A 72,089-nucleotide genomic window follows, 5' to 3' on the forward strand; every position below is an offset into this window, starting at 1 on the left:
AACTTCCCAACTTCATTTGTTCAATTTTTTGGTTATCTACTTGATTATACATCTGTGGGATATATTGTGTGAATTGAGGTAAATTATAAACTGCAAGAATATTGGCTACAAACCTCATTCACTCAACATATATATTTTCTAACAGTGTCATCATGGAATAAATGTTCTATTTTTAACATAATGACAAGAGTGTAGGAAAATGCAAATACATAAACTGCAGATTCTGGCTTTCCTTCCATAGCTCTTACTGAAAAAAAAAGTATATCATATCAATTTTTCTACAAAATTTTCCTTTTAAAAAATATGTGAAAGACAAACACAGTAAGTTCTATTCTTTAGGAGAAAAAACATGGTAAAAAAAATGTGCTATTTCCCTAGTGAAGCTTGATTGGCAACATTTTTTTACTCTATTATTGTCACAAATTATTTCCGAAAGGTGAAACTTTGATAACCATATTAGGAGAAAGTGTGCATGCAGGACTTGATCACATGAGAGCATACAGTTCCGAACTAGGCACAATAGGAAACAAATGATGTATATTTTCAGCATCGTTCCCTTCCTGAAAACTCATTATGTATCTAGCTTCTTGATACGCTGCTTCTTGACTTCTTAGGACACCTCAGTGTAATAAATCATCATATTTTCCTTGTACCTCCTTCATAAAATTTGTCTGCACTGTACTCTATCAAAGGTTTCTTTTCTTTTCTTTTTTTCTATTAATTTTATTTTTTTTAATTTACATCCAAATTAGTTAGCATATAGTGCAACAATAATTTCAGGAGTAGATTCCTTAATGCCCCTTACCCATTTAGCCCATCCCCCCCTCCCACAACCCCTCCAGTAACCCTCTGTTTGTTCTCCGTATTTAAGAGTCTCTTATATTTTGTCCCCCTCCCTGTTTTTATATTGTTTTGGCTTCCCTTCCCTTATGGTCATCTGTTCTGTGTCTAAATGTCCTAATAGGAGTAAAATCATATGATATTTTTCTTTCTCTAATTTCACTTAGCACAATACCCTCTAGCTCCAACCACGTAGTTGCAAATGGCAAGATTTCATTCTTTTTGATTGCCGAGTAATACTCCATTGTATATGTGTGTGTATATATATATATATATATATATACACTACATCTTCTTTATCCATTCATCCATTGATGGACATTTGGGCTCTTTCCATACTTTGGCTATTGTTGATAGTGCTGCTGTAAACACTGGGGTTCATGTGTCCTTTCGACACAGCATACCTATGTCCCTTGGATAAATACCTAGTAGTACAATTGCTGGGTCGTAGGGTAGTTCTATTTTTTAGTTTTTTGAGGAACCTCCATACCAATTTCCAGAGTGGCTGCACCAGTTTGCATTCCCACCAGCAATGCAAAACAGATCCTCTTTCTTCGCATCCCCACCGACCTCTGTTGTTGCCTGAGTTGTTAACGTTAGCCATTCTGACAGGTGTGAAGCGGAATCTCATTGTGGCTTTGATTTGTATTTCCCTGATGATGAGTGATGTTGAGCATTTTTTCATGTGTCAGTTGGCCATCTAGATGTCTTTGGAGAAGTGTCTATTCATGTCCTTTGCCCATTTCTTTACCGGATTATTTGTTTTTTGAGTGTTGAGTCTGATAAATTCCTTATAGATTCTGGATACTAACCCTTTATCTGATATGTCATTTGCAAATATCTTCTCCCATTCTGTCAGTTGCCTTTTAGTTTTGTTGATTGTATCCTTTGCTGTGTTGAAGCTTTTTATTTTGATGAAGTCCCAATATTTCATTTTTACTTTTGTTTCCCTTGCCTCCGGAGATGTGTTGAATAAGAAGTTGCTGAGGCCAAGATCAAAGAGGTTTTTGCCTGCTTTCTCCTCAAGGATTTTGATGACTTCCTGTCTTACGTTTAGGTCTTTCATCCATTTTGAGTTTATTTTTGTGTATGGTGTAAGAAAGTGGTCCAGGTTCATTCTTCTGCATGTCACTGTCCAGTTTTTCCATTACAACTTGCTGAAGAGACTGTCTTTATTCCAGTGGAAATTCTTTCCTGCTTCGTCAAAAATTAGTTCGCCATTTGTTTGTGGGTCCATTTCTGGGTTCTCTGTTCTGTCCATTAACCTGAGTGTCTGTTCATGTGCCAACAAAGGTTTATTTTCTATCTACCTATTTTATTTTTTCAGTCCTCACTCTCTAGAAATACATTTACCTTTCAATAGGTATTTTAGAAAATAACTTCTTAACCCAGGGTGATTTAAAAATCTTTCAAATGTGTCAGCTTTCTATATTTTTGATATATCTATTTGGTTAAAAGTCTATAGTTTGTCTAAATATTTTTTTTAATTTTTTTTCAACGTTTTTTATTTATTTTTGGGACAGAGAGAGACAGAGCATGAACGGGGGAGGGGCAGAGAGAGAGGGAGACACAGAATCGGAAACAGGCTCCAGGCTCCGAGACATCAGCCCAGAGCCCAACGCGGGGCTCGAACTCACGGACCGCGAGATCGTGACCCGGCTGAAGTCGGACGCTTAACCGACTGCGCCACCCAGGCGCCCCTAAATATTTTTAAACAAGTTAAAAATTGGATCAACAACAGCACTGACAATCAAGTGGTTGTTTTCAGTGACCAAGAAGTAACTTCAACTCTCCTATTTGCTACCTCTGCTGTTTAAAGCATGACAAAATCACTCTTTTATTTGATCTTATATGTATACTGTCTCTGGAGCTGACTCTGTCAATATCCATGGCAGTTGGAAAAGTTAGGTAACTCTTCACTTTCTCCCAACCTCTGCCTTTCCCCATGGCTAGAGGAAGATGTGCAGGAAAGTGAAGAACCATCAGCTTGGACTCCTTCTCAAGCTAAGGGGCCAGAAACTGTAGTGTAATGTAGTTCCTTTCTTATTCTGTTAGGCTCTAAGCAAGAAAAACCAATATCTACTCTGCCTAAAAATAGCTCTTAAGGATTTTTTAAATCATCATTGATGCTTTCCTTTGCCACATCCGTAGCTTCACCACATAACTTTGTAGGTCTTGTCATCATTAGGTGAAATGCAGTTCTCCACCCCTTAAATCTAAAATAATCATGTGACTTGCATGGTTCAGTGGTACTTTAGCAAATGTGACACAAACAGAGAATTGAAAATGTTCTTCACTTTGGGACTTGGACTTCTTATTTATCTGGGAACTTTTCTGCTTACATGTGCATAAGCCCTATTGAGTCTATTAAATGATATGAGCAGGTATACTGCATGATGTGAGCAGGTGTGTCAGTAACATGAGCAGATGTGTATGTGGATGATGCAAGCAGGGATGTGGATGATGTGTGCAGGGTTGTGGATGACGTGTGCAGGTATAATGAGTGATGTGAGTAGATGTTCTAAATGATAAGAGACATGTAGCCCAAGCAGTCCTGTCGTTCCAGCTAATAATGAGCCAACTACCTGATATGTTAAAGAGGCCGTGATAAACTGCCGTGATAAACCAGTTGAGTTACCATCTGACAACAGACACAGAGTAGGACACAAGCAGCTACAATCAGGAGCAAAGTGATCATATAACCCCAGTTCAAATCACCAACACAGAGAATCATAAGCTAAACAAACAGTTGCTTGTGTAAGCTTTTAAGTTTTGGTATCGTTGGTAACTCAATAAATAGATACACTGGCTCCATCGGAAAGGAAAGGAAACTTGTTTATTAAAGAAACATTTCATTTCTCAGTACTTTTTGGACTCTGCTGTTCCTGAAAATTCATATTTGTCTTTGAGAGAAGTGCATTTGTTTGCTCTTAGCATGTTACAGTTTAATAAACATGTCTGCCATTCACATCAGTTCAATTGTCCAAAGAGTAGGAAAACCAAAGACAGCAAAAGGGCTTAGGTTTCAACTGTGTCTCTGATCATCCTAAGGACTCTAGAAGCTTTTGTACAGATGAAGACCTCAGACTGAACAAATGCAGAGAGAAGGAGTTGGACATTGAGAGTGGGATGGCACTTAATGAGAGAAGTGGACGGGTATTATCACAGAGAACTGAAAAACATGCTAGAGAGAGGGTAAGAATCTTAGGGAAGTAGGATCACCTAGGACTTGTGAAACTCACAAGACCATCTTGGGAAGGGCCTAAATTACTTAAGTACCGTCTTTCTGGTACTCTGGGGAAAAGTCCTATTTATCAAGTTTTTAAATATTTCCTATCCTACCTTATAATTGCACTTGAAATAGTTTCATATGTGCAATGGAATAAATGTTAACAATTTTCCCAGCCTGGGTGGTAACCTGAGAAGGCTACTAGAAGCATCTAGGAAGATATGCATGATCTTACAGAGTACTTAAGAGAGACCGCTAGACTGAATGTCTTCTTGGCCCCTCCTCCACCACCCAGCAGAGGAAGTTGGCTTCTGAAAGAAGGCAAGCAAATATCTGCATTTCAATACCTAGAAACAGTTAAAGGTGTTTGAGGTCCAGAATTACTCAGAAGATGCTAGATAAACAAAATCTCTTTTAAGCAGGTTCCAACTGTACATCTTTTTCACCTGAAATAATCAATTGGCAATTATTCCTGGTTGCAAGGTGGAGAAGTTAATGGACATGAAATACCAAAGCAGTGTGTAGCTAATTTCATCTTCTTTTGAACTACCCTAAGTTATGGCGCCCTCTTCTTCTGAAGCACTATTTTCTTTCTTGTATTATAGTTGTTTCTGAACACACCTTCTGTTGCACTGTAAGCGATTCAAAAGAGACAGTCATTTATGCTAGTCATTAATGAATACCCCCCAGCACCCAGAACTATACATTATTTTGAGTAGTTTTTCAATATTATTTTGACTTATTTAAATGAATAGGTAAGTGAATACATTCCTCAATATTTACACAATCAGCAAATACCTCAATGAATGAATTAAATTAATGAATAAAATTATTTTACTTCAAGAGCAAAGAGAGCTATTGAGAGGCCCTGAATATAGTGAATAAAACCTGGAAAAATGAGGTAACCGGTGGCTTGTTAAAACAGGTCTCAAACAATACCCTCTGTCAGGCACCATTAGTTCAGAAAAGAATCACACAGACATCTAGTTTAATAGCTTATAGGATTATAAACTCCATTCACTTTAGCAAGGAAAAAAAATTCACCTTTAAAAATAATAATTTTTGAATATCTCTCCATGTCAAAGGCATTCATGTATTTTTAATTTTCTACATCAAAAATAATGCTTCCAGGGGTGCCTGAGTGGCTCAGTCGGTCAAGTGTCCAACTTCGGCTCAGGTCATGATCTCGCAGTTCGTGAGTTCCAGCCCTGAGTTGAGTTCTGTGCTGATAGCTCAGAGCCTGGAGCCTGCTTCAAGTTCTGTGTCTCTCTCTCTCTCTCTCTCTCTCTCTCTCTCTCTCTCTCTCTCTCTGTCCCTCCCCTGCTTTTACTCTGTCTCTCTCTGTCTCTCAAAGGTGAATAAATTTAAAAAATCAAAATCAAAATAAATAATTCTTCCAAGACAAAGTAAAAGTAGAGGGCACTAAATTGAAAAACAAAGACCATTCTAAGCTTTTTTTTTCCCCCCCTAAGGATAATAAGGAATATGGGTGTCAAATTCACTTACCTGATAGGGAATGTGCCACTTTCTCACCCTTCCTCCTCCTTGGACATTCTTTTTCCATCCTTCTTTATGCTTTGGGAAAAATCCAAGCATATCACAAGATTATTAGGAAGGGTTCTGAAAATTCACACCTCTGAACAAGACAGGGAGAGAATCTTTCGTCTCAATACATAAGAATCTGAATTAAGTCATTTGAAATTACTTACATCTCAGTCGTTTCAAATTCTCTAGAATAATAGTACAGACTAAATTATCTCTTTCAAACAATTCCATAAGCAAGATACAGGAATTGGTAGGTGCTTATACATTTCCTTGTCTCTCTAAAATTACAACCTCCAAACCTTCTGATTTTGCCCCAGTAAGATAAATTCAAAGACCTCATCTCCTGCCTTTGGCATTAATTTGAAAAATGACTCAGACACCTTCTCAAATGTATAGACCTTTCTAAAACGGCACGAGGCAGATTTAAATGGAAACAATTTCAAAGCTGAGCAAAAAAGATTAAATGTTCATACTACAGATTGAACATCTGAAGAGATTTTAGGTTAAGTCCCCTTTGAAAATTCTGCCCTTGAGAGAAAGTTCACTTTTCATCACACATTTAGATTTTCATTTCATTTTTGCTACTTTCATAGAGCATTCTGCAACTATTTCTCCTCTTGTGGTTATACTTTAACGCTAGATCTAATAGCAGAAAGCACTCCCCCCATCTTAAACATGAGCACAATTTGTATAAATTAATTTTATTTCCCTCCTGTTGGAGAACCTCAGTGCAGATGTCTATAAACAGATTTCCAAGTTATCTCTCCCATATTTAGGTTTGAACAGTTCAATCCTTCATAAATACAGATTTGAAAATCATTCCCAGAAATCCTTTAAAGGATTTCTGTAAAGTAGCCTATTACATTTCATTTTGAATGACTGAAATTTGTTGGAACAGCAAGCAATAAGACTACACATATTTGCATATACACTGAAAAATTACATAATCTGAAAGTTCTCTTTTACTAGCAATTTAGTAACACATTATACCACATTGCTCCTGCTGGAACTACAAAATGTAGCCTTTCACAGAATGCTGAATTTTTCTGAAATAATGGTTTTAGGTAATGGCTTTTGAATTTTGGATAACACCGGCCATAGTCTAGAACCTACCTCTTTGCTATCTAACCAAAGACACAATTCTCCAAAAAAGAGTCCTTAACGAAATTAGCTCAAGCTACAGCAACAAAGAAGAAAGGAAAGAAAAAAGGAGAAAGGAAGGAAGATAAGAAAATAAAAGAACAGGAAAAGAGAGAAATAAAGAATTCTCTTCTGGTTTAATGGTATAAGAACAGTACTGAATTTCCAACTGAGACTTCCCTGGAAGTCAATATAGAACAAAGAAACGAAAGTCTTTTATATACAAATATCTCTTCAAGTTATGTCTTTGAAGTAAAATGTGGAGAACTACATGAATAGAATCCATTACTGTGACCAATCACAGAATCACAGACTGCCTCACCAATATTAAAATCATTTAATGAGCACGCTATAGACTTGGAATTGTCTTAAGAGATATCTATGAAATAAAATATTATTTCAGGATGGTTTCTGATAAACAAATTCCAGTTAGCTGATGTGAGTTTTTCTGCACATGAAAATCACATAGAGGGACATCTAGGTGACTCAGTCGGTTAAGTGTCTGACTTCAGCTCAGGTCATGATCTTACAGTTTTTGGGTTTGAGCCCCATGTCAGGCTTTGTGCTAACAACTCAGAGCCTGGAGCCTACTTCAGATTCTGTGTCTCCCTCTCTCTGCCCCTCCCCCACTCATTCTCTCCACCCCCCAAAAATAAACATTAAAAAAAGAAAATCATATAGAAAAGCTATAGACCATAAAAGTCCACACACACACAACAAAGATGGTGTGAAAAGTCAGATCTTAAAATAAGATTTATACCCTTGTGGTTTATGAGGTGAGGAAAAAGGAATTTAAATTAGAAAAAAAATTATTTTTGATAATAAAATTGACAACAGCTATAGTCTCAGTTGAAAGAACCAGAATATATATAGAGTTCCTTGAAGGGTATCTAATTGATCTTTTTTTTTTTTAATATTCATTTTATTTTTGGGAGACAGAGAGACAGAGTGCAAGCAGGGTAGGGGCAGAGAGAGAGACAGATACAGAATCTGAAGCAGGCTCCAGGCTCTGAGCTGTCAGCACAGAGCCTGACGCAGGGCTCGAAACCACAAAGTACGGGATCATGACCTGGGCTGAAGTCGGTTGCCCAACTGACTCAGCCACCCAGGTACCTAGATCTACTGCTTTTGTTACATGGCGTTCAAGCCTTTTTTTAGCCATGAACCACTGGTGCAAATCGAAAAGAAAAGGATTAGATCTGATTCCAAGAGCTGCCCTAGTATCTGATAATTTTTCAGTTTCTATCTCCATGCATCCTTAAAATGAAACCCCCTAATTAAATCTTACCAGAACAAAGGAAGAGAAAGGAAGGATGGGGGGGAATAAAAAGAGAGGTGCGGGCAATGTTGACTGTCATTATCTCACGTGATCTTCCTCTCTGGCAAAAATCTTACCCAAACCCGATCCTTGCCCTACTCTGTCACTCCAATCCGGCTAGTCACACTTGAGCCAAGTCTTTAAAATTTTTATTTCTATTCTCCTCTCTGGTCACAGTACCTTTCCCCCATGACATTGTCACATTTCCTTTACTCTTGTCTTTCTACCCTATGGAAACATCTATTTCCTCTAAGTCAAAGCTTTGGGGCATCACTGCCATCCCTAACCGCCGAGATCTCATAAATTTCCTAAACCAGTATTTCCAAACCATTTGCATGACATAATAGAAAAAGATATCATTTTTCTTTTTATATTTTAGTTAAATTCAGAATTTTATCTTAATATATTAGATGCCGAAGACTGTGCCACTGGAGATAATAAACCTGAGCCCTCTGGCTATCCTGGCAGTGCTCTGCCTGTGGATGACTAAGATCTCCACCTTAGCTCATCAGTGTGTGGTCACTACAGAAGACAGTGCAAGTTTTTAAGGAGGAAAAAAATCTGAAGGCCCTGGTTTGAACCTTTTGTTGTTGTTGTTAATACCCTCAAATTCCTTACCACTTTATTCTCCCAACCAACCTCTCCCCAGCCCTACAACAATATATTTCACTATGGCCTTCCTCAGCTACTAAATCTAAATTCTTAGCTACTCTGGAGAAAAATCACACAGTAATGGGAGCTGGTACCAAGGAAAATTATCAAGGTATCTCAACTTCAGACAGGACCTTAAGACCCTCCGGCATTCTTTTGATGGACATCTAAGCAATTCTCTTCAACTTCATGATAGCATTTTAAACCTTCACCATTCTCTTAAGAGAATTCTCTTAAAGATCTCAAGTCTGAGTTCTGAAAGACTCTTCAGTCCCCTTCACAGAGAGATAGAAGCCATCAGGTAGGTATTGTCACCTCCCCCTAGACACACTTGTACCCAAATCCTGGAACTTCATGTTGTCTCAAGTTTCAGTGGAAGAAAAACCCAACTATAGGCTAATTCCATTCACCCTCCCCTCAGATTGCACTTTCTCTGAATTCCTTAAGGATATTATAGTTCTTTACCCCTTCCTACATCCTGTCTATTGGCTCCTTCTTTAAAAAAAAAATTATTTTTGAGAGAGAGAGGTGCAAGTGGGAGAAGGGCATAGAGAGGGTGGAGGAGACAGAGGATCTGAATTGGGCCCCTCACTGACAGCAGCAAGCCCGATGCAGGGCTCAGCTCACAAATCTTGAGATCATGACCTGAGCTGCAGTGGAATGCTTAACTGACTGAGCCCCCCAGGCACCTCTATTGGAACTTTCTTAATCCAATGTTTATTAAAAGGACTTTCTCAAGTCCACATTCCCCTATTTGTCTCCTCACCATAGCCATACTTCATGAAAGGAGCAGGAAACACACATTTCACACATCTGAAATGTGTCTGCCTCTTGTCAATTCATTGAATCTGATCCTGTCCAGATCACTATTAACCTCCTGATTCCTCTGTCCATTGGGCACCTTCGGTCTGGAGCTTCCCAGCCCTTACCCTAGCCAATGAGACCCTTGACTCCCTTTGTCAAACTCTCCCCTCTCTTGATTGCTGTGGGACCACTCTTTTCTGATTTTCTTTATGCCTTTTCAGATGCTGCTTTTCAATTTCTGTTTTGAGTCCCTCTTTTTTTTTCCACCGTCATTCTCCTTTAAATGTTAGTCTACTTCAGATGTCATCCTGAGTCATCTCTTCTCATTTGACATTATTTTCTCTACATTTTCAAAGCAATCTAACTTCCTAGTTTTAAATGCTACCTAAAGTCACTTTAAAACCTTTACTTCTCTGCCTGTATGATTATAATGGAAACATCTTAAGGTAGGGGATTCTTTTCTTATTTATCATTATATTTCCAACATCTAGCATTATATGATCAATAATATTTATGGAATGAATGAAGGAATTCACATCTATATTTTTATCCCTGACCTTTTACTCTCCAAGATTGTTTATCACACTGCCTACTTTCTCTTTCAACTAAGCGGTTCCCCAGATGTCTCAGGCACATATTTCACCCTGAACTCATCACACTTCTATATATTCCTTGTGGTGTTCGGATAACAGCCACTCAGTTTTGGTGAATGAGTCAAGGTGACCGTCAGCATCCACATCTTGGTATGTAGCTTTGTGGTTCTATGCCCTAGGAGTTACCATTTTTGAAAAATAAATTATGTTGGAAGAATATTTCAGAATTTAGTGATTTATACAGGGGTGCAAATGTAACCCTTCAAAGTGTATCCAGGGATTACTGATCTTGTAGTATACCATAAACCCACATCTTGCTATATTTGAATATCTGTTGTTTAATCTTCTTAGAACTACTGCCATGCTTCCTCAACTCCTTCTCTTTAAAAAAAGTGAAAATAGATGAACTGTCAGTTCTTTCATGGAGATCTTACCTTTTGTCTTCCTCTGCCCAGACTGGAGTGGGTCTAGATGCCACCTGTCCAAAACTCCTAAGTCTTGCATTTCTCATAGAATAGATCACCTACTATAATAATTACCTGTTGATATCTTTGTGTCCTCTGCTAGGTAATGAGCTTCTAAATGACAAGAAGGTTGTCCTTCTCCCTCATATTTTCTTATTTCTTATATTCTGTATCCTCCGATATAAACACAGTGCCCCACACAGAGTGAGTACTTAATAAATTTGGGTAAATAATACTGGCAAGTTGGGGATTTTGCTGATGAGATTAAGTAGATAAAATGAAATTATAAACAAATAGATCGAAAAGTTAAAACACAAGTTCTTATCTGAAATACAATTTGTATGTTTACATTTACTGATTTTCCAAAAGGGTGCTTGAGATCATCCCTAAATTTAGCAACGAGAGGTATAATAAAACAAAGTTATTTAATTGAGTGATCCCACACAGCTCCTTAAAGTGACATGGTGAGTCTTCATCACCCACACCCTACACTTTCCCATAACACTGTCCTTTCTGCCTTTCCACATTTCCTCCTTCCCACCTGGAATGTGATCTTGATGACTAGAATTCTGACAGTCATTTGGGGGCCTTAAGATAAAAGAATTACAAACCTCTATCCCGACATGTTTGAGCCACTGGACCAGCAAGCACCTACTTCCAGACTACTCACCACAAGAGAAAAATAAGCCCTACTGTGTTTAAGTCACTATGACTAGTAGTCAGATTAGTTATATTAGCTATATTCCTCGCTGATGGAACAGCCAAGAACCTGATATTATTCAAGCATTTTGAGACATCCCTATTGCCCACATCCTTACCTCCTTCCTCATATTCCTACTGCTCCCTTAACATACATACCAGCACAGCACAGCCCTCATACATATACACATACCTCATTCATCAGCTGGCCTAAGCCTGAAATTCCACAATTTGAGATTCATTTCCTTAGCGTAAGTCTTTGATCTTTTCAAAATGTGAATGTTCCTAGAATTAGTAACACGTAAGCATTAGACACTTACCCTTACAATAGACTTTTAGAGCTTGTTAATGATGTTGCCTGACACTTTGCTAGGAATCCACAAGTGTCTATATAAGACACAAACACTGCCTCAATGAAGTTACACTCCAAAGATAAAGTCATTCCTGAAAACTAACGTTAAAAACAGAGTCTAGGTGCTCAGAGAGAGGTGTGAACTTGTGTTATTGAGACATGAAGAAGGTAAACCAAATTCACTATGGTGAGCAAGGGAAAATTTCCCAGAGGAAATTCCATTTCAGTTGCATAGTCAGGACCAGTAAGAGTGAGACTATGTGTGTGTGCGTGTATGCGTGCATGCGCACAGGATCAGAGGGAAGAGGTCAGCAGAGGGGACATTCTGGGGTACTGCAGGAGAGAAAAGGAGAAGTCCTGTGTACAATTTTATGAGTTTAAACTTTATGAAGTTAAAGAAAGCTACTGGAATATCCGAATACATGGTGTAATATGATTAGACTTGCATTTTTAAAATATTATATGTTTCAGTAATGTGGAGAAAGAATTACAGGGGAATAAGGCAGGAGATAAGGAGTCCAAAGAAGTTACCTCAGAAGCCAAAGTAAGCATGGATAAAGGTCTACAGCAGTAGCAGATGCTGGAACAGTATGGCTCGTGAGAAGGCGATGACTGGGAAATACTTAAGAGATCAGATTTTCAGGATTTGACAATTAAGTGGATTGGAAAAGTGTACAAGCATAGAAGTTGGGAATGCTGCCTAGGTTCCTCACTTGAGCAGCAATATTTATAACTATCCATACTAAACTTTAATAGATTCCAAACAAGTGGACAAGTTGAATTTTCAACACAAGCCACTCTGATTCCAAAACCTGTTAGATAAACCAGCACTGCGTCCTACTACCAAAACAGCCAACATTGACATATTTAATATTAAGAAACAGCATTTTGGTGGGAAACAACAGAGAGAATAGATTCACCTTATTGATTTTTTTTAATTTTGCATATTCTGTAAGACCGTCTTCACATAAAATTTCTCCCGGTATTTCCAAAATCTTTTCAACTACTGAAAAGAGTGAGACTGATGGAGATATTAGAGGCTGGTAAATAGTATTTGGCCAGATGGGTGACATGAAATCCCATAACAGTGACTTAGATATGCCTGTATGGGGTTAAATATATGTGACCAGTTTCAAAATGTCCTTCTGAAATATACCAAATATTCTGAGTCCATTGCTATTTCATTATGCTTCCACTTTTCTCCCTTCCCCCATGAAGCCTGAATTTTCAGTCATTAGTCACTGTGGAATGTGAGATTCTCTCAAATGAGGTTTCATTGTGACACCATCACAATTTCACCTTTCCATAGCTGAAATAATTTGAGGCATCCATATAATAACCAACACTAGAGATGTGTAAATAATCTGTCACAGGCCGTCAGTGATTAGAATTGTTTGTCTAAAAATGTCCTTAGGTCAGCTGGCAGGATGCTGTTCTTCTAACCTCTTCCCATTCTGGTTTTGTTTTGTTTTGTTTTTTTCCATTTGCTGATTTCTCACAGGATGTGAATTTGACTTCAATGTGACAGAACTATGAAGAACTTTTCACAATTAACCAAGACCATACTGCTTAGTCCATATTTCATTCATCTTTAATTCTTAAGTGAAATCTGTTGATGTTTATAAAAGATATCTTCATGGCATCTAATGATCCCTTGGTTCCTCAAAAGATGACTTCTTAGTCATGGAAACATGTCTTCATCTTTGTTCTTAATCTTTCTTCAAAGTAGCACTACTCATAAGAAAAGAGCTGGTTTATTCTAAGAAGAATGAGAGAGATCCTTAGCTATCTAACTTTGCTAATCTCCTGAAATATAAAATATTTGAAAATGTTTCAGCTGATCCCTAACACATTACACCCATGTAGGCAAAAATCACTGACATTGAAAATTAAAATCCTGCACTATTTTAAAATGCATATTTTGTTCACTACACTGATAATGAGTTCTTTTTAAAGGTATCACCGATTCAGGCACAAGTCACTAGCTGTCAAAAAATGGCAGATTGCTCTTCTGATAAAGTGACACAGCATGAAATACATCTTTGAACGTAGGCTCCTATTTAAATTGTGGAGCTCACACCTAAGGAAGCAATACCATTAATTGGAAAATATCTCAAGAAAGATCACCATAGGTTGCAACAATAGAGGATTCACTTATGGCTTTTGGATGAAAAGAATAAAAGAAAATAATGTTAATTTTGTCGTCAGTTCATACAAACTATTAAATGTGTTTTTAATGTGAGGAAATACATTTTTTTCTGGTTTAGCTATAGCAGAAAAGCTGCCACTTTGAAACCTTTTCCATTTTATAAGATTCCTCTTTTATAAAGTTCTTTTACTTCAGTTCTAACACCATCATAGTCTTGTATTAAATTACCTAAAGATAATAATTGCCACTCTTCCAAAAATGCCTTGAGGTCTGCCCTGGTTGGAAGGAGAATGAGGATTTGTTTTTCTGCTGGAAAGAGAGGGCTGGGTTTCTTTCTACTTGCACAACCTGCTATATGACAAACAGCCTCCTGCTGTAAAGATCTAAATTCAGATTCTTCCCCAGATTACTCGTTTGGGTTTTTGCTCGGTCCTGGAAGAGGAGCATTGAATGTTTTATACTGAAAGTCAAATTTAAGTTGAAGCAAAGACAAATGAAGAGGATGAAAAGCCACACTTCCCCCACGACACCAACTGGATCTATCCTAGAAAGCAGTACAAAGTTAGTGTTGTGCCCAAAGCACTTCATAGCTCCTGTTCATTCATCCCCAAATGCCATTCATTAGGATTTACCAACTCTAATCTGAAATCAACCTTATTCTCTTGCCAAAGAAGGCTGGATATGTAGAGGTATCTAATGGGAAAATCAATTTTGGTGAGGATAGCTAAATAGCACATAGTTGATATAATTATCATAGTGGCAATACTCCTAAAAATCCACAGATGCATTGAAATAAAGACATTCCCACTAGAGGTACTTAGGTGGCTCAGTCTGTTAAGCATCTGACTTTTGACTTCGGCTCAGGTCACGATCTCACCATTCATGACTTTGAACCCCACGTCAGGCTCTGTGCTGACAGTGATAGCCTGTTTGGGATTCTCTCTCTCTTTCTCCTTCTCTCTCTCTGCCTCTCCCCACTCTCTCAAAATCGATAAATAAACTCGAAAAAATCTTGAAAAAAAAAAGACATTCCCACTATAAGAAAAAAATACAAGTATTCAATGTGCTCTAGTTACAATAGTCTTTATGTTTTGACATTTTAAACTGATCTTCCCTAATTGATGACAGAATCCCCTAGTCCCTTATAAAGACAAAGATTAACCATGGAATGCCCTCCCAATCCTTTCCTCAAAGATTGAAAAGTAATATGAGGAAAATTAGAGTTCATATCTCCTGAGCTTCATCTTGTTGTGAAGATCTGGCCAGCAGCAAACATTCTTTCTCCCCTTACCCCATTCCGGTGCCTCCTGATCTATCAAGGACACAGTCTAAAGTGTCCAGTTCAAGACGAAAAGGAGCTCAAAACATGTATTCAGAACCAAGATGAATTTACCGAGTTAGGTTTTTCCAAAGTGGGCAGCTCCCTTTCAATGCATGCAACATTTATCAAATCAGCCTACAAACAATGTCCTATAGATCTTGTAGAGGAAATAAAAAACATTATGCATGTGGAAACTTAGATCTAGCAAGAAAATACCTAAGTATGCAAACATGTGCTATAAACATAGTCAACATTCAGCTCTCAACTTAACCATTACCTCAGAAATGCTTTCCTATTCCTCTCTCCTTGTTAGTCCTTAGCCCTTCTCCTAGTGTACTTTTGCTTGCCTTTATAACACTGGCTGTAATATGCAATTATGTATTTACTTCATATTAATTTGTTTTATATTTGTCTTCCCCACTTAATTGTATGTTAGAAAGAGGCAAGAATGGCTTTCTCTGGCATTGTTTTTCCCTTTTTCTCACTGTTACTCAGAATTTAGCACCAATGCTTAGCACTGTCAAGGGGTGGATAGAAACAGATGCATGCAAGGACTTGATTCAATAACCAAAAATGAAGTATAAGTAGAATTAATTGATCTGGGAAGACTTGGGAAGATTCTATAGCACAAGGAAAATTTAGATTACTAGGATTTCAACATTCAAAAGGGGAGGGGAAGAATGCATCCCCACTGGTTGAGGAAAAAAATGTGAGCAAATACAGAAAAGGAGGAAAGTGCAGGGAATAATTCTGGAGTACTGGGTTAGGTCAGAATATATAATTTATGAGGATGGAAGTAAAAAATAAATCTGAAGGGAAGTCAGGGACTACTTGTGGAGGTTCTGGTTGACATACTAAGAATTTTGGCATGTGACTTTACAAAACTTAGGCATGAAGGTTTTTTTGGTTTTGTTTTGGTTTTGGTTTTTTGTTTTGTTTTGTTTTGATCCTGTATGTATGTAGCTCCATTTCATCTCAAAAATAGATACAACAATGCTATACCAACTTTAACAAATTGATTCAGGAAATACTATATGTGGTTTTTTTCTATTGAAGATGCAGTGAAAATTTTTGATACCATTCATGTTGACTACAAAGCCAATATAATATTTAAATTTAAACTGATGAGAGATAGAACATAGGGCTGGATTTATGCTGTTTCTACTTGGTCATTGTTTTCTTCCTCTGACATTTTATGAATAATTAGACTTTAATGAAACATACATCACCCCAAAGGTTGAACAGTCTGCCACCAGCTTCCATGGTTGAGTTCAGATGTCTGTATACTTGAATTAGGGAATACATGTGGGAAATGTGTATTTCCTTTGCTGAAATTAATAGTAGCATTCTTTGTCCCATTGGGTCAGGGTCTGCTCCCATCTTCCTTTTAATGAACATCGTTTTTCCCATGGGTCCAGTGTTGGGACAGGCTCCTGTGCCAGGAGGAGGCACATGAAAAATTCCTGAATTAAACATAATGGTGCATCAAATTGAGCCTTTCCTATTCCAGGCAATTAGAATGTGTTACTCTGTCCTCCTATCTATCTCTGCTGCCTTCTGTACCCATGGCTTTTTTATCTTAACTTTGGATTTGGCCTTTACAATTTGTGACTTTTGTTTCCAGTTTGGTGTTTTACTTCTTGACTATCCTGACCTTCAAAGTCTATATATGCGTTGAACTGTTTGCTTTCTTAATTACTTCTTTGACCTGATAATAGTGATAAATACAGTAAAGCCCAACAGGGTACTTGATATCTGCCAATGATGGCACTGAAATAGTCCTTCAAGGTGTGGATCCCTATTCCCATTTTGGAGTGGAAACAGAATTTCTAAAATGATAACTAACTTTGTCTAAGTCACATAGCTGGTAGATGGCAGAGATAGAATTTTTACCAGTTCTGTCTGCTTCAACATCTATTTTCTTTTCTAACCTACCACATTAACACTAAAATTCCTGCTTCTTAACTCCTGCACATCTAAGCTCTTCATTTCCTACCAGTTTGCTGACTCACAGCCTGGGCTAAACCTATAAAGTCCCTTTTTCCAACTATAACTGATTTATGAAACTGGGGAAATGAAATCAGGTTGCAGTTTTTACCTAGTCTGTTGGAAAAACACTGACTATAGAGTCAGAGACATTAATTAGAGTCCACTCTCTTTAGTTTCATATACACTACAAGCCTTTTGGAAAGCTGTTTACCCATTCTGAACACAGATGCCTCAACTACCAAATTAAAGGACTTTACTAGATAATATATAGCGAAACCATCAGGCTTTCTCTCTGGGGCATGCACTCCACCCATCTGTGCTGGCACAGAGACAGGCTCTATCTATCCAGTTCTGACCCCCTACCATATTTGAAATCATATCTTCCTTGTGCTTTCTTGACCAGGCAAGGTCACTCTTTTTTTTAAAAGGATAGAGTGTCCCCTTCATGAGAGAACCCCTGGAAAATCCTTTCAGATTTCAGTACCTGGAAAGGCTTACGTTCTTGTGAGTAATGCTTCATATATTAACTCTACAGATACTATGAACTTTTAAGTCATCAGATTCTTGTTTTGGCTGCTAGAAAACTCAAAACCAACTATTGGCCTGCCTCCAGGAACTATTAAAACTCTCATGGCATGATTTTGGTATGCTAAATTTCTATCCAATTTCCCTTACTATTTATTATTTACTTTTGTTTTGATTGCTACAACTATTCATTTGTTCTCCTTATCCTGTATATGGTCTTTATTGCTGTAAGTACCTTTGAAAATATTTTTGAATTAGAGAGTGGGCAGAAATGTATACTACTGATTGAATAGTAGATAGGTGCAATAGGTAGAATTGCAAATAAACCAATAAATAACTATAGTATACCAGGACTTTCTTTTCTGCAGTTACTGACCAAACAGTACATTTTAGTTTTAACATGCTTGGGTCTTGATTATTCCATAAAAGCTTATACAAGTGTTGAAAAGCGACATTGCCTTTAGCCAACTGAAAACACCTTCAATAGTAGAATCATTAAAAATTATTACACCACAGAATAAAATCTGTCTGATTTTCATCAGGACTTTGTGTAAGACAAAAAGTGATGTGTCAATTTTACCTGGAAAGTAAATCCTCTGTGTTTTTGTTGATGCCAGCCAAACTGAAAGGAATCATAGCATGGTCAAATCAATCAAACAATTAGCCCTTATTAGGATGATGATTCAACAGTACGTACACACCCATATATAAAAGACCACTTTGTTAAGAATGGGGACACCACAGCCTTATAAGAATAATCCATTTGGATTTATAAAAGTCTTGATCCAGCTTAGAACTCTGAATCTCATAGAATCAAACTTCTTAGATGCTTTTCCTCACCCTCCTCTAAAGCAAATCAAAACACTCCTATTTCCATCTGGATTAGAAAAAAATAACAGCCTTTTCATTAGGTTTGGTGTTTAAAGAACTAATTAGTAAGAAAACACTGTGTGTGCTGCAACTGGTACTGAATTTGAAACCTGCAGAAATTCCTCTAGACTTTTATTTTACTCAAAGCATGTTTATTGATCAATTACCATATGCCAGGCCCTGTGCTAGATACTGAGAATACAGTGATAAATAAGACAGAGTATCTGTCCTCTTGGATCTTACATTCTACTAAAGTGAAATGGTAAGAGTGCAGTGCAATACAGACAACACGGGGGGGGGGGGGATAAAATAACTGTAGGTATTAATAAAAATTAAAAAAAATAGAATGGAATAATAAGATTACATTAGTATATAATTAAGGAAACAGGCTATTTAAAACAAAGGTAATGAATTAGTGGAAGAGCTGAAGAATCAAATAGGGTGGTGAGATTTTCCAGAGATTAGCAAAAGCAGAACATCATTACCACTCCTAGGCTGGAAGGACAAAGACAGTATGTTAAATTAACCACATTCTAAATACTGTGGTCACCTGGCAGAAGCTGAAATCACACTGCACATGAAGGAGTGAGCGGGAGCCACAGAGAAAAAAAATAGGCATCGCTGGAGACGCCACTCCAGTCAGAGGGGCAGGGAAATTCCTTCCATCTCTGCATCAGTGCCATCCGTTGATCAGGAAGACAGCTGACATGCCAGCCTGGAAAATACCACCTGCAGTAGTCAGCACCACAGTCCAGTAGTCTGGTGGGAAATGGGCAAGGAGGGGATTTGAAGTCAAACAAGATTAGGCTTGCACAAGAATAGAGTGACCAGGGATGGTCAGATTAGGATGTGGGATGGGATGGGGTAGTTGGGATGGTCAGATTAGGACGTGACATTTGAGCAGGGACCTGGAGATGTGAAGGACAAAGCCATAGGGAGATCTGAGGACAGCATTCCAGGCAGAGTAACAGCAAGTTCAAGTCCCTGAGAGAGGAAAAGACCTTGTCAAGCCTGAGCAGAGACATGAAGATGACATGCGAGGGGGTGATAGGAGATGTAATCAGACACCTGGTTGGAAACAGCTCATTGTAAGGCCTTGGGGGGTCACGGGAGAGTTTAGGTTTTATTGTATTGAGTAAAGAAATGTTGACTTGTCTTTTCTATTTGCAAAATAGGCACTGTGGAAACTGAGCATAATACTGCTTAAAACTCGCCTGCCAATCTTAGGGAAAAATGGCTCAACTCTGATCTTTTAGGGGCAATAATAAGACCTGGAGCAAAATTCTCCAGCTATGCTCCTTGGTTACATCTCCTCAACCTTTGCCTACAAGTCTCCTCATCCTCGCCAACAATGCACACATAATCAAATTAATTGGAGGAGATTTGTGAGGAAGCACACAGAGAGAATGCATCCTTAACTATCACATTCTTCATCCTATGTAATGTAGGGAAAGTTTCAGTAAACTTCAAGCTGCCAACTTACCTGCTGATAAACATTCTGGCATCCTCGTTTTCTCCTTATTCTTTCTAAGCACCATAGTTAGGAAATTTCTGTACCTTGGTTTATTACTTTATTGTTCTTTATTTTTGTAAATGGTGATTTTTTTTAAAGTAAGTTATTAACGAGAAATTTGAACTGTATGGAAACAGTCTTTTGTCACATATAATATTGCCATTCGGTTGTTAATGACTTTAGGCACTATAATTTTTTTTAATGTTTATTTTTGAGAGACAAAGCACAAGTGAAGGAGAGGCAGAGAGAGAGAGGGGCAAAGGATCAAAGTGGGCTCCAAGCTGTCAGCATAGAGCCTGACCCAGGGCTCAAACTCATGAACTGTGAGACCATGACCTGGGCCAAAGTCCAATGCTCAACTGAGCTACTCAGGCACCCCAGGCACTATGAATTTATATAGTATAGATTCATTTTCTTCATGATCTTCTACTTATTAACCAAAATTTATTTAAATCAATTAGTAATTATGGAAAACATTTTCTCTCTTTTTTTAATGTTTATTTATTTTTGAGAGAGAGCGCACACTTGCACCAGCAGGGGTGGGGCAAAGAGAGAAGAGAGAGAATCCCAAGCAGCCTTTGTGCTATTAGCACACAGCCCAACAGGGAACCTGATATCATGAGCTGTGAAATCATGACCTGTTGGATGCTTAACCAACTGAGCCACCCAGGCACCCCACATTTTTTGAATGTTTATCTATTTATTTTGAGAGAGAGAGAGAGAGCAAGCACAAGCAGGGGAGGGGCAGAGAGAGAGAGGAAGAGAGAGAGAATCCCAAGTGGGTCCCACACTGTCAGTGCAGAGCCCAATATGAGGCTCAATCCCATGAACGGTAAGATCATGACTTGAGCCAAAATCAACAGTCAGATGCTTCACCACTTGAGTCATCCAGGCACCCTGGAAAACATTTTCTCTTTAAAAATTTATGAAAAACACAAAACAAATGACAAAAACCCAAAAAAATGTTTTAATAAAAATAATTTTTGTGGAGTATTAATGATAAATTACATTAAGGTAAATCAGATATTCATTTGTTCGGGTTATTAATTCTTAAGTACCTGCCACATGCCAAACATCATGGCAAGTATTGAGGACACAATTGGGATATGGTCTTAGGCACAGTACATGACCTCCTAGAGACTTATGATTCATGACCACATCATTGTACTTCCTGTGGCACTTCCTTTGCACACAGGAGGCACTAAATAGCTATAGGCCAATTGAATGAACAAGTGACTCTGTTTCATGTATTAATGTCATCAGAATGAATCAACTTCCATAAGTTAACTTCCAGTAGCCAGATGAGTACATGTCAGAATACCAAACGGGTTAAACAGAAAACTGACTTCATTCAGTTAGGGTATAACTAAACGTTCAGAACTGAAATGGTATATTTCAGTTGTATATTACTGAATGGTATATTCAGTTGTATATTACTGAAAATTGAATATGGAAACATCTTAAAAATTATACAGCCAAGTAAAGTTTTGGAAAAGAAAAAGAAAAGAAATGCCTAAATTGACATTCCCAGTAAGAAGGAAAGATTCACAATGACTGGGGCAAAGTAGTACAGCTGATAACCCAATAACCCAGTACTTGCTGCCTCTCTTATATAAAATATTGGTGTTTTAAATTGTGTGATATAATGTGGAAGCAAATTAGCATAACATATAAAACAGAAAGGAGAATGTCAGTTGTTTCCAACATGTCTCTGGAAAATTATACTCAAAGTTCACATAATGGGAGCATATAAGATGTATGAATACGTCAAAGATCAATGTTCCCTATATAATAATACGATTTTTCCTCATTTACCCCATTCTTATAGTCTTTCAAACCTGTAAAAATTGTCTAACATGATATATTGACAGGCATGTGGTCAGAGATAAAGTGAAAATCTATTGTATGACTAGGAAGTTAATTAACCTAACAGTAATGATTACTATAACAATCTCTGAACGTCTTGGAACCTGAAATTCTCTAAATGTTTGGTGATGTAAATTTTAAGAGCATTAAATGTTTCAAAGAACCAAGTCAGGATCAGTGAAAGAATAACCAAATGAATAGGACTATGTGTCAGCCTTGTGCTAGACACTAGCGAATATTATGTAGAAATAATACCTAAAGAAAAATGATGAAGAATTCAACCTCCATCATTTCACATAGTTTAAAATATAAGCTGAAAATAATTTTGTCAACTCAGAAGAGAGAAATATTCTACCAAATGTGGCCAAAGATCTGCTTTTCTAAGGAAATAAAAGGAGTTCATTGTATCCAGATTTAGAATAAATCTGTTCCTGCAAGCAGAGGCATCTGTTGTTACTAGTATTTTTGTGTGTATATGAATATGAACTGAATATGAATTTTACTTTCATAAGCTTCTTTTTACATCTAGTTTTTAAATTCAAAAGTTCTGGAGAGATTTAAAGGGCAGTAGTCTTCCCCAAACTCTAAAGGGTGTAGGATATATTTTTAACTAGAAAGAAGAAGGCCGGGAAACAATATTTTTCTTTAGCCCAGTGACTCCGAGTTTTTAAAAAAGTGATATAATAGTCTGTATTTGTGAAAAACCAAAGACCACTACAGCTTTTTGGTAACATGAATAAACCAAGAAAATCTGAAGCATCCTCAGGCCTAGCACAATGGAATGGGGTCGTGAATCAGAAGATCATGGAATATATTTCTTCCTTTAAAATAAAATGAGCACATACCCAAAGAAAATGGCTGCTGTGGTGGTCGATTACCCCAGTTGAAGTCCAGGCTTTTGACCTGGGTTTAGCTTTCCCCATGTATCAGTATGAAGATTTGCCTGCATTCTGCCAGGTACCATCTCCACAGCTGAATTTTTGGCAGAGAGAAATGCTGATACTGGAGGTGGTCAGAACCGGGCTCCAGGCCCAGCTCTACTCTTCCTCAGCTGTATGACCTTGGGTAAGTGGTTTACCTTTGCAAACCTCATCAGTTTCATGGGAGGCTGAGGAGTGTAGGAGATAAAGCTTATCTCTCCACTACTGAGGGGTGTTTTTTCCAGGTCTGGAGACCCTGCTTGGCCTCTCTCCATGTTCTATTTACCTTGTTCTGCCTCTGGGGCAAAACTTCTCTGATTAGTAAATTTGAATGAATAATTACTCACACGCAGTTCTAAGGAGCAAGCATAGCCACCAAAATCACAGGAAACAAAGATATATTCTGCTTTTCTCTGCCTTAAATCTTACCTGGGAGGCCTGTCCCAGTTCAGCATTGTCATGATTGGTGGAGAAGACTTACAGCCACATCTTCCAAGGTGGCTTCTTCTTACAATCAAGGTGATACTTACCCTCTACTTCTCTCAGTTTTCTTATTTCTCAACAAGTTTAGAAGCCTGGTGGGGAAGAGGAGTGCTATTCACCAGGTGCCCCTTTGGAGATCCCCATATTCATTGTTATTACTACTGTCACTGCTCATTCACCAATTTGGGAATAGGGGAAATGGTTAAAACTCTTGAGTATTCTCCATCAGCATTCCTCAGGATTTCATTAATATCTATTGGATAAATTATAAAATATTGAAACCACATGGAACTTTTAAGGACCATCTAATCTAATGCCATTTTTTGTACAAAAAGAAACAGTAGTTCTTAAATGTATCCCAGTCCTGCAGCCAGCCAGCGGCAGGACATCCTTCTTACCACTCCTTACTGTACCCCTGCACTAAGTGAGTCACTCATTCTGTTTTATTTTTGTCCTCTTTTTTAACTAATGAGGTTTTTTTCCTCAATTCAGAGTTGGGGTTTTTGGAGAGACACTGAGAACCTCAGAAATAAGGGGGTGGGGCAGGGGGACAGCTAGGAAGAAGCTTGCATCACTCAATTTGACTGAGGACAGGAAGTACCATATTTAATATTAGTTTGTCCTAGTTTTTCAAAGCAAGCCAAAGATTTGCAAGCCCGGTGGTTCACAAAGTGTAGTGCAGCAGCCCTGGCAGCAACCGGAGACTTGTTAGGAAGGCAAATTCCTGGCCCCACCCCCAACCTACTGGATTAGCCTGCCAGAGCTGCCATAACCAGTGAGCACAGACAGGGTGGCTTGACCAAGAATTTACTGTCTCACAGTTTTGGAGGCTAAGAGTTTCAGATTAGGGTGCTCACAAATTTGGTTTCTCCAGAGGTCCCTCGCTGTCTGACTTGTAGATGGCCACCTTTCTGCTCTGTCTTCACATGGCCTTTCCTACATGTGAGCATACCTGGAGCGTCTTCCTCTTCTTGTAGAGAGGATCAGTCATGTTAGAGGCCCCCCCTTTATGGCCTCATTTCATCTTAGTCACCTCTTTAACTCCTCTAGCTCCAAATATAGTCACAGTCTAAGGTACTGGGGTTAGAGCGTCAATATATATAAATTTGGAGGAGACACAATTCAGTCCATAACACCTGTTGAGTTAAAAAATGCAATGGTTGGGGTCCAGCAATCTGTGTATTGTTAAGTCCCTCAGGCGATTTTCATGCCAGTTAAAGTTTGCACGGATTAATCTAGGTCTAAAAGACATCAGGACCAGTGTTGTTTTGGCACACACGAGCATGTGAAAGAAATGGAGCTAACTGTGGCAAGGGCCTGGCCACCAAAGGCATGACTGTGAGTATGCATTCAATACTGTGCGAGTGCTAGATGCACGTGCAGTAGCGAGCAGATTCACCTCCCCAGTATTCTTGCCATATGGCCTTGGGAAGTGGACTGAACCTCTTGGATTGAGTGACCACCCTAATTGGATTCTTAGATAATCCTGGAAGTGGTGGGATCTCCAAAGAGAACGAATGCTTTATTTCAACACATTGATGCCCACCTTCAAATGCAAATAGAAAGCAGAAGAGGTCATAAATTATTTACATCATTATTGAGATTAAATCTGAAAGGAAAGATTACTGTGTTTTCTGCATGAGGGAGGAAGGGGTTAAAGAGAAGGACAGACTTTAGGATTTAAACTCCTAGCTGGAGTTCAGAATCACCTGAGCAGTTTGGCAATAAATGGATTTCTCAGTCCCACTCGTGACTGAATCAGACCTTCCAAAGACAGGGCTCAAGACAAAGACTGAAGCGTGGTTTTCTGGATAAGTGGGAAGTTGGAATAACATACAGAGTTAATTGAACTAGTAGTTCATCATTATTAAGCAACAGGGATACAAAAATAGCATGCACACTTTTTGTCACATGTTTTATAGGAAATGGAAAAAGAAGAGAACGATGTGAGAGAAGCTTATAACAAATAATTCCAGATTAGAATTTAGATAGTATGAAATGATAACACCGATCTAGGAAATGGATTCAAAACTATTTCTCCTCTCTTTTTCCTTACCCTACTGCAAGCTTTCTGCATGAAGCTGTCAGCACCTTGCCCCATTCAGCACACACAGGTATGCCACTCTTTGGCATGACACCACACCCCTTTTGAAAATCTTACTTTCCATTGCTCTTTAATCTTAATATGAATTACCCAAGAATAAACTATCTTTTGGTGCACCTGGGTGGCTCAGTCAGCTGAGTATCCAACTCTTGATTTTGGCTCAGGTCATGATCCCAGGGTCATGGGATAGACCTGGCATCAGTCTCGATGCTGAGCATGGAGCCAGCTTGAAATTCTCTCTCTCTCTCTCTCTCTCTCTCTCTCTCTCTCTCTCTCTCTCTCTCTCTGTGTGTGTGTGTGTGTGTGTGTGTGTGTGTGTGTGTGTGTGTCTGCTTCTCTCCTCTGCTCATACGTGCTCTTTCCCTCTCTCTCAAAAATAAAAAATAAAAAAGAATAAGGTATCTTTTGTCAAAATTCACATTGAACTTTAAAGAACTATTTCTTCAGAGGGTAATGAGCTAAACAGTCACTTGTGACAGTTATAGAAGAGATTCTGAAAATCCACTCAACTTCTTACGCTCCCCTCCCCCAAATCTGAAATAAATTTGGCTAATTTCAAACAAATTAAGCAAAATAATTCCCTTTTGCAATTTTGGGATGATTTATTATAGTATCTTCTTGTCGTGTGTCTGTTTCTAAAAACTCCTTTTCCCTGTATACCAAAATTAGCTTACTTTTATATAAAGGTCTTGCTTCCTTTATTTTTTTTCTAGATCCCACCTCCTTGCTTTTTCAAAATTAGATTCTGGATGTATGCAAAATAGGATTATGTGTTTTATCTTCCTAACTTCAACAGAGATGACTAGAAACTCTTACATGGCAGGGTGCCTGGGTAGCTCAGTCGGTTAAGCATCCAACTTTGGCTCCAGTCATGATCTCACAATTTGTAAACTCTTAAACGGCTACTTATTCTACCTCTAATACAGGCCCCAAAAATCAACTGTGCATAAATCAGGACAGGTTTGTGTGATGCATGTAATAAGTTGTGGCAAGATCCTTGCAGAGGTTTTGATTAAAGCACAAACTAAAGACGATATTGCCTTGTTTATTCCAAACACCCTCCTGTTATCAAAGCTTTTTTGTTAGTTTGTTTTTACTTTTGTCCTTCTTTTTGCAACCTTTTCTGTTTCCCACCATATCTGAGTATTTGAACTATAATTTCTACAAGGTCATCAGTGATCACTCATTGGTATAACTGTCACATTCATCTGTGAATTCAACTGTGTGGCAGTTGGTAATCTCAATTACTTGATATAGTTCCCATAATATCATAAAAAGATTGCCTTTAAATAACTCTCTTCCATCTGCCTTAGATACCAATGGTGAAGAGGCTCCAAATTAATTGAGAGTTGTGGTTAAAAATGTTAATTAACTTGTTTATATCATACTTGTTTCCCAAACCTGAATGTGAAAACAAAAAACAGTATAATTATTCTTTAGAATCTACCCCTGTGTCTCCATATAAATTTTGCACCTGCCTCTTTCTCTGGAGCTTTAAGATCTGTCAGCAACATTACACAACTACCTGTTAGAATTTAAAGAACCAATGGAACCATTCTGTGTGATTCCTGTGGTTTGTCTGAACACAGCTCTTCTCTTCCTGAAAGCACTAAGACAAACAGGTTTATAAGATAAAATGTAGCATTTGCATACAGTTCCCATTGATATATGGTCCCATCATTTACGAGTTGTTTTGCAGACTAAGGAACATAATAGGTACAGGGGTTATGAGGGAGATACTCTCTTCAAACCTCAAGGAGCTTCCTGTACAAAATGAAAAAAGTGTAGTGTCACAACACAATTTGTTCCTCTGAACACCAATTTTCAGCAAGAGGTTATACAGGAAAAGGGTGAAATAAACATGGAACCTGTCTTCCAGGAGTTCACAGTCAAATAGGAGAGAGGAAGCAAAAAGGAAAAGGAAGCTGAAAATGACAAGTATTTTCAGTGAGGCATAAAATGCACTAGGATTGAAAGGAAGATAGCAATATGATCAGGAATGCTCAGAGCTGAGCTTATGCTATTTTAACAAACAGTAATTATAAAAGGCTCTCAGAAATTTCTTTTTAGGAGAAGGATTCACAGATAAAAACTCTTCCAATGGATATTAAAATTATGTTTCAATGTGTATCACGATAACAGGATACAGTGTACTTGATGGCTTATGCTAAATAGAAACACATTTGCATAGCATCTGATCTGCAGTTTTTTCAAATGTTTTTGTTGGAAGTTAACAGAAGCCTTCCAGGTGTCAGTGTTTTTGCTGAGAGACATTTTCCATTCCTGCATCTCTGCACAGAATGAGCATGACATTATATGCTAAAAGGACACTGTCAAATTTTAGTCTAAAAAGAATCCATATGATCTGTCAGATAATTTTTAACTCCAGATACAACTTCCATCAACAAATGTAACATGAAAAATAAATATGCAAGTGGCTCTTAGGGCCCATGTGTTGAGCATTTAGAAAAATTAATCTTCTAGAGAGTTCTGTATTAGTGCTCTTCTGTGGCAAAACCATGCACATTGCACTCTAAAATATTCAATGTGATCTCTTTCTGGAGGACAGAACTTAGTTAGTAATTAAATCACAGGATGAAAAAGAGAGAGAGATTACATGGTACAACCAAATGCTCTAATGTAATTTGTGTTTCATACCTTACATTTTTGGTCTTATACATCTATAGATTTTATTTTGTCAGTTTTTCACTTTATCCAACAAGACTTCACATCCTTTAAAGGTTAGTACTGAATTGTCTTTGATTTCTCTACTGAAAGATTGTCTTCTTCCCCATCCTTGTTACCTATCTAACTCCTACTTAGGACTAAACAAAAATGAACCCCAGAGGGACACAGGGTCAATATTAAGTATTTTATGAGCAAAAGATGGATGCAGGCTATCATCTAAAGAACAGACTTGTATATTAAAAGCTGCTCATTAAAAGCTAATCAGCTAATTAGCTAATTAAATGGTAATCACTCTCAATACACCAAAAGCCTGTTAACAAAGAAATTCAAATCTGTCATCCTGGAAGGTACTCAAAATTAGAAGCAGGAAAAACACACAGGTATCTGGAGATAAGAAGGAAGGTTCAGACCCAGGGCAGCTAAATGCATCCTGCTGAGTCCTTCCACCTCGCCCAGCACTGTTTTCCATGAGTCACCGGAATGTTTAGCTGCTTTCACTCGTGACATCACAAAGGTGTTCATTCTACCTCGGACCCACCTCATCCTTTAAGGCTTTACTCAGAATCTACCTCCACCCCGTTTCCTTACTTTACATTTCCGATAATCTTCCAACTTCCTGTGCCATTTTCAGATCTATTCTCCACAATTGAAATGACTGTCTGATCACTTGTACTGTTAGGTAAACTGAAACAATAGTTTATAAAAAGAACAACAGTTTATAAATAAAAGAAGAAGAAAACCAGGCTCAAAAAAAACCTAGGCAAGGCTGGGGCAGACAATAAAAGGTAGGCAAGTGAATGGGTCAGCCCCAGTAAAATTCAGATCATAAGGTGGAGCCTGGAACTAATGAAGCCTTCCACAAAGGAAGCATTTTCTAAGTACCTACACCAAAAGATAAGGTCAAAGCTAAAGTCAAAGTGGTAGTTCACAACCACTTATTAGACAAGGCCAAGAGGGCAGTAACGTAGTGAATATTACAGCAGGCAGCAGACTTGGAATCCAGAGAGATTCTAAGAAGCCAATTTTCAGGTGTGTTGTGAAGGATAAATGATAGTGTGTGTCTAAGTAGGTCCCCATTCTTTTCCCCAACAGTATATTCTTTGTGATCTCACCCAAGAATCTTGACAATATGACCTCATGTGGAATCTTTAAAGAGATCTATTTAAAGCAAGTCATGCCTGATTTGAGGACATGGAAAGACCCATAATCTTGCCATACCCATGATGGGGAAGTGAGCCCCTAAAAGCAGGGATCATAGCAGAGCACTTTGATTTTTCTGCTTCTTATTCCTAAACCCAATGTAGAAAAAAGAAATGTGGAAAAACGTAGGATTTTGGCACATATTTAAAGGTAGGTTATTTTTAAATGTACTATTAAGGTATCATTGGACACACTGTTTATAAAAGAATTAACATCTCCAGTTTTTTCAATTCTGTGTTCTTATGCCCTTCCTATGCTTTGCAGTGTTTGATTGCCTTTATTGAGCTCGATAGGTGCTGCCCTACCACGGCCCCCTGCAGAGTTATCACATAACCATTTTTGAAGAATTAAGTAAATTATAAAAGTATGTTTCACATATTCCACACTTATCCCCCACCTGCAGCCACTGGCTGGCATTTCTTTCTGCTTTGAAATAGCAATTTCTGATCCCCAGAGGCTTATCAGAGTGAAACACACTTTCCTCATTCGTGTATCCAGAGGGCTAAATCAGCAATACCTGGCCTTTTTTTTTTTTTTTAAAGAAAGTTGTTGAAATTCCTCCAATACCCTATAAAAGTATTAATGGTTATATAAAAGTAAAATAACATTGAATTTGAACTTTTGATTGCCTTTTAGTGAATTAGATAGACAAAACGTTTAACCACAAAAACATAATGCACATAAAAAATAAAATTAATGACTGAATTAAAACTGTGAACACATAAATGAATAAAACCATAAACTTGGTCAATACTAAAGGGAGAAGAGAACACAAACCATGTTCATCTTTCAGGAGGTAAACCTCCACAACTAGGTTCACTACAAAGTCTCCTAACAGACCCTTGATACTACAAGTTATTGTCCTTTTTCTTTCTTTTAATGATACAATAGCACAAGTTATTGAGCTGGATATGTGGGCATAAAGCCAAAGAGGACATTAGCCAGCCTCCCTTGCAGCTACATGTGGTCAAATACTGAGCTTTGGCCAATGAGATAGGCCTCTAAGTAGTATATGGCAAATCTTTAAACGTTTGGTGACCTTAAACCTTTGGTGCCCTTTCTCCATTCCTACAGGTTGGAATATAATCATGCTAGAGGCCACCATGTAAATAAGGACAAGGACAACTGACACAACTGACCTTAAGTAAAACACCTCAGCTACTACTATAATTATGGGGCACCCTGTGGCTCAGTCATTTAAGTGTTGGACTCTTGATTTTGGCTGAGGTCACAGTCTCATGGGTTGGTAAGATAGAGCCCTGTGTGGGGCTCTGCACTGACAGTGGGTAACCTGCTTGGGATTCTCTCCCTCCCTCCCTCTCTGCCCCTCCCCACACCTGTGCACTCCCTTGTGCACATGCTCACTCTGTCTCAAAATAAATAAACATTTAAAAATAAATAAATACCACAATTATTACATTGTAATATATGTATTAAAACCACTATTTCTTACATGATAATATTAAAATTTTGTTCTAGCTTTTGAAAAAAATACATATTAAGGAAAGGAAAGTAAAGAAAGAAGCTCAGAGAGAGAGAGAAAGGGAAGGAAAGAGCTTGGCTCAACCTCTGAAAGGCCCTGACCTGGCTTTAGCTCTCAGCTGCCCACCGGGATTTCATCCCCCGCACATTCCTATGTGTCCTAATGAAGTTTGTGGTTTCAAAGGAGTGAAGTAGAACTAACAAGTAAATGGACAATACTGAGAAGACTGGCCAGAGAGATACAGAGGTGGGAGATTTCTTTCAAATGGAAAAAAGGTCAGAGGAGGACATGACATTTAAGTTGGCTTCAGAATATATTTTGTGTAAACTGAATAATGTGAACATAAGAGAAAGGGACAACATGGAAAAGCATGGGGAAAGAAGAAGAGAAGAAGAAAGTCATTTCTTCAATGACTTCAATAAAGAAAACACCGTGCTCTGTGAACAGACAAGGCCACTTCTTCATAGCCCTCTATTGTCTCATATATTCCACATATAACACCATTCTATTTCTAGAGATTCATTTTTGGGGAATTAAGCAAAACCCTCAATAGAGTAATATATTAGGTCTGTGTCAGTTGTGAGAAACTCTTTATCAGTTGCCTTGTGTGACTGAGAAGGGAGGGAATAGATAGAATAAGCAGGCGAGTGATGATGGTGCAGTACAGGGAAGGTCCCTAGGGGTGGTTCTGTGGGCAAGGATGGACTTGGTGATGATTGGATAGAGCTTGAGGTGAGCCACACAGACTGGCCACGACATACACACAGCAGAGACTACGATAAATCAAATGCCTAATGTTGCCTATATTGCTACTTTTCCCAGAGCCATCGTAGAAAGAAAGCAAATATAAAAAAAAGGGAATTGTGGTTACTCAGTACCTAAATGTAAGAAGAAGGCAAGGACTTTGTCTAATTTGTCTCTGCTTTATCCCAGAGCCCACAACACTGACTGGCACTCAAATATCCTGGGGCTGTGTAAACACATGCCTACCCTGTGTCAGCCCTGCGCTTGGTACTTTACCTACATTAGCTCATGTATGTCTCACCCATAAACACGGATGAGGAAATTGAGGTACACAGAGAATAAGAGTCTTGCCCGAGGTCATCCAGCCAGTGAATGGCAGTGCCAGAATTCAAATCCTAGTCTCATTGACTAAGGCCAGTGCTATTATCTACTGTGAAACACTTCTTCACCAGACAGGAAACCAGACTATGACTATAGCACACAATAATCTCAGTTTGGCACAATTCCCCCTGATGATAGCATCATCAGATGCGAACTGGAAGAACCAGTTTTAAGGAAGGGTGAGGGGGTGTGGAATATACAGTGAAGCTGAACAATCAGGCTGACTGTATTTTATGGTCTCTGATTTGGTTCGCCCAAAGTTGAATCAGGACCCGAATTAGTTCAAAGCACAAACAAGAAGTTATTTTTATTTCTGCCTCTCTCTGGGGTTTAGAATTCTGTAGAGGAAAAACGAAAACTATTCCTTCATTAAGCAGGTGGCATCAAAATCTATCACATCAGTGTTGAAAAGCACCAAGTAATTTCTTAGTTTCAGAGACTTCAGTTTGCCACTAGTGAAATTCCAAGAAAGCTGCAATAACCTCAGAAATTACTCAGTTACTCAGAAATATTTTGGTGGTTCTTTGGCTGACTTAAACCAAGTTATTTCTATATCTAATAATTTCTATTAATCATCCTGAGCTCAAAGACATATACTTTCCTCCAGGACACTACAGGAGAATAAATGGTAGAAGAATGATAAGATAGCATGAATAAGTGAGAGGAAATGTATGTTACACAGGACCCTTCATTTTGTATTCATCACTAATGGATGCTGGCAGGTGACATTGTGCATGCAGACTAGTAAGTCGGCTGCTGACTGTTTCTACTGAACACCAGAGAAGTGTGATGCAACAGACACTAAACTGACCGCCAGCCTTGTATTAGCTAGTAAAGAACGGAAATGAGTCATCCATGTTCACCCACACTCTTGAAATGAAACCTGAAAGGGAAAAGTCTCATACAAAAATCCAGCTCCATCTTGTTTTTTGCCCCGCCCGCATCTGCTAGAACAGTCCCTGACCTGAAGGTTTATGGCACAGATGTTTAATAAATATTTATGGAATGAATAAATAAATGAATGTTTTCCCATTATTCCCTCAATCTAGGAATATTCAGGATGGCAAGAACAAGAGAGCAATGCTGTTGACCCACAGAACTCTTGAGTTTGTTGAGATTGCAGATAGACTTGTATCAAGATCCACTTAGACATCTAATAGGCATTGTTAATTCATCATATCCAAAACATAACTTCTAATTTCCTCCCCTATAAATTGGTTTCCCCCAATCTTCTCTCAGTAAATATGCTTCCGTCTAGCCAGCTGCTTGGGGCAAAATCCTAGAAGTGATATTTGATTCCTCTCTTCCCCTCATTCCCGATACTCAAACCCTTAGTGAGTAAACTCTGCTTCCAAACTTTATCATGAATCTAATCGCTTTACCACCTCCACTAAGACCACCCTTTGTCAAACATCTGGACTACTGCGATAGCCTCTCATTTGTTCCCCGCTTCCAAATTCATCCTTGTGCAATTTAATCTTCATCTAGTTCTGTAGCAGGTAAGTTCTTAATTTCAGAAACTGATCATTTTAATAGTAAATATTATTTCACTCTGCTTATAACTCTCCAATGCCCTCGTGTTGTACTCTGAATAGGAGTCTAATTTCCCATCGCTTCCAGGCCATGTGTGGTCAGGTCTCCTCACTGTCTCTCTGACTTCCTCATCTACCACACTGCCCCTTCCACCCTTGCCATGCTGGCTTGCTTGCTTCTTTTTGAACATTTACATTGTAAGGTCTTCCAATAGTTGTTTCTCTGTATGGAATGCCCTTCCTCCAGATCTTCACGTGGCTAGTTCATATCCTTATCTGGGAAGTCTTTCAGGAGTGAAATTGACCCTTAGGACAATACCCGCACATCAGGTATATTCTGTCAAGCCATCCTGTTTTATTTTTTCCATAGAAATTAAAACTCTCTGAAAATACGTTATGAATATAATAAAACCTTGGATTGTGGGTAACTTGTTCTGCAAGTATTCTTCAAGATGAGCAAAGATTTATAATAAATTTTCACTTGATAAATGAGCAATGCCTCACAACACAACTAGTATGTGATGCAGAACATCACATGATCACCAGTGAGCCACTGGTGATGTGAAATTCACTTTGATGTACAAGTGCTTTGGATTAAAAGCATGTTTCTGGAATGAATTCTGCCTGCAAACCAAGGTTTTATTGTATATGCTCCCTTGACTAATGTATGTCTCCCACCTAGGAAGTAATTTGATAAAAGTAGGGATCATATGAGCCTTGTTCTTCATCATATCTTCTAAACTTCGAAAAATGTTTATTGAATGAATGAATGTTCTCTGGAAGTCTTTGAGCAGTTTTTGTGTCTGTATTTGGTACTTTCGTTGAGTAATTGGTCGATATTTTCTAGGGACCCTGCTAGCAGGATAGAAACTGTGATTGAGACCGAGTCCTTGTATATTGGTTTTAGAGAAGAATATGATAGCCCTCTCTTCACTTTTAAACTGCCAGTGTATCACAGAGCCAATTCTGACACATCTATATCAAAAATTAATTTCCTCAATTCTGTGTGTATAGCATTCAATTTTTCTTCTAAATATTATCCACATCCAGCATGGCCATTACAGCTAAATGATTCTTTTAATCACACATTTCCCACTGCAACTCTGCCTCCCCCCCAACCTCATTTTTACTTATAATAATTTCCTAAATGTAAGCCGTTTCGTTTTAAATGCTGGCAGAAAAAAAAAGAAATTATTCTTTGCAATGGCAGAGGTATCTCTTGTTACTTAACGAAGTGCTTCTTCAGTAGTTAAGTTCTCATTAGAAAGCTAACTTTCCAGAGTAGTTCAGAGATGCCATTTAGGATGATTTCATGTTACTGAGCCAGTGTGCAGTATCGTGACACCCTGAGGCTACTTGCCCTGCAGTGTCACGAAATGACAACCCTGTCCTAATCATCACTAAATAATATGAACCCATAAGCCTGATCTTCAAAGTCTAAGAGTACATCCTGCTGCTGCACGAGGAGAGATATGTTTTTTTAAATCATTTTTAATGAGTTTTAGCTTTATTGCAATAACCAAACCTTCATATTTAAATTAGTTGCATTAGCTGTCACTGCAAACAAAGCTGCATTCATATTTTTAGATTTATTTCACAGTACTCCTCATTTGCCCATCTGTCTATCTACTTATACTATATTACAGTACAATTCTGATAGGATATATTTTTAAATTTTTTTAATTTATTGAGAGAAAGAGAAGAGCATGAATGGGCAAGGGGCAGAGAGAGAGAGAGAGAGAGAGAGAGAGAGAGTCACAAAATCTGAAGCAGATTCCAGGCTCCGAGCTGTCAGCATAGAGCCCAATGCAGGGCTTGAACTCACGAGCTGTGAGATCATGACCTGAGCTGAAGTCAGACACTTAACCGACTGAGCCACGCAGGCACCCCAGGATATATATTTTTTTTAATCTCTGTTTTGGAGTGAATGGTAAAACACAAAGTGAAAAGGCAAATAAATTCTAGAGAAGAAAAATCAATCTAGAATTCTAAGAGGTAGACAACCAAAAAATAAATAAGAAAAGTAAGAAGAACAAAAGCTATTCAAGTAATAGTCTTCAATATTTTTGTTTTTTAAACAAAACTTTGTATTATTTTTGTTGAAAACTGCACTGAATGCAAATTTCCACTTTTACATGAAACAAATATGGTGATGATAATTCACACTGAAAGAAAACACTAAAGCAAACCTGTTTCTGATAGTTAATGTTTAAGTTTGTTTTTTGGTCACAAAAACAGGCATGTACCTATACAAAGGCTGAAAATAGGGCATTTTTTTTAAGGTAATGATTCACAAAAGACTATAAATGTAACATGTAACTGGTTAATACAACTCTAATAATAATTGTTCAAATAGTCACATCTTATAGCACATCTGAAGTGTTCTTATAAATATTACAGGGAGAAAATAATATTTTCTTAAAGTCTAAAAGAGGGGCGCCTGGGTGGCGCAGTCGGTTAAGCGTCCGACTTCAGCCAGGTCACGATCTCGCGATCCGTGAGTTCGAGCCCCGCGTCGGGCTCTGGGCTGATGGCTCAGAGCCTGGAGCCTGTTTCCGATTCTGTGTCTCCCTCTCTCTCTGCCCCTCCCCCGTTCATGCTCTGTCTCTCTCTGTCCCAAAAATAAATAAACGTTGAAAAAAAACATAAAAAAAAAAAAAAGAGTGAGTTTGTCCATAGACTAAATGACCATAAAAAGTCTTTCCTGAGACATTTAAAAAAATGCATCGTTATTCTCCGTGAAACTTTTCAATTCAAAATTTTCCACATAAGAAAATAACTGAGGATCTGAAACTGAGAAAATAGATTTGGGAAGAAACTATTTGTGAAACTTGATACTTTTTCTTTATTTCTTTATTTTTTTTTTCATCGTCCAAGGGTATCACCACACTTACAACAATCTTTCCTGTTCAGCGTGCATTTCAGGTGTTAGAGACACCTCTCCACAGGATACCCTACTGTCTTCAGTGCTATCTCAGTGCTCTGCTTACAACTGCCTAACACAGCCCAAGAATTTTTTGTGGTAATTTAATCTTCCTATCAGCAAAGTAGGTCACCAACCCTCATGTATCATAGGATGGGGATTTCCTCTTCATATTTTTATTTTAATGTTTGGAACTCCTTTTGCAACATTCTAGAGCAAGGCACTCAGGACCTGCTGTGCCCAAGGGACTGACAAAGGAAGAGGATCTATTTATTGCTTGTGCAGAGATACAGTCCTTAAAAACAATGTTATTATGGGCTCCCGAGTGGCTCATTCGGTTGAGCATCCAACTCTTAATTTTGGCTCAGGTCATAATCTCACGGTTCATGGGATCGACCCTGCATCGGGCTTCACTTTGATCATGCAGCCCCCAATTTCATGGTAATGAGACAACTTTTCATCAAAGAAGGGAAATTTACTTTAATGGCTCCCTAAAATGTACTGAGCTTCGATAAAGGTTATTATGAAACATCTCCCTAAACAATGTCTATGAGCATACTCAGTTAAATTTTGTATATACAGATGTTAGGATCTCATGGGATTTATTTCACTTTGAAAAAAACAAATATTGAGACAAGATAATGGCTTGCGATGTCTTAGCATTAATTGATTTTTTTTCTTACAGTTTCTAACCACATCCTCTACCAAACTACTCTCCTGTAGTTTCTGTATAAGTTTCTTGTAAGTAGCGATGATCTTCAAATATTCAAATATTATTTTTAATGATCTAATAGTTATAAGTTAAAGAAGTATAAAATAACATAAGGTATTAGTAATTATCATTATACTTTGAATAATATTTCCTACTTTATTATGGCTGAATTATGATCTTTAAGAACACAGCCGCAGTTGCTTTTTCCACATGTTCTGTAAGCAAACACCACAAATTATATCTACTGTTAGTGAGTGTACTATCTCCTTTTGACACGGATACCACAAAGATTTGTGTGCTAATAATAGTCATTATAATAAACCTATAAAAAGATTGGGAACAATGATTTTTCACCAATCTAAGATTGAATTTGAGCAATTATAATCATTTAATTTTTTAACATAAGAAATTTAAATTTGAATATTTAAAGATAAACTAGTGGAATTAAATGGAAAAATATTTAAAACTAAATATTTAAATGTAAAAGTATCTACAGAAAAATTTAGTGATTACATAATATATTCAGAGTTCAGTGAATAAAGTGGTTAAAGGAGAAATCATTGAGAAATATTCTATCTTGTTATTTTGACACATAGTAGTAAATATTATATTTTTTAAGCATCAACACAAAAGAAAAACTAAAGGAGAAAAATAGAAAATTTGAACAACCCTAGGCAACTGACTTCCAAAAAAATATGTAAGAATATTTTAACAACTCTTCCTAAGGCTAGACCTAATTAAAATACAATAAAAAAATTATCCACATAATTCCGGTATTCATTAAGTCCCACCCTTTTTTGAATAGCCAGTGAATAAAATGTTAGGTTTTGGAGGTTAATAACAGGATATAGCCCATATTTTACATAACCAGACAGAGTCAAAGAAAAAGCAGGCAGCAATAAAATGCTCAGTTCTGACCTGTTAATTCTTCAAAGTTTGAACCAGCTGACAACACAAATTGACACATCTCATGAGGAGGTAGTCCTGTTGAAATATAATTACCCTTGAATTTTTGTGAAAAAGAGTGAATGTGAACACTAAAAATTCACAATCTGGTAAATGAAATATATTTGACAATTACCCCCCCTGGGTGAGTATATTGGGCGAAACTCTGACTTCTATGCTTGCCTTAGGCTCCTATTGAGGTCAGATGAGTACAGAATTGGGTTGAATGTTCAAAATCGTAGAAACTGTTCTAAATACCCCAATTAGAAAGGGAGGAAACCTAAATTTTCTGTAAATTGGAGGATTCTATTCTGTATCACTATTACCTGAATTCTTCAATATGACAAGAAGATGAGGAAAACTATTTAATGTTTATATCTGTTTTGGAAGGAAGGAAAGAAGGAAAAGAGGGAAGGGGCGGGAAGGGCAGGGAACGGTAGGAGGGAGGGAAGAAGTTTACATGATTCACAGTTTCCCCATGATATGATTACATTTATCTTGTCATATAGGATAACTATTATCAGAATCTTCATAGTAGGGGCCTGACCTAGGCAACAATGCTGTCACAAATTAATTTTTGAGGACTTTGTACCACATATTCTATATACACTTCATCAGTGACTTTTCGCTTACCAGTGTTTCTTTTCCTATCAAATAGTGCAGCCGCTCTGGAAAGCAGTGTGGAGGTTCCTCAGAAAATTAAAAATAGGCCTACCCTATGACCCAGCAATAGCACTGCTAGGATTTATCCAAGGGATACAGGAGTACTGATGCATAGGGCCACTTGTACCCCAATGTTCATAGCAGCACTCTCAACAATAGCCAAATTATGGAAAGAGCCTAAATGTCCATCAACTGATGAATGGATAAAGAAATTGTGGTTTATATACACAATGGAATATTACGTGGCAATGAGAAAAAATGAAATATGGCCTTTTGTAGCAACGTGGATGGAACTGGAGAGTGTGATGCTAAGTGAAATAAGCCATACAGAGAAAGACAGATACCATATGGTTTCACTCTTATGTGGATCCTGAGAAACTTAACAGGAACCCATGGGGGAGGGGAAGGAAAAAAAAAAAAGAGGTTAGAATGGGAGAGAGCCAAAGCATAAGAGACTGTTAAAAACTGAGAACAAACTGAGGGTTGATGGGGGGTGGGAGGGAGGAGAGGGTGGGTGATGGGTATTGAGGAGGGCACCTTTTGGGATGAGTACTGGGTGTTGTATGGAAACCAATTTGTCAATAAATTTCATAAAAAAAAAAAAAAAAAAAACCAAATAGGTTTCCTCTCAAAAGTTAACTATGATGATAAATAAAATGTTCACTAATATGACTTGATGGTTACTTAGTCATTTGCATTTCACTATTGATCATTTGAAAACTGAAATGACCCACAGATCCAAGGAAGGAAAGTTGTAAATCATTTGTTCCTCATTCACTCCCTGGGGCAGATGCTATCAGTGCCCTGTTCATTGTCCCTCAGTAAAACACCATTCTTATACAGACTCAGTTTCTTTCTACAACACCTGGCAACCTCTGCCTGAGGCTTTCTTGGCCATAGAAACATGCTCAGAAGGAAGGTAACAGAGAGTTGATGCCCTCAGCAGCAGCGCTCAGCTAATAAGATTGGGGTTTCTACATCATCTCTCAAAGAAAGCCAGTAGAAATGACCTCTAGTAGCCCACAGTGGTAACCTGCTCATTAACAGGTTTTTTTGAGAATCCTTTTTGAGATTCCTTTCCCCTTTTTTGTCTTATTTCTCCACTCTTCCATTGGGGCTTCTTGGGATTACCTTTCAAATAAACTACTTGCACTTGCATCTTTCTTACTTTTTTATTTTATTTTATTTTATTTTATTTTATTTTATTTTATTTTATTTTATTTTAAATGTTTATTTATTTTTGAGAGAGAGAGACAGAGACAGAGCATGAGCAGGGGAGGGGCAGAGAGTGCAAGAGACACAGAATCTGAAGCAGGCTTCAGTCTCTGAGCTCTCAGCACAGAGCCTGATGTAGGGCTCAAACTCTTGAACCTTAAGATCATGACCTGAGCCGAATCAGACACTTAACCAACTGAGCCACCAGGCTTCCTGAATGCTTAGAGTCTTTTCCTCTAAAGTAGCTTGGGGAACCCAACCTAAGACATTCATTCATTCTTTATCCAAGAATTTTTATTTAGTATATTCTAGGGGCTAAGAAATGTGACCAGCAACAGGAATCAAATATGAATCCTGAGAACAAGTAAGTGAATATTTTCAAGCAGGGAGCTATGCTATGCGCTTCCTCAAATTCACAACATAAGAGATCACCTTCTGTAATTAGCTTGGCTTATTATTGTTCATCATTTCTTCAGTCGAGATCAGACAATGTGATCTGTGTTCAGGCAATTTTCTTTATCAAGTCATGCTTGGTTTCCTCAGCTCTCTCAGCACCTGTAACACTTCAACCCATTTACTCAATTTGGCCATCTCAATTCTCATTTTCACTCCTACCTCTGCAACATTCTCTTGGCTATTCTTCATGACAAAACACTATGTCACATGACAGTAGCCAAAAAGACCGTGTCCCCATTCTCTTTTCCAAAGCCTCCTTCATTGCCATTCGCTTAGGTACTTTCCCTAATGAGGTGAAAGCAATTTCCCAATATTCAGCCATCTTTTTTTTTTTAATGTTTATTTTTGAGCCGGCAAGAGGGGCAGAGAGAGAGGGAGACACAGAATCCAAAGCAGGCTCCAGGCTCTGAGCTGTCAGCACAGAACCTGACATGGGGCTTGAGCTCACCAGCTGTGAGATCATCACCTGAGCCACCATTCAACAGACTGAGCCACCCAAGCGCCTTTGTTCAGCCATCTTTAAATGTCTTTTACTAGTTCCAGCGTATCATTCCCATGATGAACTACTGACAAATATATTACATTTAAACTACAAATAGTTCCAAGATAGGTATTATTATATGTATTTCACAGGTTAGAAATCTATGGCTTTCTGTCTTGAAAGTTTTGATATTTCCATTTATTCTACCATACTCACCCATGATCACATACAAAGAATTTAAACACATTTTTCTCACGCTCTTCTTTTTTTTTTTTTTTCTTTCTCACACTCCTCTTAATCCTTCATGAGAGCTCAAAAGTGGTCAACACCCAAATGATTCTTCTGGCATTTCAAGAATCATATGCTTGTATTTGATTCTCACTGACCTGTTGTTAAGAATATCTTCAAATAAGGTCATGAGTAATAAGCTGTATTCCTTGTGTGTCACTCATTAGTGTTGTGTTGTCCCTGAATTCAGGAGATAATTCCTGCAAACAAAATTTTTCTCGAAAACTACCTTGGAAATTTTCCAAGGACTCATATGCCAGTTAACATCTCTGTTTCTGCCACTGAATATCCTTTAAAATATTTGAACTCTCAGTCTCAGGTGGCAAGGCCACCTCCGCCATCAGGCAGTTCATGTGTATCATACTGGTACTGGCGAAATGCTTGTGTAGTAATTTTTTCTTTGAGAAAAACACTATGTTTTTAGATCATATTTTTTCAGGCTGTTTATTTTTTGGAGAACCCAAAAAATAGTACAGATGTTAATCTTTCTGCTCAGATGGGTATCAACCACCATCAGGCCAGTGATACCAAAAGAAAAAGACATGGAAATGTGCTAAGACTGTCAGGTGTGGGACATCCAGCACATTCCAAGGAGGGCACGTTAATTGACATCTTGTTTCAGGTCCAAATCTTCTCTCTGTAAGTAGGATACATAAGCCAAAATAATAATTTGAAAACATTCCAATTCAAATCACCAGTAAGAAAGCCAATATTGCCACAGTGTTTGCACTGCCGGCCATGTCTGTTTCAGCAGTAGGAAGGCACTGCAACAGGTCTGGAAAAGCAAATGGCCAAAGTTAAAACTTAGGAGGGGAATGGAAGTATTCCTCTTCATAATTTTGTTTCTATAAATCCAAAAGATCCTTAGATAATAAAGAATTGGATTTACTGGCTCCTCATGTTGGGTGTTCAAGATGACTAGAAATGGGACCATCTGTCGATGTCAGTGGTTCCAGACCAAAAGAAGATGCTTCCTTTAGAAATGATCATTCAAAAGGATTCAGAAAAGAATGGGATATTGTTAGTAAGTCATTTACTCAAACACTTCAGTGGGACTGCTGTAAGAGCAAAAATGAATTTATCCCCAGAGGATATAGTGAAATATTCCTGACTGATAGAAGGACTATGACATTTGGAACTAAATATGAAAAACAGAACAAAGCATTAAAATAAGAACACAGGATTGCCTGGGTGGCTCAGTGGCTTAAGCGTCCAACTCTTGATTTCGGCTCAGGTCATGATCTCACAATTTGTGAGTTCACGCTTCATGTGGTCACCACAGAGCCTGCTTCAGATTCTCTCTCCCTCTTTCTCTGCCCCTCCTCTGCTCACATTCTCGCTCTCTCTCTCTCTCTCTCTCTCTCTTTCTTTCTCTCTCTCTCTCTCTCTCTCTCTCTCTCTCTCTAATAAATAAACTTTAAAAAAATAAAAAATAAAATAAGAACACTTCTTTGTGACTTACGAATCACAACCACCCAGAGGAAGACCAGGAATGAAAAGTAGAGTAAATATAAGAAATAGGAGAGAATGGACAGTTGGCATATAGTTGTCACCAATCCACTCAAGGAAGACTCTCTATTATTGCTATCTAGGATAGAAACATGACCTTTACGCTTTTATTACCAGACTTAGAAAAAAGACTAGTGTGGGAAATACACATTAGAGCCCATCTCCAATTTTCCTTTCTTTATGTACCATTTTAGCAAGTTGCCAAAATGTTTTGAAGGTGAATTTTAAAGGTTTTTCTTAATGGCTTAGGGTTATTTAGGATAATGGCCAGTGTTGTTCTCATGAAGTAGAGTACCCGCCATAAAACCAAAAGGAATCCACACAAGTAAATGCTTTTTTAAGTCGGAATGAACTGAGGAAATGGAAGGTAGTGAGATCCTCTAAAAATCATTTTTCAGTGGGAAAAACATGTCTAGCAGCAACAATAACTACTTCTTATGCCTCTAGAACTCTGAGAAAATGCTAAGACCAGTAGGAAACTTTGGAAGTTAAATAAACTTGTAATTTAAAAAATAGTATGTATAATTTGGAAAAGGTAAACATTTTTTAATTTATAATTCAATAATAATCACCATTAATATTTTGAAGACTTTTTAGTTTTTTTCCCGCATATATATTTTTTTAATTTGAGATATAATTGGCCTGTAACATCATATTAGTTTCAGGTATACAATATAATGATTTGGCATTTGTATATATTGTGAAATGATTACCTTATTAAATCTAGTTAACATCCATTGCCACACAGTTATAATTCTTTTTCCTTGTGATGAGAACTTTTAAGATCTATTCTCTTAGCAGTTTTCAAATATGCAACACAGCATTATTAACTTTAGTCACAATGCTGTATATTATATCTGCAGAACTTATTTATTTTACATCTGGACATTTGTACCTTTTCACCACCTTCACCCTTTTTGCCCACCCACCCACCCACCACTGTTTCTGAGAACCATCAATCTGTTCTCAGTATCTTTGGTTTTGTTTTTTGATTTTAGATTCTACTTATTCATCAGATCATACTTGTCTTTCTCTGTTTGACTTACTTCACTTAGCAGAATTCCCTCAAGGTCCATCCATGTTGTAACAGTTGTCAAGATTTCATTCTTTTTTTTATGACTGAATGATATCTCATTGTGTATATTTACCACGTTTTCTTTTATCCATTATTCATTTACCCATTGATGGACACTTAGGGTGCTTCCATGTGTTGGCTGCTATAAATACCGCGGCAGTGAGCACAGGGGTGCATGTACCTTTTTGAGTTAGTGTTTACTTTTTCTTTGAATAGGTATCTACAGGTGGAATTGATGGATCATGTGGTAGTTCTATTTTTAATTTTTCTGAGATACCTCCATGCTCTTTTCCATAGTAGCTGTACCAATTTATACCTACCTACAGTGTGCAAGGCTTCCCTTTTTCTCCACATTCTCACCGGCACTTGCTATTGCTTGTCTTTCTGATACTAGCCATTCTAACAAGTGTGAGATAATATCTCCATGTGGTTTTCATTTGCCTTTATATGATGAGGAGTAATGTTGAGTACTTTTTCACGTACTTGTGGTCTGTGTGCATGTATTCCTTAGAAAAATGTGTGTTCAGATCTTCTGCCCATTTTTTAAACAATTCTCTGGGTTTTTTGCTATTAAGTTGTATGAGTTCTTTATATATTTTAAATGTTAACCCCTTGTCAGATACATGATCTGCAAATATTTCCTCCCATTTAGTAGTTGCCTTTTTATTTTGTGGATGGTTTCCTTTGCCATGCAGAAGCTTTTTAGTTTGATGTAGTCCCACTTGTTTATTTTTGCTTTTGTTGCCTTTGCTTTTGGTATCAAATCCAAAAATCATCGTCAAGCTGTATTACCAATGTAAAACAAGCTGTGTTTTCTTCTAGGAGTTTTAGGGTTTTAGGTCTTATGTTCAAGTCTTCAATCCATTTCAAGTTAATTTTTGTGTATAGTATAAGACAATGGTCCAGTTTTATTCTTTTGCATGTGGCTGTCTAGTTCTTTTAATACCATTTATAAAAAGACTGCCCTTTCCCAAATGTGTATTCTTGGCTCCTTGTCATGTATTAATTGACTATATATACATGAGTTTATTTCTGGACTCTCTACTTTGTTCCATTGGTCCATGTATCTGTTTTTATGACAATAGTATGTTGTTTAAATTGCTTATAGCTTTAAAATATGGTTTTAAGTCAGGAAACAAAGTCAGCTTTGTTCTTCTTTCTCAAGATTGCTTTGGCTATTTGGAGTCCTGTGTGGCTCCATACAAATTTTAGGATTATTTTTTCTGTTTCTGTGAAAAGGCCATTGAAATTTCATTAAAGAGTGCATTGAATCTTAGATTGCTTTGGATACTATAGATGTTTTTAACAATATTAATTCTTCCAATCCATTAAAATGGAATACCTTTATTTTTATCATCTTCAACTTCTTTCCTCAATGTATTATAATAAGTTTTCAGTATATAGGTCTTTCACCTCCTTGGTTAAATATATTTCTTGACTTTTTATTCTTTTTGATACAATTGTAAATGGGATTTTTTTCTTAACTTCTTAATAGTTTCCTGTTTGTAGAAACACAACAGATTTTTATATATTGATTTTATATTCTACAACTTTACTGACTTGTTTTATTAGTTCTGATAGTTTTTTTGGTGGAATATTTAGGATTTTCTATGTACAATATCCTGTCATCTGCAAATATTGATAGTTTTACTTCCTCTTCTCCAGTGTTGATGTCTTTTATTTCTTTTTCTTGCCTAATTGCTTTGACAAGACTTCAGTACTTTGTCGAATAAAAGTGCTGAAAGTCTTATTTCTTGTCTTATTTCTGATCTTAAGGATATCCTTGTCTTATTTCTGACCTTAAGGATAAGCTTTCAGCTTTTCACTGTTGAGTGTGATGTTAGCTGTCAGCTTATCATATATGAGCTTTGTTATATTGAGGAACCCTTGCTCTATACCCACTTTGTTAAGTGTCTTTATCATAAGCGGTTGTTGAGGGATGCTGGGGTGGCTCAGTCAGCTAGGTGTCTGACTTCAGCTCAGGTCATGATCTTGGAGCTTGTGTTCGAGCCCCACGTTGGGCTCTGTGCTGACAGCCCAGAGCCTGGAGGCTGCTTCAGATTCTGTGTATGTCTCTCTGCCCCTTCCTCACTTGCACTCTGTCTCTCTCTCTCTCAAAAATAAATAAACATATAAAATAAAAATTAAAAATAAATCGATGTTGAATTTTGTCAAATGCTTTTCCTGTATTCATGGAGATGGTCATATGATATTTATCCTTCATTTCATTCATGTGGTGCACCACATGGATTGATTTGCAGGTATTGAACTATTCTTGTGTCCCTGAAATAATTCCCACCTGATCATGGTGTATGATCTTTTTAATGCATTGCTGAATTAAGTTTGCTAATATTTAGTTGAGTATTTTCCCATCTGTGTTCATCAGAAATATTGGTCTGTAATTTTCTTCTCTTTCTTGTGGCATCATCACCTGATTTTGGTATCAGGGCAATGCCTGCCTCAAAAAAAAATGGATTTGGAAATGATTCCCTCTCCTCATCTATGTTTTGGGAAGAGTTTGAGAATTGGTATTCACTTTTCTTTAAATGTTTGGTAGAAATCACCAATGAAGCCACCTCGTTCCAGACTTTTATTTGTTAGAAGGCTTTTGATTACTGATTCAATCTCTTACTAGTAACCAGTCTATTCAGATTTTTTATTCATAATTCGGTTTTGGTAGACTGTGTGTTTCTAGGAAGAAGCTTACCTATTTCTCTAGGTTGTCCAGTTTGTTGGTGTGTAGTTTTTCATAGGGATCTCTTATGATTCTTCATATTTCTGTGGTATCAGTTGTAACACCTCTTCTTTCAATTCTACTTTTATTTATTTGAGTCCTCTGTCTTTCGTTCTTAGTGAATCCAGCTAAAGGTTTGTCCGTTTTATCTCTTTGAAAGAAAAACAGTTTTACTCTCATTGATCTTTTCCATTTTCCTTTTAGTGTCTATTTTATTTATTTCAACTCTGATCTGTGTTATTTCCTTCCTTTTACTAACTTTTAGTTTCATTGTCCTTCAGCATATTTTAATATCATAACTGCAATCTTATTGTAAGCATAGTTTGGTAACCTGCTTTTCACTATTGTAATACCAATGTTTTATCATGCTTTTGTAAATTTTAATGACAGTACAATATTCCACCGAACAGAAATGCCATGTTTTTCTAACGAATCTTTTACTGATGTTTTTTAAGTTTTTGAATTTCAGATAGTGTTGTGATAAACACACTTTTTCATGAAGTCTTTGTAAATGTCTGATTTGTTTCTTAAGGTTAGCTTCCAGAATTGCAAATACCAGTTCAAACACTATGAACAGTTTGAAAAATATAAAAGCATAAAGCTAAATTGCTTTCAGATATATTTTCTAATTTACATCCCCACCAGCTGTGTATGCAAATTCAGAGACTTTTCAAATAGATCTAAGCCCACTCCACACTAATTCCAAAATAAATTATTATAAGGAAAAAAAACTACATTTGCCATTAAATGCTTTTTATTGCTTGATATTGCTTTCATGTTTACTTCAAGTATATAATTACAGAATTTTATTTTAATGGTACTGGTGTTATATGTTTTCAAAGAAGCAAGGAAGACTTAACTGCTTTTTAGAAGATTCAGCAAATTTAATAAATGTCAAATTTATTATTTAGTAGTTATATTTACTTTGTAATACATTAAATTAAAAACATATCTAGAACGTGTACATCTGTCTTATTGAAATTAGAGCATAATGTATATTAATTATATCCACTTATAATTGTCATGTCTTTGCTCATGTGGTCAAAACTACAATTTGCTTGGTATTATTCGTTCTTCTGTAATACAACCCCCAATTACATCGTTCCATGGATAAAATTGGCCCTGTTGAAATGATCTTCCTTTATGGTCATTTCCATGAAGACTTTGTGGTGAATATAAGGTCTTCTTGAACACTTTGAGCAATTTTATGACGCCATACCCCGTTTCATTGTTGTATTCACTTAATAAATAGCTAATGAGTCCCTTCGCCAGGAAGGCATGGTACTAGAAACTGAGTAGACAAATATGGAAACACCTTGATCTAGAGTGGAGATAGACAAGGTGCTATAAACAGTACATCATGGGAGCACAGGAGGCACATTTCAATTCACCAAGAGATATTATTTGAGCTAAGACTTGAAGGATGAGAAGTTGGTCAGAGAATATTGGAAAAACATTACAAGCGGTAAGAACGACATATGCAAAGATATACAGACATTTTTTTTTAAAGCCCAGTGCTTTCTAAGAGCTGTAGATAATAAGGATCAGTGAGTAAAACAAGGGTTGAGCTTGGGAGGTTGGGAATAGACACACAGCAGATCGAGTATGCAGGGCCTGTATCACAAAGCATGTGCTATTGTATTGTGAAAGGAGTTTGGATTTTATTCTGTAGATAATGGGCAACTATTGAAGAAATTTGCATGAAAAAATTTTGTGTCATAATTATAATTCTGGAGTCTATGTAATAAATATTTTGGAAGTGGAAAAATTCTGTAGGTGACAACATTTGGGAAGTTATAATGAGCCCAGAAGAGACATTAGTGTTTGTGTTTCAAACAAATAAGGGAAAATAAGGTAACAAAATGCTGTATTTTATGAGAAAGGTAGCAAAAGCAATAAGACTTAAGAACTGATTGAATATGGAAGGTGTTCTAAAACCAATTTTGTAAAAATTACCCAGTGGTGGATTATCCAGTAAGATCTCATTAACTTGTTACAACTGAAGGAAAAGGTTAATTTTAATTGTTTCAAGTCTGAATTACAGAATACTTGCCTATAAGAGAAATTTTTAAAATACTTACGCGCAGAAAGTTTGTCAGTCACACTTTGGTGGCATTCAAAAGAGAATGAAGGGGACCTTCATTGACATGGGGAATCCTTACTCCATCAGACAATATTATTACCAACTTTAAGATGTTGTATTGGTTTCTTAGGGCTGCCATAACATAGCACCACAGACTGGATGGTTTACACAACAGAAATTTATTTCTCACAATTTTGTAGGCTCGAAGTCCAAGATCAAAGTTGATTTCATCTGAGGCCTCTCTCTTTGGCTTGTAGATGGTAGTTTTCTCCTGGTTTTTCTTCTGTGTGTGCCTCTATCCTAATCTCCTGTTCTTTTAAGGGCACCAGTTATATTGTATTAAGGCCTACTTTAATCGCCTCATTTCACCTTAATTATGTCTTGTAGATCCTGTCTCCAAATATAGTCACATTCTGAGATACTGAGTTAGGATTTCAACAGACGAATTTCAGAGGACACAATTGAACCCATAATAGATATGGACTGGAATAAATATCTCAAAATGTATTTTCATTTCCATATCATTAAAATAAAAAGTTAAGAATGAATATCATATGAAGGACATTACATAAATCAAGAAAATTTTAGTGAAACGATTTTCTAAAATTAAAGCACTTAAATTCAGTATACCATTCCCAGTTAATGAATGAGAGAGTGTCTTTTTTTTAATTAATTTATTTATTTTGAGAGAGAGAGCGCACACATGCACAAGTGGGGGGAGGGGCAGAGAGAGGGAGAGAGAGAGAGAATTCCAAGCATGCTCTGGGCTGTCAACACACAGTCCCACTTGATCCCACAAACTGCAAGATCGTGACCTGAGTGGAAATCAAGAGTCAGAGATTTAACGAACTGAGCCACCCAGGTGCCCTAAGAATGTCTTCTTAACACTGACTAATATCATTTATTTATTTACTAGAGAGGCCTAGTAACAACAGAAAAGAAGGAAATTGTGAAGGTATTTCATTATATTCCATGACGTTTATCAAAATACTGGTCAAGTTCATCGTATTCTTCATATTTACTTGTCAGAAAAATTGGAATATTATCTATTCAGCAATGGGAAGCGAATTGGAGAGGTTTTTGTAGTTATGGTTCAGATGGCATTACATCCACAATTATAAAGAAGCAGACTTTTTATAAATCAAGATTCGTAAAGACCAAAATGATCAGTAGTCGGAGAATGTGTGCTAAAGCGGGTGATACTGACACTAAATGAAACTTCACTTTGGAATTTAAGATTGAGAGGTGTTAGGTTTTAATAGATTTGAGGAACTGTTTGTTGTTTGTTTTTGTTTAAATTTCTGTGTTGGAGCACAACATACTATGCACTAAAAAGTGATAGCAGCCTAAAATTTTGTAGTTTTATTTTTACTTAACAAAACAAATGTCAAACCATCTCTTTGGATACTGACACAAAATAAATGATAAGACATTCTGAGCAGAGAATGTGATCTAGTAATGCTTATCATAGCACCACGGAAAGCAAGAATTTCAGGTCTTACTCCCACCTGTTTCACTTCCTCTCAAATTTAACTATTTTGTAGTCCTTGCTCTCCCTTTTTAAGAAAACCATGCAAAAGAGTAGCTATTTGTTTCACATTTTGCGAGGGTGGTGGGGTGGGGGTCAAAGGTGGGGATGGGTAGAGGGTGTAGCATCTGATAAGAATTCTGAGATTCTTCGAAGTGTATCTCTCCACAAAATACAGTGATGAAAATCAGCAATTACCCAGTTGCTAGACAATGACAACAGCAAACAATAACAACAGAAAGACCTACCTGAGGGTTTGGGGGAGTAAAAAGTAGTATTTATGTATTCCTACTCTGAGTAAAACAGTGTGTTACATTATTTGTATGCTCTGTGTAATTTAGTCTTTAAAAAGATTAAGAAACTAATGCTCAGAGAGGGTAAATGATTTTCCTAGTTTTCTATGGCCAGCCAACAATGGAATTGGTATTTTACAGTAAGTCTGGACTTGCAAGTCATGCTTACATCCCCCCAGTGTGGTCAATTCCCAGAAGGCCAAGGTGGTCAATTCCACGGCACAAATGTGGTCAGAACAATCAAGAGAGCCAAAAAAGTCATATTTGTTCGGATTAACAACTCAATCTGGAAACCATTTAGTATAAGGTGGAAAATAGGATTTCAAAAGAAAAGAAGAAGGAGAAGAACAAGAAAATGAAACTAAGTTTCATCAAAGAGGGCAAGTGAGAGATTAAAAGTAAATCTCTCATGCTTTGCTCCCACAGTCAAGAAAAAGAATATTTTTCAATCCTGCTTAGCCTGAAGTAATCTGAGTTATTTAAAGTATTATAACCAGCGGACAAAGCAGAGAGTTTATTATATCCTTTCACAAGCTAGGACTCCTCAGAAGCAGGAAGCGCATGTGACAAGGGGCCAAGTTATCCATGGTGCAGTGTGCAGCTTTCTGTTACGTAGGAACAGAGTGCCACATCTGCACCTCGGGGTGTTGGGAATACTATCCTACACAAGCAAGACCAGACTGCTTATTTTCCATTCTCGTTGGAAACAAGAATATTTACAGTCCTAGTGGGCACTCAAACACAAGTGGAGTTATGAAGCCAAAGAGACACTTGCACACCATCCAGGCCAGTGCGTGACAAATGAGAGTCACTGTCTTTAGACACACCAGTAGTTCATTGCAGAATCCCAGATTAGAGAGCTCAAGATTTCTGAAATCTATTCCTCCAAAATAAATGCATACTTTCATTTGCAAAGTAGGACATCATTACCTAAAGATAACAGCATCTGCAGAAATACTTACTTAGCAACTAAATCACAAGGTCTTCCTTAGAGCTTCCTTTAGGCTAGAAATAGTCCCTGCTTAGCCAGCTGGCCTGAAAAACTAGTGACAAACATAAAAACCAGAAGAATTACAGAACTCAACCTATCCCTTCATCTACTCCAAGGAGTGTCTGTAGCACATGTTTGACGATGAGTATTATAGAGCTAATGGAAGGAGGAAGTGCCTAGATTTTCTTTTGTGGCATGTTTTCATGCCTGGAAATATCTACCTTTCTAGTTAATGAAATGCACAACTTTTTATTCAACTGCTTTTTTTCCCCCCAATTTAAGGCCGGTGCTATGTTCGAAGTCATTGATAGCCATGACTTACTCAGTGGCCTTAGCTTGGCTGCCAGGGAGCCCAGGCTGACCACAGACACTGGATGTGTCAGTGTTACCAGTTACTACAGAATCTGGGTCCACGGGAACACTGAGTCACTGATTTACAGGCAGCCTAAGAAATCTCAAAGGACACCTTCATGTCCTGCTTCTAGGAAGATGTTTTAGAAGCTCCTGTTGCTGCTATCCTAATTTCGCTCGGCTGTTTTCCAAATTTATTTGCAAAGAAAGCAAATACTTCCATATTAATGCTATATTGATTATAAAAAAAAATAAGCTTTGTCAGATTTATCCCTCTAATTCACAAGCTGCATTTTAAATTCACACACGAGCCCAGGAAAAGAGATAATAATTCCATAACAAGGCATCTGGGAAAAATATTATTTCCTATTTACTTTGGTCTAAACAAACAGGCAGAAAGACTCTTCTAACAGAGATTCTTGAATCACTCGTATCACCATATTTTCATGGAACACTAATTATATGCAAGATATTATCATAGGTGCTAAGGAAGTAGGAAGACTTATGAAATACAAACCCTGCTTCAGTGAATTCTGGTCTGAGTAAAGTTAATAAACACACACTTAAAATGCAGCACAGATCAATATATTAAAAGTAGCCTGAGGGGCGCCTGGGTGGCGCGGTCGGTTAAGCGTCCGACTTCAGCCAGGTCACGATCTCGCGGTCCGTGAGTTCGAGCCCCGCGTCGGGCTCTGGGCTGATGGCTCAGAGCCTGGAGCCTGTTTCCGATTCTGTGTCTCCCTCTCTCTCTGCCCCTCGCCTGTTCATGCTCTGTCTCTCTCTCTGTCCCAAAAATAAATAAACGTTGAAAAAAAAAATTTAAAGAAAAAAGTAGCCTGAATGCCACGTGCATGGTTCGAACGATTTACCCACTGGAATTACTCAAGAAAGAATCTTCTGCCTAGAGCAAGAGTCCGTGGACTGCACCCACAAGCCATATCCATCTGCTACATTTTTTAACATAGCCCATGCACTATGACTGCTTTTTATATTTTCAAAATATAAAAAGTCAAAAGAAGAATAATATATCATGGCACTTGCAAATTGTTTGAAAGTAAAATTTCAATGTTTACAAAGTCCTCTTGGAACACAACTACCCTCATTCCATTACATTTGCCTACATCTGCTTTCTTGATAAGGCAGCAGAATTAAATGGTTGCTATAGAGACTGTATGGTCCAGAAAACCTGAAATATTTACTATTTGGTCCTTCACAGAAAAAAAAAAAATGTCAATTTCTGGACTCGAGGATCAAGGAAATCTTTATGATCCACCTGTATTTTGAGTAGAACCTTGAAGGACACAGTAGAATACCTATTGGTAGGATAGTGAGGGGTGACTTTTTAAGAAAAGGATGAGCAAAGTGTAGCACTAGGAAGATGCGTGGCTTGCTCAGAAGGCAGTAAATACATCAGTGTTACTGGGGAGAAGAGCTTGTAAAGAAGGCTAAGAAGATATCCACTGAGAAGATGTCAGACATGCCTTGAGGAAGGTGAGGAGGAAAGAAAGGCTTCTCCCTACCCTTATTCCCCAAACCACTTCCATCTTTCTGTGGAAAATAAAAACAATTAAGAGTTAAAAAAAAACACATATATACAGAAGAGTGGAATTACTCAAGAGAGAATCTTCTGCCTATAGCAAGAGTCCATGAACCACACCCACAAGCCATATCCATCTGCTACATTTTTTAACATAGCCCATGCACTGTGACTGCTTTTTATATTTTCAAAACATAAAAAGTCAAAAGAAAAATAATAGGAAAGGAAAAGTTTTTCAAACTAATTTGGTAACAACACGTAGGATGGATAGGAGGTTGTGGGAAGAGGAGAAGAAAAAAATAAGGGAGACTGAAAACAAAGATTTAGATAGGAGATCCTTAAATAGTTCTGCCAGTGAAGGAGGAAGAACCACGTGGCTGCCTTGTTGATGTCTGTATACCCAGAGATCCACTTAGAGGACACGCTTAATAAATACATACTGGTTGGAGAAATGCACAGATGGATAAAAGGAGGGAGGGAGGGAAAACAAAAACTTGGTGGATTTTTGTCACTTGACTGAGTGAAATAAAGGAAAAACACATGAACCAAGCTTAGAGTTTAGCTTTAGCCATGTAGTTTTAGGTAACAAAGGGGCATTCACAGAAAGCATCTAGCAGCAATTAAAGGGGTGAGCTGCTAGATCTGCGGGAAGAGGAGAATGCAGACAGGGATCACAAGAATCCGTCTACCCCTTCAGAGATAAGCCACCAAGAGTCTGTCAGTCCTAACCAGCTTCACACAAATATTAGTAGGAGCTTATATTTATCTTAGGATGGGCATGCGGCTTTGTAAACCTTCAAGAGAAAGTTGTAAAGACAGAGTCTCACTGTGTCTAGTAGGTTGCAAGCTTCACTAAAGGTAACCTTATTAACATAACAATCATTGACCTCAGAGATTCCACCTCCTGCTCATTAGTTCCATCAGTTACAGAGAGAGACAGACACATCAGTGCACCATTCTCTTATTTCCAAACAGATGCTTGCTTCTGGAAAATTATAATGTACGCTAAATGAATGGTAGAAAATACTAGTGTCGCTTTTTCCCTCACCCGGATATCTCTTAAATAGCGTGTAGGAAACTGGTTGTAAAAAGTGTGCTTATAAGTGTTCTGTATTTATTTGCAAAGTTACCCTGGAACTCTTCTCTGATCATGCCCATTTCCAGCAATTATCATTGTAAATTATGTTTTAGCGACTAAATGACTCCAGGAACACAGAAAAGATCATATAACAGTTTCAGGGTGTGACACACTTTGTATGAACTGCATCGAAGGCAAAGGATTGCAATAAATAAAGTGGCTTTTATCTCTAGCAAACTTACTCAACGACACACACATATATCTACAGAGACTCGTAGGCAGTTGCACATATCCTGATGAACACTGGCCTTTCTTGAAACATATGCTTAGCCATGGAATCTAGAAAAAGATCTCTCTGTGTTTTATAAGCATCATTATCAGAGCAATGGCATGCAAGGAATGAAAAATATCTCCACTAGGGATTTATGTTCGTTAAGAACTCAGAAAACACAGAATCTGCACCTGCTACAAGATAATATTGGGCTTGCAAAGCAAAACAAAGATTTCAACACAAAACTAAAGATATTTACCCCGGTTGGGAGATTTACTGAACTGAGTCATGAAAAAATGAAAACCAAATAACTTCTTATAAGGCACCCAAAGTCCGGAATATTAACACACCAGTAGATACAAAGAATTTAGATTTGTGCCTGAAAACAATAGAAAAGATACTATAGATCAGATTTCAAAGGAAGGAAGGGTGGAACAGGCCCTGCCGATTCTTGCCATTCATTCTGCCCACATACACATCTTACACTCTTTTCTATTTTTAATTGCAGTAGAAAATGCCTCAGATTCTACACTGGTAGTTCTGTTATGAGTAACCGTGAGACCCTCACGGACGGCAATAAGAACCTCAAATGATTTTCTAGGTCTTTATCTACAGCATGTTACATACGACATGGTTCATGTTGTCCCCAAATAATAACATGACCCTTTCCACCTCCACTCCACAACTGAGGGCCCACCTGTCAGCTTTATGACTTGAGAATGAAATGTACAGCAAGCCTGAGCTGCCAGCTGAAGCTCATAGAAAGTCAGTGTGCATATTCCTGCTTCAGTGCTCTTACCATTTCCAATAATAATGGCTTGAATTTAAATAGTAGCTTTCCTCCAAAGAACACAGAGGATTCTCACATATATGAGATATATAGATATATATATATAGATATAGATATATATAAATATAAATATATATCTACACCTTTATTCAGCCTTACTAATCCCCTATAAACAAAGAAAGGTAAGGATTTGTTGATTCCATTTTAGATGGGAAAACTAAGACACAATAAGTTAATAGGAAACCAAAATGATGCCAGAGCACGCATGATCTTTTAGCCTAGATTTTTAATTCAAAAATCCCATCTTCAATGTGCTAACTTATAATTATGCAAAACTTATCTCCTGCAGGTGGTAGCTTTTTCTTGGTTATTGGGAAAGCCTAAAGAATTAAAGGTAATTCCTGATTGCAAGTTTGAAAACAAATCATCTTCATTGAGCTGTAACAAGCTCAATATTTCCAACATTGTCATTCCAATGTCAAATTTTCCCCTATAAGAAATAATATTTGGCTATATAATTATTATTTAAATCTAGTTGCTATCTTGTACCTAGTGACTTAAAGGGGTTTTTTTTTATGTTTTTTTTTTTGAGAGAGAGTGAAGAGAGAATGAGCAAGGGAGGGGCAGAGAGAATGGGGGACAGAGGACCAAAGCAGGCTCTGTGCTGATAGCAGAGAGCCCGTTGTGGGTCTTGAACCCATGAACTGTGAGATCATGACCTGAACTGAAGTCAGACGCTTAACCAACTGACCCACCCAGGCACGCTGTGACTTTCCATTTTTAGTTTTCCAGTTTTCATGACTAAGGAGTCAACTTAGAGTGAGAAATCTCAGATCTTCTTCAACCCTGAGCAAGTTCTTAAGAGCAAATAACAAATACAGTCATATTGTTAATGAGCTATTCCACAGGTCAAAAAATACTTCTCAGACAGGATTACTAAAGAACCAAAGCTGTCTATAGACAGGCATGAAGGTGTCAAAATGGTAACAAAAAGGGAACAGGAGGTGCTGTGCAGAAAACGGAATAGGGAGGGAGCCTGGCAGCTGAATCCAGAGAACATGCAACTCTTGATCTTGAGGCTATGTGTTCAAGCCCCACGTTGGGTGGAGAGTTTACTGAAAGAAAGAAAGAAAGAAAGAAAGAAAGAAAGAAAGAAAGAAAGAAAGAAAGAAAGAAAGACGGACAGACGGAAAGAAAGAAAGAAAGAAAGAAAGAAAGAAAGAAAGAAAGAAAGAAAGAAAGAAAGAAAGAAAAAGAAAGAAATAGGTCCTCGTGGCTCTTAACAGCAAGCATTAGAAGAGAGAGGAGGGACAGAAGTTTATGTTGTGACATATGACATGAACAGGACATACTGCTTAGGGGAGGGAATAGGCAAGAAAAATTTATTTAAAATTGTAATGTTTATTTACTTTTGAGAGAAAGAACGAGCAGGGGAGGGGCAGAGAGAGACAAAGACACAGAATCCAAAGCAGCCTCAGGCTCTCAGCTATCAGTACAGAGCCTGATGTGGGGCTCGAAGTCACAAACCGTGAGATGGTGACCTGAGCTGAGGTCGGACACTGAACCGACTGAGCCACCCAGGCGCCCTAAGAAAAATTTACTTTAAAAGAAAAGGCTGTGACTAATGTGTTTCAAATCCAAATAGATCCTTTACAGAAAAACTCTGACAAAGACTCATTTAGTTTGTGATTACTGCGACGGGCATTGTGCTAAGTACTTTCCACAGATTACCTAGTTTGAGGTCGTCAGGCACCTCCTGACGTAGGTGCTATTTTGCTCAGTTTATAGCTGAGAAATTAGGTTAAGAGATGATACCTGATTTGCCACAGGTCCCACAACGGTTACTTGATAGAGTCAGAGTAAGAGCCTAGAGTTATCTACCTCCAAAGCTTGCTCTTAACCACTCTGCCTTGCTGACTAATTTTGAGGGGAAGACAAAAAAGATTAAACCTTTGAGAAACACTAACAAGGACTTTTTCTCAAGGATTTTATCTCTCACACCAGTTCTTCTAATGCTTCTCTTTTTCTCTTGAACTAAAATACTCCCCCATTTACTAAGGAAGGGTTGGGTCACAGATACTTTCACATATTATACCTATTACTCATGTCTCACAGGAACCTGAAGGGCAACTCTGTGTAATTGTGAGCCCAGGCGTAATTAAGAATTTCTAGAACCTGAGTGAGCTCCAAGATTTATATTCCACTCCAGCCCACTTTTCTTTATATCAATTATAGAACCAAATATCATTGTACAGACACACACATATACCAAACCCCAGTAAGTCAAGAATATTCACAGATACCAATCCTGTGCAGATCTGTGGAGTAGAAACTAGCCAGCTCTGTGCCCTACTCGGTTTTGTCCCTGCTGGATTCAGCTGTTCCTACTCATCACTAGCATCATTTTGCCATCAGTAGAGAGAACTAGAATATTCACATCATTCCCCAACTGGCCAACAGAATGATTAGTTCCCATTAAAAACTACCTCCATTAGTAAAATCTGTAACCATCTCTATGTTAAGTACAGCACACAAACCAATCACAGCCTTGCTTTCTTCCCTGCTTTATCTCTCTTCTCTTTTCACACCTCGCCCAAACATGTGAAATTACTTTCTAATCCATAACGACACCATGCCCTTTCATGAATCTGAGTCCTTAAAAATGCTGTTCTTGGGGCACCTCGCTGGCTTAGTTGGTTAAGCGTGCCACTTCAGTTCAGGTCATGATCTCACAGCTTGTGAGTTCGAGCCCCGGTTTGGCCTCTATGCTGACAGCTCAGAGCCTGTATGTAGCCTGCTTTGGACTCTGTGTCTCCGTCTCTCTCTCTGCCCCTCCCCTGTCCACTTTCTGTCTCTCAAATATAAATAAACATTAAAATTTTTTTTTAAATTCTGTTATTTTTTCCTGGGTGACTTTTTTCTCTCTGAGCTAGCTGGCAAACTGCTCATCATCCTTCAAGATTCAGCTCAGGGTACGTGGGTATCTCAGTCAGTTACATGTCTGACTCTTGATTTTGACTCAGGTCATGATCTCACCATTCATGGGATCAAGCTCCGTGTCGGGCTGTGTGCTGACTGCCCTAAGCCTGCTTGGGATTCTCTGTCTCCCTTTCTTTCTGGTCCTGTCTGATAACACGCACTATTTCTCCCGAAAGAAAGAAAGAAAGAAAGAAAGAAAGAAAGAAAGAAAGAAAGAAAGAAGAAAGAAAGATTCAGCTCAAAAGTCTAAAAATCGTCCTCTATTTTCTATACTACCTTCCCTCTTCTGTGCTCTCCTGCAACTGGAGAATGCCTCTATTCTAGTTCCCGTGATACCACACAGGAGTTATTCATGTCTCTGTCTCCCCCAGCGAATGTGTGAACCCCAGCAACCAGAGTCCAGCACGTAGTAAACAATAGGTTGTGACTGGATGGTCCATGAGTGAATGAAGGAGTGAGCATAAGATCCTAGGCTTTTCCTTCAATGCTTTTCAGTTTTAGTTCAGACTTGTAAAAGTCTATGCACACATCTTGGTATTCCTGACATAATCGTCCCCCGTGAACTCAAATAAAAGCTGTCAACATTGGTACTTATCCAAGAGAAAAAAATTCTCCTTGGGCCATAGGCATTAAGGAGGACACTTGTGATGAGCGCTGAGTGTTGTACGTAAGGGATGAAGCGCTACATTCTACTCCTGAAACCAATACTACAACTATATGTTAACTGACTAGAACTTAAATAAAAATTCGGAGGAAGAAAAGTCAGAAAAAAACTTCTCCTGGAGGTCAGGGGGATTATATAATGGCTGAGCTCGCAAGACCACAATGAGGTGGAGGAATAGGAAGGAAGGAAGTGACTAATAAGGGAAGCAACTAACTGGTTAGCTGGTATCACTACATATACCAACGCTGGCTCTGATTTACTCGAAGTTGCCTCAGTCCTAGGAGCAGCCTTGATCCCTTGGCTGGCTGTCCTCTCAGGTGACAGCGTTCGGCTCTCTGGCTCTTGACGGGAGTAGTGAGACGTTCTCCTGCTGAGTCATCTGCCGCAGTTCTCCCTGGCATCATTCTCTCCTGAGAATGTTTTTCCTCTTCCTCTTCACCAACATTGTTTTTCTTGATGAATTCTGCAGCTCTTCCCATTACAGTGTGTAAGTACCCTTTGCCCTTAGACATTACATACTGTGCTTAATGAACATTTTGTCTAAAATATTTTCATGGTGCATTCTCTGATATAGCCTCAAAACAAATATCTTAAGAATAAAAAAAGGGGTAAAAAAAAAAAAAGGAAATACATTCCTAAGAGCAAGATCATTTGAGGTATAAGCTATTAAGCTATCCATGGTCATTGACTTTATAGTTACAATCAAGACTTCAAAATTTTAAGTAAGCAGAATTTACTAGGGGGAAACATAGAGTAATAGAGAAATCTTTTTAAGGGTATTTCAGTGATCCATCAATCGACAGGAGTGTGGCACTCTACTGTGTGTATGGAACAAAGTCAAATAACAGAAATTTCCTCACTTCTAGTTGTTCATAATCTACAGGAAACACTCTATACTGCAAAGTGGTAAGAGAGAATAGAGATAATCTATGTAATGGGTATAAATCTCATTGTACAAATGTATAGGCACAAGAAATATATTTATTATTTTCTGGGGCACCTGGGTGGCTCAGTCGGTTGGGCATCCGACCAGCTCAGATCATGATCTTGCAGTCGTGAGTTCGAGCCCTGCGTCAGGCTCTGTGCTGACAGCTCAGAGCCTGGAGTCTGGGTCAGATTCTGTGTCTCCTCTCTCTGCACTTCCCCCACTTGCCCTCTGTCTGTCTCTCAGAAGTAAATAAATATTTTTTTTAAATTTTTTTTTTCAACGTTTATTTATTTTTGGGACAGAGAGAGACAGAGCGTGAACGGGCGAGGGGCAGAGAGAGAGGGAGACACAGAATCGGAAACAGGCTCCAGACTCTGAGCCATCAGCCCAGAGCCCGACGCGGGGCTCGAACTCACGGACCGCGAGATCGTGACCTGGCTGAAGTCGGACGCTTAACCGACTGCGCCACCCAGGCGCCCCCAGAAGTAAATAAATATTAAAAAAAAAATAAGAAAATATATATTTATCATTTTCTATAATTATGCTTAATTATTTTTTACACCAAGCCAGTGGAAAATTTGACCTTGGTAATTCTTAATTCTTTCTCCCCAATCCTTTTACCTGGGTCATTGCAATCAGGGAGGGTGGAAAAGTGGAGCACATGCCTCTGGTTATTGTTGGTGGTTCACCCTGTCCGCAAGATTCCTTGGGCTCAGGGGTGCTTGCCAACCTCTGTGTCCTGCAAGAGAAACAGGACATTTTTGCAGGGCTTCGGATGGCTTTGTCTGCCTAAGTTCCTCAGGCAACCGATTTGGTGGCTTCACTGTAGAGAGGCAGAATCGTGAATTTTTTAAGAAGGCTAACTTTGGCATCACTTAGATGCATATCCTGGGCATGCCATATCTCTGTGACCTGAGGCAAATTTTTTTCAATTTCCTAACCTTCAGATTTTCACCTGTAAAATAAGGGTGTGCAAATTACGTACCTCACAGAGCTGTGAGGGTAAAATGAGGTCGCTTAATGTAAAGTGCTTAGCACAATGCCTGGCACATAGTGTTCAGTAATAGTTGGCTGCTATCATTATCAGTGCTGTCATGGTCGTTATTATCAGCACTGACACCATCATGCTCAGGGCACTATCAGAAAGCATACAGATGTGCCCTCTGCTGTGGACCCACAGATCTCTTTCTCTTTGAATTGTATTATTGGACAAAACTACTGTTCCTCTGTAGTAGAATTATGCACCCACACCCTTACCACAGCTTTGTGGAGAAGAGGGCTAAGTGAGCTTCTCTACCTCTTAACACCGGGCTAGGCTGTCTGTCTTCCTTTGACTGATGGCTCAAGCATAAACTTGAATGGACTCATGCACTTGAGTAGCCCTCTGAACTCTGGAGATCTGCCATGAGAACGTGCCTCAGTGGCTGCTCCCGAATGAGGTATCTATAGCAGGCCTGAACCCAATATGTAGCCTGTGGCTCAGGGCCCAGCCTCTGTAGTCCAGCCTTGCCCAACTGAGAGTCGTGAGAATAAAAAATTGTTGTTCTATGGCTGCTGTTGAGTTTTAGGGTAGTTATTTTATAGGGTACTCTGGATTCTAAAACTTGGAGATTTTTGAAACTTGGTGACCTCTTCTTCGCACTGATGTCTCCGCTACTGACAATCCCTACAAAACGCAAGACCTCTGCTACTTTCAAAGGTATGAAAAATGTCCTACATTCCTGGATGGAATACTTGAGGAAGCCTGTTACTGTGTTCCTAGGGAAAGAACAGAGGAGTATCAACTCATTGTTGGGGGAGAAAAAAAATAAAACAACCCTCAACTCCATGAGAAAACTCCAAAGCAAATGTTTCAGAATGGCAAATTAACGTTTAATGATGTAAATTGGGGATTTTTTTAGAAGAGCTTTTATAAATGTTTCTTAGAAAATGTTTCTTTACACAAACTGGATTTGAGCCATACTGGAAGTATCAATAACTGTGTATATGCACAGTTATCTGTCTCATCTGTGGGTATTTGTAATGTAAAGCAGGGATAGAGAGGATGGTAAGAAGTCTTACTCCCAGTTCTTTTCAAGTTTATTTATTTATTTTGAGAGAGAGAAAGCACGAGTAGGGGAGCATCTTCACATTAGGTCTAGGAGTGTGGACAGGGCTGAGTCATGGATATGCTGGGACATTCCTGGTTAGCTGTCAGCCAGCCTGAAACTCACCAGTAAGAGATCCGAGGTTCTTTCTGCTTTTAGAGTAGCCACTCTTAGAGAAATAGTAAGTTACTATCTTTGTTGTTCTTTCCTTCCATGACACCCAAACTTTTAATAAAGTCTAGTCATCGTTTTAGTCTGGTCTCAATTGTACTGTGGGGAGTTAGGGAGATGTCTATCACCTGTTTCAAGCTCCAGGTTGTGTGAGATCAAAAAGGCAGCCCTGGTAGCTGTCATTCTTGGAGGACAGGAGAGCCGAGCCCATATGTTTCATGGTCTCATGAGCAGGACCACCAGCAAAGGCAGCAGTGTGACGAAGAGGCCACCTGCTCCTGAGCAGATGTGAGGCAGGACTTGGGAAAACTCAAAGAAATAAGAAGTCTTAATTCCAGTGATTAGGTTGCTAGATGGTCAAGCTGCAGTCACTGGAGAATTAATAGAAAGCATGATCTGATTTTATAGTCAGTAGGTGGTAAAATCTGGAACGTTGGATTGCAGCATTCATTTTATCATGAAATAATCTTCCCAATTTATAAAAGATTTCTGCTTTAAAATGTAAAAGTAAGGAAATCCTATAAGAAAAATTAAGAGCACAATCCAAAATATAAATTCTCAAAGAGAAGCATGTATCTCACATTAAAAAAATGTCTAGCTCTCCAAACAAAAACTGACTTAAATGGCAAATAACCATTGAATTGACAGGAATATATGGGAAGAATGTAGATGGATGGATGGGAGTTTCGTGGAGGCCATTAGTAAGAAGTTATTTAAGTAAGACGCTTTTTTTCTATGCCAAGAACATATTAATGAGAGAGAAGAAATCATATTGTTGGCTTTTTAAAAATGCATTTGGCTCCTCTCTTTAAAGACTACTCTCTTGAAATTAAAGCTACTGCTTTGAAAAAAAATGTAGACTTTCAAAAATGCAAAACATTGTTTTTGGTTAATTATTTATAACAGTTTAAAACAGTTTGTTTTCTGGAGGCAAGTTAATTTAAGAACCAGATTAAGAAAAAAGCAAGCTTTGTCTCCCTGTCCTTAGAAACAAGACTTATCTGGGGCTTTTGAATGATGAAGTTTAGGCTATAATTGATAACATTTAATATTATTTAAGATACTTAAAGTTAAAGATAGCCTTTCAACAAATGCTTAACATTTTACTTCCTTCATACATTTATAAAATAGGAAACCTAACTAGACTGATTTTGTATATGTGTGGTTCTTTTATTTTGCTTGAATTCTCACGTGAGTAAGAAGCAGTTTCCGCATAAAGTATGGCAAGGAAGTGGTCTCCTCTTCTATGAAGTCTTCAAGAATAAAGGCATTCATTTTGCCCTCAGGCAATTGCATGTTAATGTAGCCCCCTTGGGTGCATATTGTATATTCAGGACCATCTTAAATATTGTAAACAAGAGAATGATTTTGTAGTACATAAAATAAAATAAGAAAACTTAATTTCTGTAAGGTGATTAATTTAATTAAATGATACACATCTGTTCTTCACAGAACAGATAATACAGACCTCCTAAAAAGTCACTGAATCTTTGAAATGTGCTTCAGATCATTCTGTAAGCAATCTAAACTCTCAACAGGTCAGAATAGGACTGTCTTATCCAAGGGGGCAAATGGACATACAATTGAGGTCCAAAGCTGCTGCTTCTTATTTATTTCCTTTTTATTTGTAGGACATAGGAACCTATGCCTGATCAGCACTGGACATTTGCAGGCCTTGTCAGAACTGTAAGTGAGAGGACACTGATCACATAACTCCCTGAGAGTGCCAACATGCTTCTATCTAGAGCAACCTATATGTATACTGGAAGAAATTAATTGAAAATCTATTATTTGGTTTTCAAAAACTGCATAAAAACTAAATATTCCTCCTAATACAGAATCTGTTAAAATGTTCCTTTATCATTTCTAAAAAAAATAGATCTTTTTGAAGCACAATGGTATCATCATAAATAGAAACAGCTGAGGAGGAATATCAGCAATTGCCAGTGAAAAGAACTCCAGTGCATAAAAATGAAGCGTGTTAAAACTAGAGACTTTTCTATTATTAATGAAATGGAATGCCATGAGGAAATGCAAGGAGACAAGAGTAATAGTGAAGTCATGAATTAAATAGGAACTTAAAAGCAAGAGTTACTAGTTTCCCAGCACATGACATCTTCCTATTAAAGTTTATTCAGTGGGAAATGATGAAATAGTACCAATGCTTCAAATAAATACATTCAATACATATAAAAATTGCTTCAATATCAAGATGTTAGGGTGAGTGACATCAGGTACCAATTGCAGTTACTTTAACAGCTTCTACATCAAAGAAGTCTCATGGCTTCCTTGGCTCCACATGTATAAGGGTTTCCTTTAATATATATCTTCCTTAGACCAAAACAAAAATCAAACCTATGGTTTATCTTGTCTGAACTTGCTACACCACAGATGAGTTTTGCAACTGTGATACATTATAAAAATATTAATACTGAAAAAAAGTCTCAGAATGTGGAGGAGGTGAATTCAGACATATCCATCACCACCAAAACCACCAGTATCTATGCAGAGATTTGGTTACAGTCACTATGAGGTCATAGTTCTTCCTATATCTTTGTAACAGAAAGGGAAAGTGCCGTTACCTTTAATGAAATTCATTTTCAAAGCCCATCAATCTTCACTTAAGTACCTTAAGAAAAATGAGATGTGTCTTATTCATTTAGAATTCCTCAGGGCCTCACTATCATGATATCTATTATTTAATTGGTTCTCATAAAAGCTTGTTGAGTAGAAGAATAAATGAAATAAGTACAAATGTCTAGGATATTTTTATCTACATATTTCTTTATCTATAACATAAGATAAACACAGTAGCAAGCATTCAGTGAATGATCCACCAGAATCGTGAGTCAAGTAAGCAAAAGCAACCAGGTGTGATTTATTCCCTTGGAGTCTATGCTTTTGAAGAAAATGAACACTACTCAATGCACCATCAAGGAAACTGAAAGTTAGATCAGTGAATCATATCATTTTGGAGAACTTTAAAAATTACTCCTGAAAGTTTTAGATCATGTTCCTATAGTTTGACAGGATTTTTGTAACTCAACTAATAGGTGAAGAATAGAATTCTTTATCTGGGATGGACAGTATCACCTTTAAATAATAATGGCAAAGAGGTTTATCTTGGCAACTTGTCAAGAGACAGAAAAACCATTGAGTGTCCCAGGATAGGCATGATTAATGTTGGGATAAGATAAATAAAAATAAAAACTTAACACAAGTCAGTGTGACTCAGCAACTGATCGCTGTACCTCTGAGCACAGGATAGGCATGATTAATGTTGGGATAAGATAAATAAAAATAAAAATAACTTAACACAAGTCAGTGTGACTCAGCAACTGATCGCTGTACCTCTGAGCACATTTATTTTTAGAGGTATTCAAGTTTTACTTCGCTTATTTTCATGGATCCTTCTGCCAAAGCATACTCCAATATTTGGAATTACTTTTCAGGCTATTGGATACCTTCAAACATAAAACTGCTTTCCTGCACATGCACAAAATTACTTCTACCCCTACTTACCTTCCTCGCCTACCTGACATGCTTGTACTCTCCGGGAAAAGCAGTAGTAGTAAGAATAATAATGATAAAATATTGAAAGCAAACAAATAGATGGCACACTTAAAATAGTATAATGTGAAGAGATTTTATTTACAAAGAGATTATTCCTAAAGGAGTGAATGGGCATGTATTGAAACCACGAAAGAGTATCAGGAACCCAGGGCTATTAGCTGCCAGCCAGCCACCACCATAGACTTAGAAGGATGAAGGGACGAAGTTATTGGAAGACAAAAGGAAAGGAGAGTGTACCACAACAGGCCACCTTGAGAAGACTAAAGACTTTCTTTGGAGGAACACATGCAGCCTGAGAAAGCCTCATAGCAAGAAGGCTGGGGAGTTGCAGACCACTGATGTAATGGAAACAGGACAGCCCTGGTGTGGGAGAGGGAGGGGGTGGGTGAAGAAGGACAGAGAGTGGATTTGTAGGAGACAAAGAAAGTTGTGTGGCATGGCAACACTGGAAGAAGCCTGAGCACAGGAGAAAAAGTCACTCATTTGCAACAATAAATGCTTATCTTCCCTTGGCAGATGAATGTGGGCATAAATGACCCTGGAAATAATGGGATTCTGCTTCCAGGGAATTCAACAAATATTCATTGGTCAGCAGCTACTGTGTGTCAGGAATTATTCTAAACACCAGGGATTAGAATATGAATAAACCATGGACACTGTTCTGCAAAAGGTCATAGTCTGGGAAGAGATTTAGGTCCATAAACAGATAATTACAACACAATATAAAAAATGAAGCCAATACAAGTACGAACTCCTTCAGGGCATGAACTGAATCATACTCTTTTTTGTATAACCACCGCCTAGCAAAATGCCTGGCACATAGTGGGGCTAAATAAATTTAAAATAAGTAAAAGGTATAGTATAAGGATTGTACACAGAGGTCAACTTGGAAAAGCTGATAAGTTTTTTGCTAAGGACTCTGATAAGTCCTTAGCAAGAATGAAATGGGAAAACTTTGCAATTCACAGCTAACATTTTATTTCATTTACACAATTTTCATTGTTTATTCCCTAAAAATTTTAGTTTCCTTTTATTTCCTATATGCCAATAAAGCACTACACCCTATGTAGACTGCTTTTTTTCTATTTTTCTACTCTCAGTTAAAGCTTATGCTACTCCTTAGGTCCCTGCTTTTGTCATACACACACACACACACACACACACACACACACACACACAAAATGAATGTAAATTATTTTTATTTTTATAAAACTTTTTTAAAAATAAAAATGTTCATAATTATTTAATTATATTTTATAATTATTAAACAAATATTTAATAAATATTTATTTAAATATATTTATTTAAATAGATAATTATAAATATTTTATAATTATTAAATAATTTTTATAAAAATTTATTTTACTTTTATAAAAAAAGTTATTTTAAAAAATAACTTTTTAAAAAAATGCATTCAGTGCAGTCACTTTAATCTTAGAAAATGGAAGTCATGAAAGACAAATTAATACATTTTTCCTAGGAAACCTTTTTTATCCCCAAATTTTGTTGTATATGCATATATACAAATATATACATATATACAAATTTTGTTGTATATACACATATATCTTATAAATATATTTTTAATCATATAATGTATATTTTTTAAATTGTTCAGTGTATAATTTAGTTGAAAAAGAAGGCAGAGAATCATTGGGAAATGGTCTACTGAAATGCAGTAGAACAATTAGCTAGCAATTTGAGATGAAGGTAAATTTATAACTAATTCATGCCTCATATGACAATAATTTGAGACTGAGTTGAGGTAACATAAAAAAATGAAATGGTAAAAATATAAGAAAATTAGTACTATTTATGTTTATCTTGAGACAGGAAATTTTACTAAAAAGAGAATGACTGTAAACAAAGGTGAAAAATAAATGACAATGAGAAGATATTTGCCATAGTTGCAATATATATGACAAAGGGTTCATATCCATTGTGAAACAAAGAAGGTATTGCAAGTAGACTTGGAAGGTCCCTGGAAAAATAGTGTTTGCCCACAATATAAATAATCCACAGGTGCATACTTTCTCTCTCCAGTAAATTTATTTACTAAACCAGTAAATAAATGAAAACATAGGGTAAAATTATGGCAGTATTAGCCAATGTGAACAATCTGAGGACATATCCAGGTTTGTGAAGAACTCTTAACAAACCAATGAGAAAACACAAAATAAAACAAAACACTTCAACAGTAAGTAAGTAAAGGCATGAATAAACAATTCATAAAAGCGTAAGTGGGTAATTAACAATGAATAAAAGAATTATAAAATCCAATTTGGGATAACATGTAGGAAAATAGGCATTCATATACTTTTTGTCAATACAAATTACTTTACCTTTTCTACTGTGAATAAAGGATGACCATGATATTGTCAGAGAAGCCTGATTTAAAAAAGGAATAATAATGTAGCTCTTTGAAAATAAAAAGAAATTATTATTAATTTGTTAGTGATCGATTATGTGGTTTGTTTTATGAAAGAGTTCTTATCTTTCAAAGGCAAATATTGAAGTGTTTATGGATGAAATGATAGGTCATCTGGATTTGCTCTAAAATAATTCAAGACTGGAGGAATAGAGGAAGCAGAGATAAAGTAAGATGGCAGTATCTTTACATGTTTATTTAGTCATTTTTGAGAGAGAGAGAGGGAGGGGGGGAGAGGGAGAGAGAGAGAGGGGCAGAGGGAGAGACAGAAAAATCCAAGCAGGCTCCGCACTGTCAGTGTTGTCAATGCTGTGGCACTGTTGTGGGGTGTGGGGCTTCAACTCACAAACTGCGAGATCATAACGTGAGCCAAAATCGAGAGTGGGACACTTAACTGACTGAGCCACCCAGGCACCCCAAGATGGCCAGATCTTCATAATTGTCCATGGCACATGGTATTCATTATACACCCCTTATACTTATATATATATAAGTAGAGCAGAGTATTATAAGAGGAAAGAGAAAAGTGAGTTTTACAGTAAAATGTTTAAAGAGACATGGCTGGGTCATGTTCCTCCTCCTTCTCCTTCCCCCACCTGTCTAGTTTGCAGAATACTTGTTTTGGAATAATAATAAGAATCTGATTATTATCAGTATTATATCACAGCACTGTGCTAAGCATATTCCACTTATGATCACTGATCCTCATAACCACCTCTGCAGGCTTATGTTCATGTAATCTAATTATATTATGCAGAGGAAGAAACTGAGACTCAAAAAAGATTAAGTATGTGGTTCAAAGTCACACAGCCTGGATTCAAATACTAACTTATGCCAAAGCCTGTTCTCTTTTGATTCTACCACACTGCCTTTATGGGCAGAGCACGTTATGTAGATTGATGGGAATGAAATGGGAAAATAGTGGGGGTAGGAAAGTATGAAATATAGCAAAATTAAAGGGGGAATAAATACTCATTTCAACTGTGATGGTTATTCTTATTCTATGATTTCAGCAGTAAATATGCACTGTAACATTTTACATTTACAAAGGCATCCCTCTTGCCATTTGCTGCATACCAATGTGCTCTAGGATGATTCATGAATTCTGAGGGTATTAAAACTAGAAGGAACAATGGAGATCATCTAATAAAATCTTGCCCGTCTACAAAAAAAAAAGTAGTTGTAAGAAAATATTTTGAAGTGCTGCTTTATCTCTAAGCTGAATTGCTATTGCTGTTTATGATACGAAAAACAGTTGGGTGTGAATTTGATTTCATTTGAAAACTCCAGTAGCATCCATATCTATACTGTAAGTGCAGTGAATGTCACTTATATTCTAGTAACTAGGTTACAGTGGACAAGGGGCAAGGCACTGAACTTGAGCTAGAAGCCTGGAGCTTTGCTTTTACTTTTGTTTCTGACAAGTTGTGTGATTTTGATCACTTACCTTGTCAGATTACTCATGAGTAAATAGTGGTGATTGGACTGCATTCCCTTCTCTTGGACTTTTTTAAGGGGAAGAACTGTAGAATTTTAGTATTGTGGATCCACTGCTTTGCTAATACACAAAGGGATGTTATGGTTAGACTTGGAAATCACCTGCACAAATAAAGTTTTCTTAAAATATAAGTCTACAAGGTATGTCCTCTATCTTCCCAATAGTTTGGATTGGTATATGAATAGAAAACACAAAGGAAAATTACAGTAACACCAAGGCAGAGTATCAATAGTGTCAGGTTATCCATATTCTTCTTATATAAACAGACATTTGTAACTCAGCTAAGATAGTGTACACTTAGTCAAGTAGAAAAGATAACAGGGTGAGCCAGAAACTACTACTTTGGGATCTGAGGCAATCAATACTCAAGAAAGCTGCAGGAAGAGTCAAAAACCTTGACTTGTTTAATTGGTTAAAGTGAAAGAAAATATTATTATACAGTATTTTCTGTATGTCTCCACTCAGGTTTTAAAAAAATAACCTCATTTATTGTTGTGCCTCCATATTTGGTTCTATTTATGTATAAAATGATATAACTTTAGTTACTAATATTCTGCATCCACTTTTTAACATCTAATTCAAACAAATCTGACAGTGGCTAAGTAACTAGCTATGCAAACACCTGATTCATGTAGCACCTGGGGGGTTATGGCATTAGCTATACTTCCAAAGTCTTTGAGATAAATGGTCTCAATACAAAAGTGTAATGCTATTTTTACAGTGGCATTACAAGTGGCCGGCACCATTGGAATCTGGAAACCTAAATCTGCAAGTCTGTGACAGTTGTATTATTTGACAACTCTCACTCACCACTTTTGTTCATACATGCCCGACTCTGACTCAAATGACGTAGATTATGACATGGAGGACAAGAAAAAATTAAGAATGGCTGTGCCTGCTAAGTAGTGACACAGCTAATTTTGAGAATGGGAAAGGACACTATTTTAAGACCTGTTTGCTCTAGAACATTGCATTTTTCTTTTTAATTTGAAGTCCTTTTCTACTTTACCACGTTTTTGTTTTTGTATTTACCACATCAAATTCTCAGGTATGTTGTAAATACAACTAGAATTCATGAGAACTGCTTTATCTACCTTACTTACTGATTAGTAATTATCCATCCGTCTAGCTAAGAAGTATTGGAAAGACTTATTTCTCAGAGTTTGAACACTGTTCAGATTGATCCTCTGACAATAAAATCAAACTCTGAGAAATTTCCTTTAGCCTAGCTATTCTATAGTCCATAATGTTATGCTCTCATATACTCATATATACTGATTTACTAATATCTATATATAACAATGTATGCTAGCAGAAAACCAAGCAGTGTTGGAAATATTGGGTACCACTGTAGACAGGGTATAAACAGCAAGGAATGAAAGCAGAAGAAGAAACAAGGGAGAGGGCGGAGAGACAGGAATACTGGAGACAGAAAAAAAGTAGGGGGAAGTGTAGCAAAAAGTACAGGAAAGGAATTTAAAATAAAAAAAGGATGTTGGGGAGCCTGGGTGGTATAGTCAGTTAAGTGTCTGGCTCTTGGCTTCAGCTCAGGTCACGATCTCATGATTCATGAGTTCAAGCCCTCCCTGGCATCAGGCTCCGTACTGACAGCATGGAGACTGCTTGGGATTCTCTGTCTTCCTCTCTCTCTCTCCTCCCCACGCACACTCTCTCTTTCAAAACAAATAAATAAACTTAAAAAAATTATATTAAAAAAAGATTGTTAGTGAGAAGTTTAATGTCCGTTATTTAATACTTGGTGGGGCTCCTGGGTGGCTCAGTCAGTTAAGTGTCCATCTTCGGCTTAGGTCATGATCTCGCGGTTTGCGAGTTCGAGTCCCGCATTGGGCTCTGTGCTGACAGCTCAGAGCCTGGAGCCTGCTTCAGATTCTGTGTATCCCTCTCTCTCTGCCCCTCCCCTGCTCACGGTCTGTCTCTCAATAATAAATAAATGTTAAAAAAAATTAATACTTGGCCATGTGACTTATTCTCTTATACCTAAAACTGACTTACAGTCTCTCATCATAAAAGCATCTCATATTAATGATTTATGTGACATATTTGGAAAAATAGTACTTTTGACAGGTTTTTTGGAGGGGTATCATTACCCCCAGTGAAAGAAATAGACACATGAGAATTAAAATAATTCTGGGTATCATTCAATAATCTTTTATAAGTCTTTCTCCTGGCTCAACACAAAAATATCTTACAGTGGGCATCTACTAACATCCTTTAAAAGTAGTAATGGATAAAACAATAGTAAATCGAGCTGCATAATAATACTTACAGAAAGCCTTCCTGTAAAAATACTTCCTTAAAATAAAAACTTCTTTCATGTATGATAACAAATTAATCCTTGACTTATATATTTTTTATATTTCTATATTCATTTACTACTTTTGCTCAAAGTATAGTAAGCTTGAGTTTCTGCTCAA

At 37.5% G+C, this 72,089-nt stretch overlaps 1 long non-coding RNA gene across 1 annotated transcript; it reads left to right on the top strand.

The window, feature by feature from the left end:
• Window positions 1-29,229: 29,229 nt before the first annotated feature.
• LOC125175465 (uncharacterized) lies at window positions 29,230-48,954 on the top strand. The gene is made up of 3 exons (XR_007155817.1): window positions 29,230-29,413; window positions 37,012-37,067; window positions 48,875-48,954. It is a non-coding gene; the product is annotated as an uncharacterized LOC125175465 (long non-coding RNA).
• The last annotated feature ends 23,135 nt before the right edge of the window (window positions 48,955-72,089 follow it).

Source organism: Prionailurus viverrinus, chromosome A1 (genome assembly GCF_022837055.1).
Source record: "Prionailurus viverrinus isolate Anna chromosome A1, UM_Priviv_1.0, whole genome shotgun sequence".
Classification (NCBI taxonomy): Eukaryota; Metazoa; Chordata; class Mammalia; order Carnivora; family Felidae; genus Prionailurus; species Prionailurus viverrinus.